Source organism: Sinohyriopsis cumingii, chromosome 12, assembly GCF_028554795.1.
Source record: "Sinohyriopsis cumingii isolate HCF-2022 chromosome 12, ASM2855479v2, whole genome shotgun sequence".
NCBI classification, from domain to species: domain Eukaryota; kingdom Metazoa; phylum Mollusca; class Bivalvia; order Unionida; family Unionidae; genus Sinohyriopsis; species Sinohyriopsis cumingii.
In genome coordinates, this window is record NC_142972.1 from 126,781,739 (window position 1) to 126,853,827 (window position 72,089).

At 34.8% G+C, this 72,089-nt stretch overlaps 2 protein-coding genes across 2 annotated transcripts; both read right to left on the reverse strand.

The window, feature by feature from the left end:
* Positions 1-5,191: 5,191 nt before the first annotated feature.
* On the reverse strand, positions 5,192-57,796 carry LOC149787420 (uncharacterized). The gene is made up of 3 exons (XM_089976098.1): positions 56,103-57,796; positions 19,642-31,465; positions 5,192-16,147 (listed from the first exon to the last, which is right to left on the reverse strand). The coding sequence occupies exons 1-3, from the start codon at positions 57,794-57,796 to the stop codon at positions 16,028-16,030; spliced, it is 13,638 nt and encodes a 4,545-aa protein (XP_089832224.1). The 3' UTR covers positions 5,192-16,027.
* Positions 57,797-63,720: 5,924 nt separating this feature from the next.
* Positions 63,721-64,410, reverse strand: LOC149787421 (uncharacterized). The gene has a single exon (XM_089976099.1). It carries the CDS (start codon positions 64,408-64,410, stop codon positions 63,721-63,723), a length of 690 nt encoding a protein of 229 aa, XP_089832225.1.
* Positions 64,411-72,089: the final 7,679 nt, after the last annotated feature.

Genomic DNA, 72,089 nt, shown 5'->3' on the forward strand with positions numbered 1-72,089 from the left:
AATAAGAAGAAAAACAACTGAGGGGAATACGTTCATTAATGCAACGCTTTCGCAATGTTATTAACGGTGGAAAATCAGCTGATTGTGCTACGTTTTGTAACACATTGCATGTGTCCATCAACATACAATATTTAGTTTTATGACAATCGATGTATTATAGACAGATCTATACCAAACTGCATACATGCCAGTGTGGTGTGAAAATAGGTACAGAATTGTCATTTTTGGGTATATGGCATAGTATCATTAGACCGTATTAAGGTTTAACAAACATACAGAGCTATATAAAATAGAGAGTTAAGAAAATGCGAGTTACATGAATGGATATTTACGCAAAATTGTTACATTTGTATGCTAAAACTTTAGGTTAAGTGTTCATCTTTTTTTTTTAAAAAACACTAGGTTACGGCACGCGCTTTCCAGAACCTGCGTGAAGACACAACAACTTGTCTCGAGATAGTCTAAAATTTCCAAGTCAAACAGGACCACAATGACGCATTTTGATAAAAATTCTTTAAAATCAAACTGGACCTAATTTGTTTAAAAAAATATACACTCAGGTAAATTCGGCTTCAATCTATGGAGTTCTTTTTATGAGTCGTGAAGCGGACATGGAGATGCAAAAAAACGATTATCATCCTTATCATTGTAGATTTCTTCGTACGTAGTTGGGTTGCATTTGACTTTATTCTCGTTAATACCGCCGGTAAGCCTGTCATCGTTAATTTTACATATGCGATGTGACAACATTGACTTGTAAACTGAAGAGTGAACTGAGATACATGCATATTTTGACTTTTATGGAAGTGATATCTGGGAGATCCATAAATGTGACAGAAAATACAGGCCGGGACAGATCAGGGGATTTCCAAAATTTGGTCAGGAGTTTTGATCTCAGAAGAGGCGTAATTTTCAACATACAAATGAACAAAAAGTACAACTACTGAATAAATTAAAAACTTTCAAATATTAAAATAAGTACATAATCTTATCAGAGTAGTCCTTTTACACTCGCTTTCGAATTCATACTCGTCTTGTATGTACAACAATCAATTTGAGCATTTCTTAGAATATCCACACTAAATTATATTGGTTGCAGTCCTCATCAGTATTGATCTTAACACTTAGGAAGCCATGTAATGCTTCTGACCCAGGTTTCCTGTACATATAACCTGAATTTTCTTCAGAATGGAAAATGTCCCATTTAGTGTCTGCACTGGAATGTGGCAATGCCAGTATAAAGCTACTGATTCCACTAAGAAGTTTAATTTGTTGCCTGCCTGTGGGTAGATTCAGATTGATGATTGCCTGAGGTAGGTTCAGATTGATGACTGCCTGTGGGTAGATTCAGATTGATGACTGCCTGCCAGAACTGCCCAAGATCGGTACTCTGTCTGATGTTTTATCATCAGTAAGATTTGTTACGTTTTCAGCAACACTCTCTCGCTTGATGTGGAGCTGGACAGAAGGCTTGGAAAGGCAAACATCATCATGACACGACTAACGAAGAGGGTATGGGAAAACAACGCGCTGACAAAGCACATCAAGGTTCAAGTCTACTAGGCCTGCGTTCTCTGCACCCTTCTATAAGGAAATGAGACCTGGAGTACCTACATGAGACAAGAGCGCCGGCTCAACTCCTTCCATATACGGTGCCTAAAACGCATCCTGAAAATCAACTGGCAGTACCGCGTCCCACACAGCGAGATCATGTAGCGTGCAAGTACCCCCAGCATGTACTCCCTGCTGAGCAAACACAGCCTTCGATGGCTGGGACACGTCCGACGCATGGAGGACGGGAGGCTGCCAAAGGACATCCTATATGGACAGCTGACCACTGGCACCAGAAGAGTTGGCCGCCCCTCACTCCGTTTCAAGGATGTGTGCAAGAGGGACACGAAAGCATGCGACATTTCACCCGACGGCTGGGAAGTGCTGGCCGAAGACCGAGGCACCTGGAGACTGGGGTTAAGCAAGGACATATCAGTCGCTGATGCGAGGAGAGGCCAGTAGGCGGCAGAGAAACTTGAGAGAAAGAACAGCGCGGCAGCAACCCCAGTAACTCAGACTTCCCAGTATGTCTGCACCAACTGCAATAGAGACTGTGTGACGTTCTGTCGTATTGGGGTGGGGTTCTCCCAATATAATTTAATTAAATTAAATTGAAAGTTCCACCCTGGCTCGTTAGGTTAGAAAGTTAAATTAGTGATGATGTAGATTTACAGCTCTGAGCTCCCAGTCAGCAATGCCGACGGATAAATCATAGAGAACACGAAGATGAAATTCAATCAATAACAATTTAATAAATGTGATAATTTAAAAACGATAACTTCCAATCACTCGTCTTTCCCTCGACCAAGTGACAGCCTAATTCATCCCGTGATTTACAGTGTGAGTTCGATTTTCCCTCTGTCCTTACATCTACTCATCTATTCCTTCCCGCTGATTCTTCCTTCTTTCCGTTCCTCTAACTCCTTCTTTGTCTCTGTTTCCTCTCTACTACCTCCTCCAGCTTCGCTCCAGACTTCAACTTCTCCTTTCTTCTCCTTTCCCTCTCTATTATCTCCTCCTCCAATTTCGCTCCCAGACTTCAACTTCACCTTCTTCTCCTTTCCTCCGTCTCTCTATCCGAGACTACGGGACCAAACTTTAACTGGTCTGTCCCTCAAAGCTTCCTTATTTGAAGCTCTCTACTTAGAATTTCCTGCTCTAAGATTTTCCCGCCAATAACGAATGGCTATTCGGAGTTACGCTAACCTCTTCTCTGGGTAATTTCTCTCAGCAAACTAACTTTTGCCGGAAAACGCGGGGATATCATTCTACCCAAATCAAGGTCTCTCCCCTATCTCGATTCTGATTGGGTGGCGCTGTGCCCCTGTCCAATCGTCTTAGCGGCCAGTTCAACTTGTCTGTCTGTTTGCAGGGAAAGAAGTTAAGACACTCCCACTTCTTTCAGGCAACTTCTTTTGATCTCGGAAAACATTTCGACACATAGGTGATAATTGGCTGTCTGTGACTTCGTAACTCCGATGTCCGGTTCTTCAATTCTAGCCACAACAATCTTACGTAACGGATTAGTGCTAGCCTTCGGCAATGTTCGACCTCAAACAATGGCCTGTCAGAATTACCTTGATTATACATGTTTCTACTGGGCTACTCTGGGTCGGGGTAAACATGACAGACTGTCACTCACGCATAGGCCTGCACAACCACAGCATACGATGCCAACACCCCATAGACAGACGACACTTCAATGGCCTATTCGCATGGTCTCTCGAGACCGAGTTGCCAGTGATGATGATGACGAAGATTTGTCACGTGAATTACAAACGCACTGCATATGTCATCACACCCTTCGTGACCTTATGCCTAATTTGCCGACTCGTTTGTTTTTATCATTATCACCACTCTTAATGACAACCAAATCCGGAAAACGATTATCACTTACCTGTAGTATAGATGAAGACAACGTCCGCATTCATCTCAGGCATTACAATGGCAGCTTGGGGCATCCATATACGACGTCACACCATTTTGAGCCAGGGAACAATATTTTGACTAGACCTGAAGAATGATATGCTACCGTAAACGTTTGATTATGTCCAGCTATAAAGATGCAAATAGCATCTCTGCACGTGTTAACTCGATCTGATGCAGATTCGGCGAGCATGGATTTCAGTTATGACTTGTTGTCACTGTTAATATACTTTTATGAGATGGGGTTTCTGCATGATGGTTGGTGTCATTCTTGCCATCGTAACAGATTTCAAAATCAGCTTTACAGGAAGAGCATAATGCATATTCATGTCCTTTTGAACTTTATTGCGACCGCAGAAATGCATGTTTTCACCCATCATTGAATTTCGTGTGATATATTGGTTGCTCAGATTTATGTGTTTTGGCATTGGCACGGTCAGACATCTGAACAAACTTTAAAAACCGAAGTCAAACCGACCCCCATGATGGCCTTAACCATTGCATTGATGCACCCACACTATGCACAAGCTTATTATTTTTTGAGAAGGCCTGGGTGGCAAATGGTTTAAAGCTCTTGCATTCACTGATCAATGTCATCTCACCTCTGTCTGTGTGGGTTCAAGTCTCAGGTTCAGTCAATGTAAATATGTGAGAAAGCTTGCTAGTAGCTTCCATGAGTCAGTGGTTCTTACCAGGTTCTTCCTCCACCAGTATTACTGGCCACCATCTTGTGCTTAGAAATGGTATTAAACCCTGAGCAACAACATTATAACTAGAAGGGATAACTGTTGTCATACAGTATTTCTTATATATGGAAAACCAGCTGTGTTAGATATATGTAACTAGGTCATGGCCCGTAACTTCAAGTTTAAGACCAAAGACCTGCTATAAAATGTTTTTTTCTTGACCCCAAGGTCAAAAGGCTGAGTGAGAATTGTGCAGAACAAATTGTCTCAACTTCATAATCATTTTATCAAATGCATGAAAGCCACCCATCAAGAGTTTTGGAAATGTAAGTAAATGAAAAACTTTAAGTCAAATATTAACAAGAATATTCAACGACTGCCCTTGATCCCAAGATCAAAGGGGTGAGAATGCCCATTGCTGAATGAGTTATCATTGCTTCATAATGATTCATCCCAAGTATGAAGAAAATCAATTGAAGGGTTTAAGAAATACATACAATAGAACTAGCAAACATTAATCAAAAAGCAAACACATAATTTTTATGTGACCTTGACCCCAAGGAAATAGAGGCAAGTAAACATATCATATAATGAGTTGTGTTAACTTAATAATGATTTATGTTTAGTATGTTAAGATTCTATCAAAGGGTTTAGGAAATGTAAGCAAATGAAAACTTCAATCAAAATATGAAATGTTGACACAGTTGCCAGTCTGAAAAGTGCAATGTCGTGCTTCCTTCAAAACATGGGCTAGGCGAAATTGATGATAAAAAACATTATTTTATTTTTACAAAATATGCCAGAATTTGGACTTATTATTCAACTCAAATTAGTTTTTAGATATATATGGTAATTTGTTTTTGCTAATTCAATTTTATGGCATGTCAAAGTACATCAAACAAACTATATTACTGTGTATCCCCCTTACATCCTAGGAGGGGCAGAGTTTTAAATAATAGGGTTATAAAATGATTATGTAACAGAGAGAAGAAATAAATAGGATTTTTGCTAAAAGTAAAGTACAAAAGTTGTTATTTTCAAAGATGTTTATTAAAAGGAAAGCCATTGATTACTTTACAAATGAGAGCCATCCATCATATAAGAGCTACAAGAACTGTTAAAAATAACCATGTATATTTTCAAAATGACTGACCTTGAGAGTATTTGAAACTGGCAGATGTTTCTTAATGGCAGATTCTATGCCATCCTAATCACCAAGGCATATCATACTGAAGAAAACAAATCTTTTTCCAAATTGGAATTCAAGTGTGTAAGCTAAATGTTCTTGTCCCTTTGTCTTATAGCTCATATCCTAAGCTTAAAATACAGTGGTGTGTATACACTGAAACTGTCTTGTAGCTCAAGTCATAAGCTTAAATACAGTGGTGTGTATACACTGAAACTGTCTTGTAGCTCATGTCATAAGCTTAAAATACAGTGGTGTTTCTACATTGAAATTAACTTGTAGGTCATGTCATAAGCTTAAAATACAGTTGTGTGTATACAGTGAAACCGCCTTGTAGCTCATGTCCTTAGCTTAAAATACAGTGGTGTATATACACTGAAACTGTCTTGTAGCTCATGTCCTAAGCTTAAAATACAGTGGTGTGTATACACTGAAACTGTCTTGTAGCTAATGTCCTTAGCTTAAAATACAGTGGTGTGTATACATTGAAACTGACTTGTAGGTCATGTCCTAAGCTTAAAATACAGTGGTGTGTATACATTGAAACTGACTTACAGAAGAAAGGAAACAAATGCCGATTGATGAACTGGCAGGATTAAAAAAGAAACAGAAAAATGGAGATTTATCCCTTATATCAGGTTTTAAAAATGTTTATATGCTGCTGATTGTCTGAAAAATGTTCATTAGGGCAATCAGAGATACCAGCCCCTCAGCAAACATAGACTTCTCAATATTTAAAATTATATTGCATAATTAACATACTACTATGGCATATTTAATATGGCATAGTCTCAGATGGTAATTAACTTAGACACCTCATATTTATTAAAGATGACTGCAATTATTAAGTTCAATATACTCCACTGTATTGTCATTTATCAGGATTGCTCTCATGTTGCACATATTTCAAAAGGTTTACACGTATCAAATTATCAACATGAATTACAAAGGGTACACTGTAATTAAAACTGGTATTAGTATACAATATACATGACAATAATTAATTATAATACCTTCTTACATGACAATAATTAATTATAATACCTTCTTACATGACAATAGTTAATTATAATACCTTCTTACCTGACAATAATTAATTATTATACCTTCTTACATGACAATAATTAATTATAATACCTCCTTACAGGACAATAATTAATTATAATACCTTCTTACATGACAATAATTAATTATTATACCTTCTTACATGACAATAATTATTTATAATACCTTCTTACATGACAATAATTAATTATAATACCTTCTTACAGGAAAGTTCAATCAAACGATGTCATTATGTTAGCTACATAGATTTTTAAAAGGAAAAATGGCTCAAGCATACATTCAAAATTGTAAAAACAAAACTCAAATTTTGACAATTTTAAATTTCATGCTAAACTGTCATAGCAAAGATTCCCTAAATTATAAATAAGTTAATACCAACATTTTATGGGTGTTCTAATTATGAATCATTATTCAACCTATTCAGAAAGTAATAACTTCATAATTCTATGCTTGGTATAAATAAACCATATTTATTGTCATAACAAAAACAGTAAGAGATTGCATCCATGACTGAATGATAGGGGTGTTCAAGTTACAATGCATGCATTATGATCTAGCATGCTGTTGGTCTTAACACAGAATCTAAGAACCACTTTCTGAAAAAGGCACCATTTTTGTGCCAGAATCCATGGAAAATCTTTGTACATCATAATTTCAGAGAATGGACCTATTCTGTTGATGGATGTGATCTCTTACAACCATCATATAACTGGAAAATACAAGTTTTCAATGTTTCCATGAGCTGTTGTACAATCGGTTTCCAAACCACAATTAATTTTTGGATTAAAATTACAAAAATGCTGGTATTAGGTCATCTGATACATATTAAAAGTATTTACAATTATCACTGATTACATAAATTAGAAGCATTTACAATTATCACTGATTACATAAATTAGAACTATTTACAATTATCACTTATTACATAAATTAGTGAAAGATCTGAATTAAAGTTGTTAAAATTTGTGACTATAATTTCACTATTATAAACAAATCTAACTTATTCATTTTAAAGTATATATATATATATATATATATATATATATATATATGGCAGAATTTCACTGCCTCCTATGCGGCTGGTTGATTTTCAACATGACACAGTGCTGACTTGTACTACAGATTTATCAAACTGATTCTCCATTTTGTGTTGAGTACTTTCTAATTTGTATCATTTGACAGATCATTCAAATCATTAAAGAAAAACATACAACACTTTTGTTCCTTTAAATACCTATGAAGAGGATAGAACAAAATACCAACTATGAATACAGCAATATACCAACTATGAATACAGCAATATACCGAATACAGCAATATACCAACCATGAATACAGCAATATACCAACCATAAATACAGCAATAATACCAACTATGAATACAGCAATATACCAACCATGAATACAGCAATATACCAACCATAATTACAGCAATATGCCAACCATGAATACAGCAATATACCAAACTTATCATAAACCATGATAATCTACTCATATACAGGTAATGTTCCCACAAGTTGTATTTTAATGCTACATTAATCATCATACATTTAAAAGAAAAAATGTATAAAAGTTGTATCCCTTTACCAAGATCTTGTCAGCCACTAGTTGTGAAATTTTCTAAGTATGTACTAAACTTGTAATTTAAACTTTTCATTATGGTAATTAATGCATCCAAATATACCTAAGATACTCAAGATCTTTTTCTTCAACATAGTCCAATATTGTGGTGTTTCATGACAGTGGGACAAAATTCAAGCTCTTTTGGACAAATGATTTATATAAGTTACTGGTAATCACATAGTTTTAAGTATGTATGTCTTCTCTTTGTGCATAAAAATTCAATCTGTCATAACTTGCATTAAAAATTTTCATTACATTTTAGTATATACAGGAAAATGTCCCTACACTAGGATAAACCAGATAATACTGAGAGAAAAAAATGTCAAACCACAATACACTTCTTTACAGATAATTACTCTTCAGTTTTGTAAAACACTTTTTGTTTGCTGGAAGGTAGGACTAAAGATGTCTTGTTCAAATGAATATAAATTGAATGCAGTTTAACAATGACCATCAAAGGAGGCAGAACTTTGACGAAAAAGCAGATTAATTTATGTACTGTATTTAAAAATAAGAGACAATTCTATCTATCCAAGACTTTTAAAACAAATATCCAGAAATATAAAGGATCAGTCGAAAAAGTCCGCTTTGTGAATAAATCATGAACATAAGATTACACAGATGTTTATAAATATAGAAATTTTTTGAGGTCATATATATTTCATGCACAAATGCATCTTCTGTTTACAAAAAATGTCAAGAAACAGAATCAATGACAAAACAATAAATACTGGAAATCAATTTGAACAACTGAGTCATTTTCCTACCTTACATGTACGGCAACCTGCCAACCTAAGGGAGGTAATTTTACATGGTTAATTAAGGTGGTGTCCACCAAACTGAGCATTTTATATATACATTTTTACAGATAGTGGTTGTGTTGCTTCCTTTTTGTAAATTACACAAAAAATCCACTGGAAAATAATATGTACAACAAAAGATGTCATACATATTAGATACCAGTATCATATTATTATGAAACAATGATGACAAATGTATATATAAATCTTAATATATTGCAATGATTGATTTTTGTACCAAACATTGAAGTAGGTAACAAATAACATTGCACAAAGAATGAAGTACAGTCTTTTTGATAATTATAATATACTTTATAACATCATTTCCTGGATTTATAATTTTTATATCCACTTTGTTAATTCTTTGCTTTGATTACCATTAATTTGTCACGAACAATGAAAATTTTATGTTTAATGTCATGTAATTCATAACCATGTCTGAAACAACCTTTATGCTTGGAATGGCTATTAAATCTCTTGTTATCATCAATTTCTAAATTTAAGCCAGTATTTGTACACAATATGTATTTATGCTAGTACACAATATGCATTTGAACTTGTACAAAATATGTAATTATATTTTTACATAATATCCTGTTATAGATATTAATACATAAATTAAGTCAACAAGTAAATAAGCTCTACCCTACATGACCTGCATAATTTTTAAATTACCACAACTTAGCTGCACTAATTCATATGCAGTCTAATCTCATTAATCACATGACCAACCATTGCTATAAAAAAACTCTCAGAGATATGCAGGTGTAGAATAAATAAATTTACTTTGTAATAACTTTCAATTAACTTCTTTAACTCTTGATGTTGTATTGAAACAATAGGCATTCTTGGATAAATGGGACTCGACTATACCATCTCTCATTAAACAATACCTATAGTTTATGAGAATTATTTCAGTAAAAAACTGACTGGGTTGCAACAATTCAGCATTTAAAATAATTTTATAATGTTTCAGAAAGTGAATATTGAAGTGGTAATAAAGTGGGTGAAGCTTTCAAGTGTAAAACTTTTAAAAATGTTAGAAGATTTGACTTCACTTAATTTGATCTAATCATTTGTATAATATTAACAATTCTAATTTAATTACTTATCTTTCACATCTTTTGCTTGTTTAAATATTTGGGAAATCAAACAAGCACCCTAAACATAGGCTATCTAATTCCACGGTCAATGAAATGTAAGTAGGCATAATTAATTTTTAAAACAAAATCACCAAGGTTTTATTTCCATGAAAAATACCTTTTATATGTACACTGTCTATAAAGTGACTGTCATTAACATAGATATGTTATATTTTATAGTTTAACCATACAGGATTGAAATTGTCAGATTTTGAGATTATTTTGTTAGTTACCTCCATGTGGACAGAAATAGTCTCATTTTAGAAACTAAACATGCATATGTTTTGGAATACAAATTAAAACAGCAATACACCCATAAGTGATCATAGAATAAATCATATTTTTACACAGCCAAACTTTGTGACTTAAAGCATAGTGGGACAAAATACTGGGTTAGACTTTTCTGTAGTTTCTATGTTTTCAAGGTTGCAGCTAAAATTATGCTTTTGAAAAGAGCGGAATATGCCAAATATTCAAATGATTCAAGTTTGAATTATCAAAGTTTTACAGTATATTTAAACCATACATTTTAAAATAAAATGCAAAATAAAACAAGTTAGTTCCTTAACATTTCAAGTAGGGTGGAAACATTTCCATTTAACTGTATTATTTGTTACAATAATATATGACGATTATGCAAATCTTATTAGTTCCTCATGGAACCAATACAGCTTTACATTAAACATATTCAACTGGTATTAATATTAAATTTAAAAAATTAATACAATATTGAAAATTATGATTATAACTTAATATAACAGTATAAATCAACACTTACTGCTATGCACACTTAATTGGCAATTTGATACAATAATTAATTAGACAAAATGATGGTGTTATCGTACAGAAGTAAGGTTTGTTATAATGTGATATATACATTGTTATAATGTGATATATACATTCTATGATGGAAATAAATACATTCTTTACATGCAATACTGAAAATATTTCATTAGCATAATTCTGGAAATGTTTTTAACTACATTTTCATATGCAGCATTCAATAAACCTGATTTAGCAATGTAGTATTCTTAAGTATGAAAAACCCAGAGAAGAAATAAATTCATAAAACTGCATTTGTGTTTGTTCCAAGTCAATGTAAAAAATGAGTTTGATATGGTGTAAGGATTGATTTAGCCTTTCAGGCCAAGACTTATTCATAAACTGTATCAAATGAGTTCTTTCCCCAACTTAGACCAAAACATGAATGCAATTTTGTATTTATTACATAGCCCCTATTTTACATATTCTAAATATTTTTAGGTTTAAATTATTGTATACATGAAATTCAAAATGAATTGGAATTAATGAAAGTTTAAATTCACTGCATACTTATGTTTGGATGTCAAAGAAGATACCTAAGTAATCTGAAGCAGGTTGTGTGATACAGAACAGCTTAATCAAATGGCAGATCAAGTATGACTGATTAAATGGGTATGAAACAAAAAATATATATGTACTGTACATTATAAATATCTCTGTAGAAGTGTACTGTACATTATGAATATCTCTGCAGAAGTGTACTGTACATTATGAATATCTCTGTAGAAGTGTACTGTACATTATGAATATCTCTGTAGAAGTTTATTTTCAAATAACTTTTGTACATCAAAATGTCAGACTGCTTTTCTCTCCAATTAGTTCAAATCTCTGTCATCATAAGCACTTCAGTGACCATGAAAAAAATAGATTACATTATTAGGAACACCAAGAATTAAAATATTTGAAAAACATTCTATGTACAATTAAAGTCATATTTTCTAGGTTTATCCAGTAATGCTTTTTTTTCATTCTTTGATTCACCAAAATAAGTGTATTAATTTACATGTATATTTATAGGATGTCCATTCTAATTATTTGCTCCTTAGAGAATGATTGATAATACATGTTACTGATCGAAAGTATAGAAATGAATAACTCTGATATGTACAATCTAGTCTGAAGTATAGAAATGAACAACTTCTGATATTCACAATATAGTCTTAAGTATAGGAATGAACGACTTCTGACATGTACAATCTAGTCTGAAGTATAGAAATGAACAACTTATGTACAATCTAGTTTAAAGGAATAAGCAACATTTGTGTGTGTGTGTGATTAGGATCTTTAATGTAGCTTTAACAATTTTTCAGTCATATCACTACTATGTCTACAGTGTGGATGTTTGTAGTGATATCTAGCTCTGGGGCATCATGCCGCAGACATAAGCATGATGTCCCACCCAGTCGCATTATCCTGACACAAGGCCGACCAGTCCTAACACTAACCTCTTAATGCTGAGTGCCAAGCGAGGCCGATGTTAGTACCATTTTTGTAAGTCTTTGGCATGACTCGGCCGGGGTTTGAACCCATGACCTCCCGCTTCCGATGTGGGCACTCAAATCACTAGGCCACAGCAACATTTGATATTACAATCTTGTCTAAAGAAATGAACGACCTTTGATATGCACAACCTAGTCTAAAATAAAGGAGTCAACAACCTTTGATATGTACAATCTAGTCTAAAGAAATGGACATCCTTTGATATGTACAACCTAGACTACAGTTGAGGAAAACAACTTTCTGTTACCATATTTTGCATAAAATTAAGTAAATGCAAATGACAGATGAATGAGGATTGTAATTTCTATGTACAAGACATTTCTATGCAACCTAACTCCTAAGAATTAAAGGAATAATTTACAAATGTCAACCATTCATATGGATGATAAATACATCATTACATGATATATATACATGTCAACCATTCATATGGGTGATAAATACATCATTCCATGATATATTTAATGTCAGTTATTAATATGGGTGATAAATACATCATTCCATGATATATTTACAACAACCAGCTGAACCCTTAAATCTTCAGAAATGCATAGATAATTATGTCAAGGCCATGATCAATAGTTTTTCTCATAAACAATATTTACAAATAAAATTTCTTGCAAAATTCCAGAATATTTGCACTAAGAAATACAGATGTAGAAGTGTAAACAATATAGACCCTGACCTAGCATCGCATAATGTGCTGGAGATCAAAGTCTTTGTTGTTTGTTCTATATATTACTCCTAACAGTCTGTACACTTTGCAGTTGAACTTGACTTATAAGCTGTGATATATGTCATAAATACTATTTACATTTCAGTATTAGAAGATAACCCAATGAGAACAAGACAAATTTTATTTACAAAATATACCAAATTAAAGTACTTTTAAATTTGCAGCAATTTCTGAGGCAAGCATTTGTCATTGTCATCAGAGAAACCTCCAGTGTGCACAAAAATACTTATATACAAACTACAATAAAAACCAAAAGTCATCCTTATTGATTCATATATTTTCCAAATAATTATTCTGAAAATAACTGTTATTGCAAAAATTGCAAATTATTTCAAAACAGGCAACCAATGTAAGAAGTAAATACAATATACCATATTTACAAGAACAATACAAAATAACATCTATTTAGTCAACATGACTGTTATATCTATTCATGAAAATATACCTTTTGAAATGTATATAAAGTGTGAGCTCAAATGTTATACAGCCTTCTGCAAAGAGCAATTGTTATTTTAACCATTATCTACCACAACCTCTCATTATTTGTGTTAAACATGCCCCAATACCTACCACAACCTCTCATTATTTGTGTTAAACATGCCCCAGTACCTACCACAACCTCTCATTATTTGTGTTAAACATGCCCCAATAACTAACACGACCTCTCATTATTTGTGTTAAACATGCCCCAATAACTAACACGACCTCTCATTATTTGTGTTAAACATGCCCCAATACCTACCACGACCTCTCATTATTTGTGTTAAACATGCCCCAATACCTACCACAACCTCTCATTATTTGTGTTAAACATGCCCCAATACCTACCACAACCTCTCATTATTTGTGTTAAACATGCCCCAATACCTACCACGACCTCTCATTATTTGTGTTAAACATGCCCCAATACCTACCACAACCTCTCATTATTTGTGTTAAACATGCCCCAATACCTACCACGACCTCTCATTATTTGTGTTAAACATGCCCAAATACCTGTTTGCCATGAAAAGTTCAGGAACTTATGAAATACTTTCTGACTGCTCTATGTATGTGGTAACCTCTCTAATGCAGTCACCTTCTGTTTCAAATGTGTAAACAAGTCATGATTACCTATGATAAAAGTAATCAAACTAGATTTGTATATCATATGTATAAAAATAACTCTGTCATCTAAATGTTTATATGTACTCATAAATGCAAGGATTAAGTAAGTAAAGTATGTACATCATATATAAATATAAAAACCAAATTAACCTATTTTACATACATTAATATGCAAGCATAGATTTAATACAAGTTAAACTCATTTTTCACTGAATCATTCAGAAAATCTTGTCTACCTGTACAATGAAATAAAAAAAGAAAGTAAAATACAGGCACAACAATGTCAATTTCTACTACTCCATCAGTTACATATTATTCAACAAAAAAAACCTTATATAACAACCACATCTTAATAAAAAAATCAGTATCAGTGCATATATACAATGCATATATTTAAATGTACTCAATGAGTTCAAAATAAAAAAAAGTCAGCCTGGGCCTATATTTTGACCTCATGATCAAATCATTGCTGTAAAATGTGTGACCTTGACCCCTTTGTCAAAAGGCTGGGCATGCATGTTGCAGAATGAATTATTCAGCTTCTAAATGATTCATGCAACGTATGAGGAATACCCAATGACAGGCTTAGAAAAATATAAGCAAATGTAAAACCGTGAAACAAGACCTTAATGTAAATTTTCTATGACTATGACCTTGACTTCAAGGGGCAATTTTAGATGATGACCATAATATTACAAAGTTTTAAAATGAGCCATGACAAATTGCAGGACAAGTTACTGAATCATCGACTTCCAAACAACACACATCCTAATGCATCTGCGGAAGAGAGTCTATGTTACTCATTCCATTTATTCCAAACAAACTGATAGACCCAGATCTGTCAGTCGTTATGTAATGATAGATGTGGGTCTGTGCAGTTACAGTTGAACTTCTAAACAAGTACTTATGGTAAAAAAAATGTATTTTCTACAAAATACATGAAAAATTAAACAACTTTAATAGAATTACTATTTACAAAGGCATACACAAGACCATTGTATTAAGTCTATCATGACATTTCCAGCAGTATTGAAATTATGAAGAAAAAAAGGAACAAAAACAAGAATGGAGTTAAATATGAACATCATATTGACAGACACTGCACATATAAGTAAAATGTAAATGTTTAGAACACAAGTGAGTCAAACAAACATACATTACACCATGGTTAATACGGTCCGTGATAAAGCATGAACTCACTAATAATACAGCAGCATCTATGCATTTTGTTTATTTTTCATTCAAACTTTGCAGGCCAAATAATGATAGAAATGGATAATCTTGTGTAATAAAAGTCCTATCACACTGGATGTCCACTATTTATAGAATATTTCCTAATTCTAAAATGTTCTCTTATCTTTTAATATTAACTGAATTATTAATTATAATATTTATAAATTTATATCATTGTGAAAACAATAATTTTATCTAAGCTACATACAGCTGCCTCCTCAGTCATTTATTTGAAAACTGAACCGTCCCTAATAAAGTTCAGTGAAACTAAATTACTGATTGTCATTGTCATAAATACTTTTGGCTCTTTTCCTCAAAAATGACATTGTAACTTTTGTGTTTGTGCCTGTATTTTCAAGTTGAAGTTTACTTCATTTTAAAAATGGCTGCATAAACACCTCACTCATAGATTCTAACAAGAAAGAAATCACCAAAAACACCCCCCAAATCAAACATGCTAAATCCAGACATAATGCAAAAGAGAAAAGACCATATGCAATGAGTTATGCACAATGTTTCCATTAAAATTAGCATTGAACAATCTGATTATCTGTGGGAAGAAGTGACCCTCTAATAGCTGTTACATTTACTGGCCAGGGCTTTATTCCTGTCACAGGAATTTATTTTGTTCACACCACCAAGATGGCAAAACTATGTCTTCCTATACATTTTTGCTGCTCGCATTCGACTGGCCCGATTTACTTGGGCCTTGGTCTGCATTGGGAGAGACTGAAGCATCAGGTTGGTATGCTGGTCCTTTTCCTCATGTTCCTGCATATGTAAGACAAACAAATATTAATTAACATCTCCTTTCAGTAACATGTCTTATCAATATTAACCAAACGAAAGGTGAACAATTTGCTCATGTAAATAAATCAAAGCTTCTCCCACAATTCACCCCTACCCCCACGGTGAAGATGAATCTAAAGTGCAGTTCAACTAAAAACAACCATGTGACTAGTTGCCAAGAGCATCTCTTAAAAAAAATCATTTAATAAAGTATAATGAATAATCAGTAAGCCTATTATCATATGTATGAGATCATTATATACAAATCCATTAGTAGCTGTAAGACTAGTTAGAGTCAAAATATTGTCAGATATCACACCAATCAGTAAACAAAAAGCACAATAACTCTAACAAAAACACATAATGATTATAAGTGATAATGACACCAAAGTACTAGCAACACATGATTGAACCCATGCTGATTCCTCTGGCAAATCCAGTGACAATCTGTATGGAAACAGAAGATATATCCTTCATACAAATTGACGATATAAACCCATTTATGATCTGATAAAGAGTAACTAAACTGTTGACATTTACAGTCTATTACATCACCTCATTAATATGCATAGATTTTACTCACAACTGTACACAACAATTATGTTGCTAATTTGAGCCTATTTCTTTGATCAAAACATGGTTTCTATGACAACAATCTCAGTCAATCAGATGCAGGAGCATGATCACCATGCTAATATACATGGATCTTGCACAATACTGAACTCACCAAAGATCTTGAAAATATAAGCCCATTATCAAGTTTGATCAAAATTAGATTGAGCCTGTATTAGGAGTGTGGTTTACAGAGTGGTAACAAGGTTAGTCAGGTTGATGGAAGATTATCTCATTAAACATGCATGACTCTCACTTACAGCTGAAATTTTGATGATATAATCTAATATTTCCAGCTTGACTGAATTTAGATCAGAAATATGGACTCACGAGTGATAATAGCAAATGAATGATAGATAAATAATGCATGATCGATGTAGGGCCATACAATAAGCTTGCTTGTGAGCTAAAACTAAAAAGCTAAACCTAACAAATTATGTATACCTTAGCCAAGGCAATTGACTGTCACTGAATAAGTTGTCTTGGTTTCATTGTGATTAACCCGAGTTTGACAAGAATTCATCAGGGGATTTAGGAAATATAAGTAAATAAAAACACCGTAATCAATATTTTAATAGAATTTGTTTAACTGTAGCCTTGAACTCAAGATGAAATGGCCAAGCAAGTGCGCTGCAGAAATTAACTGTCTTGGCTTCAAACAAACTGACCTAAGTATGAAGAAAATTCATCAAGGGGTTTAAGAAATAAAAATAAACAAAACACTTCAACCAAACACCTTGAGACAAATTTTCTGTGACTTTTACTTTGACCTAGACTCCAATGCAAAAGTTGTGAGTCAGTATGTCATAGAAGAAATTTACTTAGTATTATAATTAATTTGGACAATTTGCATAATTTATAAAGATGTAAAAGTCCTTCATGCTGGGATGCTTTAAGTCAAAAAATTTGGTCAAATTCTTTCTCACTGTTTTTAAGAAGTCATATAAAAGATTTTCTCATTTTAGTAACAGCTGCAAGATTTAATGGCCAATCTGCATTGTGTTTACAACCTTGAAAGTCAATCATGTTAGGATACTCTCTGCCAGATTCAGCTGAAATTTGTGCAGCCATTTGGAGAAGTTTAGAATAACAAATGTAGAAGGACAGATGATGCATACCTGACACATGACCATACCACTACATTTTTGATCAGATCAGCATCTTTTGTGCAAATTTAAAACACCTTTATGCAAAGATGTCTTTGTCAATATAATCAGAATGTAAAGCATAGTTTTTGTCATTCAAAGTTTTATATATTTACTAACTGCAGCGAATAAGCATCATTTGTACACATCACTGTACCGAATAAAAGTTTTTGTGCCATGTTGTGAATATTCTTGATACGATGTATATTATAAAAGATAGTGTTATTGTAGTTCTTATAAAAATGCATCAAATTGTTCAGCTTGATATGGCCATTTGTTATAGGGGAGTATTAATTACAAGATCTTCAAGATGGCTGCTGTGGTAGTCACATGGATGTTTGAGTGGCAATGATTTCACTTAAAGCTCAACTAGACATAAGAAGTCTTCTGAACCAAAACTCCATGTTGATACAACTTACAATTCAGTAGAAGCAACAATAATACGACTTTCAAGATGGCTGCCGTGGTGGTCATATTGTACATATGGTTGCCATGGTTGTCAAATTGGCACCATTTTCATCTAAAACAAACTGGACATCATATGAAGTCATTTAGTGACAACACCATTTTCATGTAGGATATCATAAAAAAGGCCTTCTGCTGAAAATCCCATGTTAATATGACTTTCAATTCAGAAGAAGCAAGACCAAACTTTTCCAGATGGTTGCCTTGGCTAGCCATATAAGACATCAGATTGGCACTGTGATTTTCATTTAATTTCAACTATACATCATAAGCATATTTTAGTGAAAATCCCATGTTGATCATCCATTCAGGAGAAGAAGCAAAAACAAAAATTTCAAGATGGTCTTTATGCTGGCCATAATGGATGTCCAAGCAGCACCATTTTCATTTAAGCCCAATTACACCATGGGATCAACATGTGCAATCTTTTAAGATGAGCAGTGATAAGCACAGCAGCACTGTCCAACATACAAATGATGTGCTAAACTGAAGTACATAACTTTCTCTACCAATATCTTTTTTGTCACCACACCCAATAATATATCTGGTATCCCACTGGCTCATATTAACCAACTAATACATATTAATTTTGAAAATTCTTTCTCTAGGTAACTGTAGACAAAAGAACACATGATCTGAAGATAGGGACACAAAATTCAATATTAACAAAGCTTAAAGCATAGGTGATCAATATAGATGATCATGATTTTATTTGAAAATTCCCAGTTTATATTATTGTACATTGAATTTTTCCAATTTTATGAGCCAAGGGTCTCACTAAAAATACAGAAAACTGAACTGAGATGTCCCACTTGCAAGACAGGCAACTTTGCCCTGGCATTCTTTTGTTTATGTTTTGTTTTTTGTTTCTAATTTACACAGAAGTGGCCAAAAGGAAAGTGATAATGACGTTGAATACAGTGTCACAAATATAAAAAAATTTCAACAGTATTTTTGTTCTCCACCATTCCCCAAAGGAAATTTTTTTTATAGCAGAAGGGGGCTTACTATTTTGCTTCTGTTTGTAAATCTAATGAAATTGTAAAACCTGCACAAAATATAATGAGACCAAGAACTTCAACATGATATGTATAAACAGATTAAAACATAAAAAAATGTATAAAAGCTTGAATTCAAAGCAATATTGTGTGCGACAGATATGGATCCACAGACTGATAATGCTTTGTTAAAATAATGATATTAAGTCTAAGTAGACCTTAAAAAATTAAACTAAAAAGAAACATTTTTACTTACTTCAACTCTAGAACGAATCAGTTGGAAGAGTGGATACACATTTTGAACTGTCACATCTTCAGGAAACAGACTCTGCAAATCCTGCACAAAGTCTTCATACTTAAAAACACCATCAATCACCGTACCTACTGGCCAGAAGGAGGAATCACAAAGGTAATTGATCATCCTCTGTGAAATGTCAACATTCTCAGATGACAAACATCTGTAAGCAAAGCGCTTTACTGCCTTCAGAGTTAGTTCTGCTAATTTTTTATTCCCGGACAGAACATCAGAAACTTTCCTCTGCGCATGTGATGTTAACTTCACACGAAAAGTATTATGAAGAGAGTTAATTATGCTGTCTGCATTTAGTTCTTCTAATAGTTCATGCAGAGATATTAAGTGACCAAGTTTGATGCTGTTCTCAGGACTTGGTAAAAGACTTTTGGGGAAGGGACGAGTCCATATGTTTCTATAGCGATCCACATAGTCCACAAGGGATGTTTCCGGCTTTCCAGAGGTTTTCTTCAAGAGAGACAGGATCATTCCAAGATGTGTTAGGAAATCAGAAACCTGTCTTGGGTCTTGGTCTTTCTTTTTATTGATTGCAAATACCATTTCTGTAGGTAGTGGTTCTTGTTTTATATTTTTCTGGATCTGATCTATCATGGCAACATAATTTTGGAAAAGTTCATCTGCATAGATTATCCTTGGCAAGGAATCCTCCATTATTAAATACTTAACATTAGTCAGTATTTCACTTGCAACCTCTGCCTCTATTGTTTCAAAATCATATATAATTCGCCTTCCATATCCATACCTTACATCATTCTGTGAATGTTTCAGAAAACTGTCAGTCCATTCAAAGTTCACAATATCTCTGTTGGTCACATCTGTCAATGAAGTGCAAGGGATCGTAGCTTCTGCACCACTTCTCAAGAAGCTCAGTGATATCGGCTTTGCTTTTACAGTTATTTTCAGAATCTCATCAATCAGTTTATTCTGCATGCATACCAGTGTGGACAGTACTTTGAAAATCGTCGACTGCGGCCCATCATAAAGGCAGGCTTTTAGCTGCAGCTGATCATGGATATGTTCCAATTCGGGAAATTCAGGATCAAACTCTTGCAGGGTTTCTCTGTTCTCCACAATATCATCCCAAACCTTTATAAATTGCTCAAACTTGTCCTTTAACAACTGCCTTCTTTTATCATCAGATTCTTTGTGTAGGAAATGTGATATTACAACATCTTCAACCTCTCTTTTCTTAAACTTGTAACTCACATTAGCAAAACATGTCAGATGCCACTGAACAATTGGGAAAATGTGCTTTATAAGTTTAATCTGTGATATATTACTCAAAACAAGTTTAAGAAACTGAAAATTCTCTTTTCTTCCTTCCAGCTCTGCAACAAGGCTGTTAAATGATGGCATTAATGTTGATCTCCACAATGAAGGGAAGTTTTGTTTTCTGTCCTTCAATTTCATTTCACAGACTTCTTGAACCAAATTTTCCAGAGCTTCTCCAGGCATACCAAATATGCTGTTTTGCCTTCTCCTAAAGTCAAGAATTCTTGCAAACCTATCTGCTACCAAAGTTTCAATTCTTTCTGAAAATTCTTTTTCCCATTCAGCCCTTTCTGTCTCTAAAGCCATACTTCTGCTGTCTGAACAAAGTAAAGGTTTGGTCTCGTACAAAACAATGTGAAGAAAAGTACTTGCATCATGCTGTTCAAACCCAAGGTAAGAACTAAGAAACATCAATTCAGTCTCCAATGTTTGCACAAGGAGGGAAACTGTATCTTCTTTTTCAAGGCCAGTACCTACAAGGGAATAAACATCATCTAGAGAGGCAAATCCAACAGCAATTGATGCAAGAAGACATCCATTAAATAGCATATGAAGAACTGCACTTGTCAATCCTGAAATTTTTCTTGATCCAAAGTAAATCTTGTTCAGTTTTGAAGCATCTTTAAGACAATATCCTTTGCATGACTTGCATTTAAAGTTCATGTCTAATTTGTGGAGAGTTGAGATCTGCAGATCCACAATGCAATCTTCCTTCAGAACTCGGCAGCTTTTATCCTTGTTCACACAGGTTTCTGGAATTTGTACAAATGTTTCTTTAACAGCAGATCTGTCTTTTAGTATATCAGGCATGCCTGGAAGATACAAGTCTGATAAACATTTAGGATCCAGTAAACACTTTGCGAAAAAAGACAAAGGCTTTCCTGCACTGGACCCATATACTGTCAGCATAACAAGTAGGTGGCCAATAAATGAAGCCAGGTTTTTGTGCAGAGAAGGAGATTCCTCATGCAACTGTAGTAGCTCCACTTGAAAATCAGCAGTTCCACAAAAACATTCTAGTACCATGAGTGCTTTCTTTTCCAGTTTCAATTCTTGTGCACATTTCACAATCATTCTGCAACGTGTTTTATCAGTGTCATTCAAATCAGAAATTAGTCTCTTCATGTAGAAATGCCTCATTACTTCACTGTTCAGGCAAATCATCTCCTCTTTTGATAACATGGCTCCCTGGACTAAAACTTGTATGGCTTTCATATCCTTTGCTGCATCAAATATGCTTGTATAAGCAGAAATCCTGTGGGAAACATGGGGTGAAACTGGGCTCATTTCATCTAAAGTCAAATCAAAGTCTCTTTGCCAACTGTCTTCAGAAATGAAGTGGAAATGATTAGAAAGTTTCTGGCAAATTCTTTGCAGCTGGAAGACCCATTTATCATTTCCAAGGCATTTCAGGAGGAAAACTTGCATAGACTTTACTCTTTTATCCTTCTGAGACAAAACAGCATTTATGGTTTGCATTACAACTTGGCAAGCTGAGGTGTCATAATTGTTTTCTTCCAAGTAGATGGAAAGTATTATCATGAAACTCCTTATGTAAGCAATTGCTGTAACATGTTTAAGGGAAAATGTATCAGTCTGCAAGATATTGTCTGCACTAAAAAAACAATGGACTTGTCTTTTCGATGTAGTACTTGTTTCTGCAAAATCTTTTGTAATCCTCTTTCTCATGATATCTTGTTCAAGGACATCAATAAGCAAGGCTGGAAATGGAGAATCAACATGTCCATCCTCATATAATTTTTGAAGACAAGCATCCATAGCCATAAGAAAGGGAGATTCTTGAATTACTTCCAGTGAGCCATCATCACGGTCCAGAAGCTTGAGGTATATATCACTATCCAAAGCAAGTTCTGTATGAAGAGCATGGTGAATAGGAGGTTTCAAATTTGTCAACGTGTTATCAGGTAAAGAACCATCTGATATTAAGTTCATCAACCAATTAATTATTTCAGTGTCTGGATTTGCTGCTATGCAGCGACTGCAGTATGCTGCAATAAGCTTCTGGGCATTATCAATGTGTATGTTCTTACCAGTCACTATTATGTTTCTCATAAGTTCTCTGATTTCATTGGAGTCAATAGGTACATCATTCTGCAAAAGCAATCCCAACTGTTTAAGGCCATTTATCTCAGATGGTTGAGGAAAAACAATCTGAACTGCAACATCACAGCAGAGTCTCAAGGCATGAAGCACACTTGGATCCATGGACACTTGATTTGCAAAGGCTAATACACTGGTTACCCTTTGGTGCCAGACAATGACATCAGAAAGTCTGCTTAGAGTCAAGTCACATGGAAGCAGCATTTTACAAAGATGTTCAACTAACAGTTCACTTCTTTTCTTTTTATCTTCATCTGAGATTGGAATTTCTTCATTTGGTTTCTCCATAGTATTGTATATTCCAGAAGCAGTGTAAGTTCCAGTTGATGATGCATCATCCAAACTGTGATCTTTTCCCTGCATACTGTCATACACAGTCACTGATGCATTGCCAGTTGGTGCAACATTATTTTCTGAAAGCTTTAGCTCTTGTTTTTTGTTTGTGGTATATAAAAGCAATGACTCTTTGGGTTCAATGTCTTCAGAAATGCTTTGCAACAGCCTTGCAAGTCCGCCCTTTTCTTCCTGCAAAACCTCTTTGCACATTTCAAGTAGCTGAAGTTCAGAATGGAATAAACCAAAATGAATCCAAAATCCTGCATGTAGATCTGAAATAACAGATAGAGAATGAATATTTCGTAATTTTACCTCTCCCAGTACACACCATCTCATAGCCTGAGACCTGTCCTGAGTGGAAAATCCTTCTATAATTTGATATGATGCCAAACTGAAGAAGTCATTTTTGTAATCCTCAAGCCAGTTGATGTAGCTAATTTTCTCAAGCTCTGGAAGCTCTTGGGTGATAATATTTTCTTGATTCAAAAGCAACTCATCCCAAATTTCTGGCATGTCATCTATATTTTCTATTCCTGCAACTGACTGTATATTTTTCACTGCTTCAAGGAAGCAAGACTTGGTACTCTCAATTTTTTCATAGAAAACTTTGAAAAAAGGCACCCTAAAGTGCAATATAGGACTTAAGCATATATAACATTCTGCCTCAGTAGGCTTTGGTGTATTCTGAATGGAAAATAACTTAGGATCATTAAACAGCTTCTTCCATATTAATTTTACATCAGTTGATGCATCTTCATGGAAAAATGCTGACAAAGCATCTATTTTCTCAAGTTCAAACACTATTCTGGCTAGAGGATCATTGATAACCTGTGCAATGTAGTTCTCAAGAGCATCACTGAATGTTGATGCCGAATACAGAGCATGACTATCACAGGCTACGTCAGCTTGCCAGTTTTTTGCATCTAAATTTTCTTGTTCTTCAATCCATTTGAATATGGCTTCATCCAATATTGTCATAAAGTCTTCTGATGACTGAATTTGTTTGATAATACAGTGAATGCTATGAAAATCTCTCCCACCTTGTGCATACTGTATTCTGGTGAAAGCCCAAAACAGTTGCTTCTCAATGTATGCATGAAGTGGTCTTTTTTGGTTAACTGTCTCCACAATGCTCTTGCTTACAGCTTCTAATAATGGTATTCTTGGTTCTTCTAGACTATCAAGCATGACAAGTTTCCATTCAGTTAAAAAGTTAATTTGTGGCACTGATCTTGATCCATTTTTCATTCTATCAAGGTGCATGATCATACAGACATGTTTTATAGATGCATTTGGTTTGTTAAGATATTCCTTCTGTGTCCTCTCAATTATGTTTCTAGCTAACAAAATATGAGCTTCATCATCCAAAGGTTTGCACTGCAGTACCAATAGTTCTTGGTCTGGTTCTGACCAAAAGTGCTGTATTCTGTGTGTCAACTGCTTTTCAGATTTAAAGGCTCCTAGCTTATCAACATGACATGTGATATTTGGCAGAAGAGTGTGTGCATTTGTGTGTATGTTACTGTTGGTAAATATCATGAACATCTTGCTGTGTCTACTTCCTTCACATACCTTATTAATCTCTGAGTGAAGATATTTCTGAAGTCCCTTGTGAATTGGAAGATGAAGATATACATTTGTAATGTGTTGCACTTGTTTTGAAGTTTTGGAATTTGTCCCAAATTCAGATAATCCCAACCTTATTATGGACTCTGGTTTCATGATCCATAATAATCTTTCCTTGCAGAATGATGTTAGTTCATCAACAAATTTATTGCCAGTAATACAACTTTTATTTTCTTCTAGTTCAAGAAAAGACTTGTGCACCAAAGAAGGGATCATATCTGCACCACAAATGGGAAAGACATCAGCCACTTCGAATTCCTTGGTAGGTACATTTGTCAACTGCTGCACCCAGTTCTCCAAATCTGTTATTATAGTATGTTCATTTTGTGACAAAATATCTGCAAATTTAAAATTTTGTTTTTCAAAGCGATTGAGAAATGGTGGGTCTACAATGTCAATCTTGCTCTCATCCACCAAAACTATGCATCTGAAATCATCATGTACCTGACACATGGGATTACTGTATGGTCCCAAAGCCACTCTACAGTTCTTTTTTTCTCCAACTATTGTGTAGTTCTGATTGAGCATATCATACAGACTTCCATAAATGCTATCCAAATCTTTGAGGATGAGGACAAGACCCTGTTCCATACAAATGATTATCTTGTTCAATATTCTATAGTTGTAGTCATCAGTGAGGTCCTCCTCAAAACGGCTTCCATATATGGTAATTCTGTCTCGTCCAAGTATGTCTAGCTGCTGTTCCAAAATATCTAATACAACATCGCCAGAGGTAATCAACATCAAATGCCGAGCCATTTTATCCTGTATATTTTCCTCAATTAGATCCATGATAGATGCTTTATAATGTTCTGAGGAGTGCAGGTTAGCTATGAACAATTCCTGCAGGGTTGACAACTCAGACGGCAATCCACCAAAGTTCCTCTGAAGTCCTCTGGAGATTACTTTCATTTTTAGTACATCTGCTGTTTCCTGAATTTGTAAATGAGCTAGAGTTCTTGCAATGTACTTCACAAGTGAATAATAGTCCCGTAGACCATGAAAATGAGCAAATATCTGTTTCTCAGCATACTTCATGTATGAATCTGCCAATAACCCTAGTTCCTTATTCAACTCTACTGCTGTTAGAGTCATGGATCTTGTATGCACAAGTTCAAGGTTGCTGTCTGCAGGCTTTCTTTCCATTGATAAACTAATGGACTTACCAGTCAAAAACAGTTCTTCCACATCCATCTCTGGTCTTGAAAGATGGATTGCTCGATTCATTTTAGCAGCATCCAGTGCCCAATTTGAAATGCCAACAACAGCCACATCTGGAAACTGTTTTCCCTCTGGCTGAAGAAGACCATGAAGCACTTTGAGTGGGTTGAACCTGGATATTTCTGCCAATCCAATCTCATCCAAAATAACAACTGACAAAACCTCTTCTGGGTTATTATTTTCTTGGTATCTTTGTGCTTTTTCAAACACCTTAATGATACCATCTGAAGTGGATGACTCTGAACCCTGAAAAGAGACACAATTCAGCAGAGGCAATGACTGGAATAAGGGGTCTTTTGAATCTTTCCCCCTAAGATTGCTTCGGATGACTTGCATAGAGAGAGATTTGCTGCACCCTGGTTTGCCCACAACAAATATTGGTATCCTATTCAAAATGCATACTAGTATGATAAATACATTTTCTTGCAAGGCTGTGTTTAGTGCAGTGCCTGATGGAAGTTCCATTCTATCCAAAATATCTTTCTGTTCCTTTTTAATAATGTCCAGTATTTTGACTTCATTATAACTACGGATGTTGTGACACTGAAGGACATCTGCTAATCCATTCCTGTACATCTTCCTGTCAGATGCATTTGCAAAACGACTGTGGTAGCAGTGAGCCAAGGCCAAGATCATGCACTGTATTTGAAAATCTATGCCCTGATACAGACCCTGTCCTTTTTTCTTCTTCAACCACTTCTGGAACCACTTTGCCAGCATTAGGCATCTGTTTACATCTCGTAGGCTAACACATGAATCTGAATCTTCAATCTTACGAACAACTTGCTGAGACATGATTGTCAGCTCTGCAAGTAACTGGTCCATTTTAGGGTTGTCTTCAAAGACATTTTGAATCATGCTATAGATATACACTTTTTCATCTTTCTCACTAATACTTCCAAAATCCCACACATAATCAACCATTGTCTCTGGTAGTGGGAAAACTCTATACACTAAATGGGACATTTCATCAGTTTTTATCTTTCCTTGAAGACCTGCTGACAGAATTTTCTTTTCAAACCTCAGTTTGTAGGGATTGCAGGCAGCCATAACAACAAGGTTTGGGGGTAAAGTTTGGCCCAAACATTTGTGATGACAAAGGATATCACAGATAAGCCCAAGGTGATTGCAGGTGTTAATTTCATCTAGAAAAAGCCATACTGGGTTTTCTAAATTGTTCTCTGCTTTCCTGCTTATCTTATGAATTCTTTCCAGTATATAATCTTCTTCTACACCTGCATGTATCTGAACAACCTTAAAAGAAACTTCACAAATTCTGGATAAATACCAAATGAGTGAAGTTTTTCCGCAACCAGTTTCACCCATTATGATGACTGGGATATGTGCCTTGATTCTCATCATTATGAGAACCATCTTAAGCAAGTTGTCTGGTGTAAGAGCATAATCCTTTGCCAGGTCTTTCAGCTTTGTCTTTGGGAGTGGTGCTGGATTAGTTCTTGCTACTCGCTGAAGAATATCCTGAAGTTTATCGGCAGTCAAAGAATTGAAGTCTGGAAGAGCTTTCTTGATTTGACTCTCAAAAAATTCTTTGATATGATTTGGAACTTTGGATTTGTCTCTGTACATTACTGACAATGTCTGCATATCTTGATTATGAAACATAAATATCAAATGATTTCTGTCATCCCATCTTATCATGTCCCCTACCCTCTTAATAAGAGAATTATCATGACTATCATTAGAAAATTCTCCAACCTTCAACTTTGCTTCAGATTCAGACTTTAATGCAGAGGCCTGCAACATCCTGCAGTTATTCACAGACCTGGAAGCAAATTCACTTGATGTTTCCAGAATAGCACGAAGAAGGTCGCTTTTTACAGAAATTCCTTCTGTTTCTCTTAATGCAGCTGCCAAATTTTGTGTCCGGAAAAAAGTACTACAGCTCATTTTTTTCAGCTGATCTGCAACAACATTTATAAAAATCCTTGCCATGTTAAAAGACATTTCTTCTGTTCCCGGGAAGAACTTTTTAAGTAACTGCTGACACTTCTGCCTTGGCAATGGACATACTGCCTTCTTGCCTGTGAAGTAGATGTCTTTGCTGTCAATTGTTCCATCCATGACTGCATTTAGATACTGGCATATGACTTGAACAGGACTATTAACATCATTGCTAACAATGAAATTATCATAGTCTTGCCATGACAAGTTTTCTCTCTTGAAAGACATAGCAGTATGAAGTGCATCTTTCAACTGGTGATTTATTGTATTGGCAATCTCTATAAAGACGTGTTTTGTGGGTAAACTAACACATGACCTGCCAGCTGAGGCAAGACCAAGGACAATTATCTCAAATAGAAATGCATCCAGTTCCATCGTATCATCAACATTTCCAACGTCAATATGGAGAATATGGTGTGATTTGACTCTCAGGGAAGTCAGTCGCTCGACAAGTTTGGCTTTATTGAGAGGTCCACTGATGTGAAATGTCACTACTCCTTTTCTCTGCTTACGTGATCTTTGTCTAATTGTCTCTGTCTTCCCTAAACCAGGAATATCTGAAGTAATTGAACACACATTGGGCCAGGAATTTTGTAAAATATTTGTAAATGCAGCATCTGATAAAGGATGTACTGGCATTATGCAGTCAAAGAACTCATTCACAATTGGATGGTTTCGAGTCCCACAGCAAATAACAGCAAGAAGAAATGTCTGGTGGACTGACAAATTATGCAACGCTTCAACAAGCTGAAACTGTATCTCATTGGAAAGCATTTCTACATTTGCAATACAAAACAGATTATTTATCTTGGATCTAACACTACGATGTAGAAGAAGCTGTACCTCAATCCAAGTTGTGTCTTGATTACAGAAAAGTATCTGGTGTGGCTCTGGTAACTTCTTGACTGTGTTGTAGTAGAGTGCCAATATAGTCTTCATAACCAACTTACTGTTTTCCTCCAAAGTGACAATGGATAGTTTACCTGGTCTGACAAAGTCAGTTATTCGTGAAGACATTATGAAACTCAACTCTATGGGTCTACTAATAGGTTGCAAATCCTTCATGACATGTTCCAGTGTCAGCGCTAAATTTTCAATCAGTGAAGACTCAGATCCATCAGAAGGAAGCTTTGAATAATATTCTTTCATTCCATCTATTTTTATTTCTGGATGAATAAACTGTAGTACACTGAGAACTCTCTGCTTTTCTTTATCCATTTCCAGAAAGTCATGAATGATATGGAGCTGATTGCCAAGAATGAAATTCATCCAGTAATGCTTTTCTCTGCAGTCTTCAAGTCTTGCACACCAACTGCTGTACTCTGTGCTAAGTTCATCTTTAAAACTTTGCAAGCCATTTGATTTTTTTTGGGTTTCATATTCCTTATACTTAAAATGACCTGAAATATGAAGATTGGTCAGCAACTGAACTATTTCTAAAGCTATGTCAACGTGTTTTACAAAGTTTTCAAGATTCTCTTTCTTTTTGGTTGTCTCTGATGTCAGGAATTTGTTGTCTGTGTTCATTAAGAGCAAAGCTCTACTCCTCAAGTCAATTAAAGTGTCTTGTCCATGTTTTGTGCTTTTTTCACTATGTGTGTACTCAATATGCACGACACAGACATCTCCTGTACCTATCTCAAAGCAGAAATCTCCCATATTAATCACACTGTCAATAATTTCCCTTGTTTTTAAACCTCTGTTGGCAATATTACTGTACAGAGACTTCAAATTATGAAGATTGTCTCTGCAGACCATTATCTTTCCAACAAATTCTGTTGGCTTCATTTCTTTCATTTGTTTAGTAATGGTTTGGAACAAATTTCTAAAATCAGATTCAATATTTTTCTTCAGAACTGGCTGAAGAATTCTCTTCAAATCTATCAGATCAAATACTGTTGTTTCATTCACTGACTGCTCTGAAACTTCCTCCACAGCATCAATCAGGTTACGGAGATCAATATCAGCCATTTCATTTAAAAACTGAATAAGTAATCTTGATTGACCAAGAACTCTAAGGACCTCTGTTGTATTTTCATCCAAACCTGATAAAATATCATGAATTTTCTTTACTACTTCAAGGACCTGTTTTAAAGTTATTGATTTTATAGGCTGAGACATCAACTGCTCAAATGATACCACTGCATTGAGAAACTGTACGTCTGAACTCAATGGAATTTCAAAAGCATGTAAGGTTGCCTTCATGGCCTTAACTTTTGCAAGATATCTGCTGAAGTCTTGATATCCAGAAAGTGCACTTTTTTTCCAGGATTTTATGGAAAACTTGTGTATTTTTTCATAAAGAGATATTTCTTCAACAATGTCTGCATTTTCAAACATTTGTTTAACATGTGTCATGGGAACATCCTCATCTTTACACAGAAGCATCCAATCCTCTCCATACTTCACACCTCCATAATGTTCAAGTACCTTAAGGAAATGGACACTGGATTCAAAGCCATCTGACTTGTGATCACTCTCAGTGAAGAGATACTTTAAAGACTTAAGTATCCTTGACTCTTCATCAAGGGCTTCTTTATCTGCTTTAGAAAGCTCTTTCAGACTGAATGGTTCATCTTCCTCTTCCAAATAAACAACTTCAGGTCTGTTTACAAGTATGTGCAGACAAGCATTCCAAAATACTTGAGAATCAATGTATCCATTCAGCTTCTCACATAAACATGGTAACCTTGGACAATTCGGCCAAAAGTGGTTAGCATTCATAACTTCAGCAGTACTAAATTTGCCACCTTTCAGCTTTGTGTATATTTCTAAAAAATGTCCTTCAAAATCATTCCATCCATCTGGTAAATGTTCTTTAGGAATATATTTCCTGACTTTGTTCAGAACTTTCACCATACATGTCACTTTCTCTTTTTCTATCTGGACAAAAGATACAGCATTTTCCCAGATTGTTTCAACTTCCATTTTGCTTTTTTGTGCAATAGTAACCAACAGATCCTTTGCATCCTGAACTGTTGAAATTTTATCTAAATAACTATAGGTGATTTTCCTTGACGCAAGAGACTCAAGTATGAACTTTATGCACTGGATACCTTTCTTGAATATTTCATGGTTCTGTATGCTGTCTCTGAGTTTGCCTTCCATGTTTATCAGTAGCATCCAGAACTTGCTTATTTTCACCATATTCATGAAATTATCATATTGATCACTTCCAAATGAACTGCAATACAGTTCCATTATCTGGTGTACTAATCTGGAGGTGTAGCTGAAAAGAAGGAAAGATTAAAGAGGCATTATTTCCTTTCTGAAGACCAAATCCTGACTTGCTTGAAACAATTGCATAAAAATAAATGTTTCACTCTCAAAATAAAATCATTGTGATAAAAGATCTACAAAAATCTCCATTATTATGGTATGCAGCAGAGATTTTCAAATATTAAACAAGAGTCCCTTGCTAAAACTGATACTCTGATGAGCCCAAAGAATGTTCTGGAATCCAAGATAAGTCTATTGTTTTCTTGTTAATATGTTCAAAAGATACCTTAATACCTTAAAGTGAAAGTACGGATTCTTTGTCACAACTCATAAAAGGCTTGGGGGGGGGATAGTTGAGTGGGGTGGAGGATAACAGGATATTTAGTACAGTACTGGCTATATTATGCCAAAGAAATGGGAGCTAAGTGCCTTTCCTGCGGCCATGCCAAGGCAGCTGGCCCAGGCAGGTATAGAACCCACAACCCTTGCAGTATGAGACCAGTGCTCTATCAACTGAGCTACAGTGGTTCCATCTTTAAAATTTAACCTGCCATCATGGATAGAAGATGAATAAACTTGTTGCACAGACCATGTCAAGACATAACCATGTGACAAGTTTAATTAAACCTGAATGCAATCTTTTGGGGGAGTTGAAAAAAGCCAAGTTATTTAAATGTCATCATTCAAGTTTTTCTTCAGATATATTCACAACTTATGTGAAATTGTCAAAAATGTATTCATACTTGTTTGTGTTATCGTGTTTCACAATCCAGAGTTAAAAACCTGGGTTATTACCTTTGATCTGAAAATCAATGTCAGAATGCCGACTATCAACTTAGCAAAATCAAATTCACTTGTATATGTAAAGTCAATTGCTCAGTGAAGTACAAAAATTGCAAGCAATGGCCTCTGACTTGACTCCAAGGTCAGTTAAGTCTGACTTTCAAAATTCCGTTACAGAAGTGCAAATTTGTTGATTAATAGAGAAGCTGAAATAGACTTATAGTCACTGCACAACCAGTGACCCAGACTATTGTGGCATAACAGTAACTGAGTGCTGGTCTACAAGGCAAGTAAACTGTTTTTACATTTTACTCCTTTTTTATCCATCAGCCATCCTCCTTACTGACAAATTCAGCTTAAAGCCTCAATGCCACCATTACATGCGGAGAGTTGAATAAAACTGAATCTTGAAAGATATTGATCCTAAGCATTAAAACCAGACAACATTGATGTTTTGACACATTATGAACTAGCCATGTAATTTCCCCCTTGAACTGAGAAACCCTGCCATTTTTCACACGTGTATGAATTAATCTGATACTCATTGCCAACATTCATGGGTCAACTGATTTCAGTCTAAAGCTGGAATACAAGATTTGCTGATGTCACCATCAGAAACATAAGTCAGCACCATGCTACGTTGGATTATCTTCAACCCAACTTCATGCTTCCAGCACCCCATTTTCACCTGAGTCTTTAAGTTTTATCTAAGGTATGCATTTTTCTCAGATCGGCTTAAAAGAAGCAGGTTTACCTCTTCATTCCCTCTCAAATCAATTTGTGCACCATGTGCGAATGTTGTTGTTATTAGATTAGTCACTAATGGAACGTACTGAATGTATCACATCACTATTTTTGGAGCATTCCTGAGAAAGAACAGAATTATGAACAACTTCATTGACTAAATTAAGGGGTGGCAAACAATGAACAGTTTATGTCAGATAGCTTTTTTAACAAATCATTTCCTTCCTTCCAAACTTTATTCAGATTGGAAGAATGCTGAAATTTATGATAAATGGCAGCATTGGGGCTTTGATAATAGTAACAAGTATGGTATTACAGTCGAACCCACTTATCTCAACCTCGGTTAACTCGCCAACCCTATTAAGACGACGTTTTTTAAGTGGAACCGCCAAATTCTCTCTTTGTCTTAGCATTTTCTCATCGGTTATGTCCATTCTTTTATGTCGTCGAACCCTAATATCTCGAGCACAAAAGAGGGCCAAATTTGCCACTTAATGTCGGTTACCTCGATCCCCATTAGTGGGCGTCTTATCTAAGTATTTTTTAACACGAACGAACGGTACAGTGTGTGATACTGAAGGACGATTATTGCGGTCGATATTCACGTTTCACGATTTTCATTTCTAGTTGTAAAAACAATTGGGTAAGTGTTTCAGTAATTACCACGTGCACCAATCCAATGCAGGGCCTGGGATTGTCCTGGGCTTCGCCAATGTCGCAAATTGCGATTTTTTTCCCTTATTGGCGCCAAAAATGTCCCATCTGGCAATTTTTTTAGCGACAGACTTTTTGGTTATTTAATTTGTACAAACAAGATGCGGACGAAGATTTGGAACCAATTCCCTCAGCTGTTGAGGTGGTAGAAATGCTACAGAAAATTCGACGGTATGGTTCTTTTGTAGGAGATGAAACTGTTTTAGACAGCATAAATAATATTGAAGCATTTGTTTTCAAGCAGACTGTTAAAGGCAAAAAGCATCAAAGCATTTTAGACTTTGTAAAGAAACCATAGTAACCGCGTGTACAATACTTTTCAGAGCTGTGTCAGAGTGAAATAACTCGCGAATTTAATTTTGACACTGGTTAGCTTTTTGTAAAAACGAACTACACCCCGCACGTTTTTTGTGATTTTGTGAACAATCTTTGTGTTTGCAATGTTGGAGAATATAATAAAGGTTTGTATCGAGAATCGACGGTGGTTTGTATTGTATACTGGTAAATCTCTGCTGTTAGTTGGTGCACATATGCCTTTTGTTGTTAACAAACATGTATGTACATTTTTATAGCATGCCGATCGCTTCATCAAACAAATCGCGGCAACGCTGTTGTGTAAAAAAACCTCCGAAAACACGTGCATGTACATTCTCATTTATTAACGCACATCATGTACATAAAGAAATTTCAAGCACATGTTAATATATTGCTGCCATATTGGTTTTCGTTTATCTTGATCATCGGTTATCTCGACGCTTTTTGGCAAACCCCTAGGCCGGCGACATAACCGGGTTCAACTGTACTGATATTAAAATGTAGCTTTTGTGGGAGTAAAACTAACTTTAATTATGTAATACTTGCTTGCCTGTCACTATTGGATGCCCTCATTGCACCCAGCTCCAATGTACTGTATTAGCCAAATGTCCTTGAAAGAATGAGGATGCACTATATCGTATGGCCTGATGATGTAGGTCAGACAGGGTCGATGAACAAGTTCTAAGAAATTTGTAGAACAGGTAGTTGGTGCATCGAGCACAGACAAGTTATTTCCATTACAAAAAGATAAAGCTTAATAACAGTGACAGGTAAGGCATAACTATGGAGGGGGATTACTGCCATAATTCTGTGAGTGGAAGGGTATATTAGGACTGGGCTCTGCTAAATAATTACAGTAAATAGAAAATGAGGTAAAGGCAATTTTTCAGAAAACAGTTTAACCATTAATCAATTAGTAGTAGCAGCAGAGAGGGTGAACAGACCACTGTGGGGAATGGTCACCCAAAAAGAAATAGTGACCCTTCATAGAGGTAACTACCATACCGCGTCATTGATTGACCAACAAGGGATGCGGTCCACACCCTCTCTGATGCTATATTATTCTGAATCTTCCTGGAAATCTTGAATATCTTTATCAGGATCTTTAAATTTCAAGTAATATTCAAGTTCTGATGGTGGTTTTTCTATTTTTGGATTTATGTTCTTTCTGTGTTTATATCATTAAACTTCAGTATCGATCTCCACCGCAATTTTTGCAAATCTGATATAATCCTCTAACGCTGTTGTTACAACCAACACAACTTCGTGGACCAGCATGAGGATTTTTTGATAAAATATAGTTGTGTTTTTTTACAATATTCTCCACAGCATCTTTTGCTGCATTTGTTAGTGGTTCCTTGACGCGGCCACGTACAGTTATTCATGATATTAATGATATCTGTTTAATTAAATTTACGCCCTCTCTACTGCTATTAATTAAAAAATTGTTATATTAAAAATAATGGTACATCCAGAATCTCATACTGCAAGAATAGCATGAGAGAGACTAGAAGCAATTAAAATATTTCTTCCTGTCAGAGACTCATTCAGAAAAAAATCTACAAGCGCAGCAAGAAGCACAAGTTGAATATGAAGAGGACACTAAAAATTTGTTTAAACTCGTCACTGCAGCTACTGAAAAAGTTACAACTGTCATCAAAGAAGATCTTCTTCCGGTATCAAAACAAACAGCAGAACAAACCGAAAAAATAGCAAGAAGAACTAAGCAGACAAAGAAGATTTTACGAGATCTTCCAACTGATATAGCTGCGGCCCAACCTCCACCTGTTGGTGAGGAAATACTTGAAAGTATTGGAAAACTTTGTGCTGAAGTCACCGGCATAGAAAAAGAACTTGAATTTGAACCTGAACCAGTAAGAGAAAATATAAAATTAATTGCAAGATTTAAGGAAGGGTTTGCCGAAGATATTAGAAATACTGAAAGAGAAAAATTACCCAAACAAATATTATATTGTATAATTTAATAAATCTGATATTTTAAACCCCCCTCATGAAAGGACAAATAATGAAGATCTTATTAAATGGATATATCGCATATATGCAAACAAAAGACAGGTTAGAAGTAATGATTTAGAATATAGAAATCTTTATGGAGAAGTAAAAGTACTTCATGGAGAGAAAAGAGAGTAAGACAACAAGAACAAGAAAAACTCTCCCAGTATCAACTTCCTTCACCTCTGCAACAAATAGAACAACAACAATCTTCTTCACCGCTGTCAAAAATCAAAAAGTTATTTAGAACAACACCATCTAAGAAATCAGAAGAAGGAGCAACGGGAAGTGGTCTGGGAAATGATTTTGTTTGTCCTGATAATATTATTATTGATGTGTCATGGTTAGAAGTTCTCATAGGAGGAAAACGTGCTGGAAATAATTCACCAGAAATAATTAATGAAGCAGCTGATATTTGCCGGCGATTATTTCAAGGTGGTATCATGGATATCGGTGTTTACCGAGAACTTATCGATGAACTTGTTGATGACTAGTTGTTAGATAAATAGCAAATAAAATAAGACGATCATACATAATAATCATCATAAACCCGTACAGGTCAGAGCGATAAACTCACGATTGCCAATCTACAGAGCTACTTACGGAGATGGACTTGGTGATGTTGTGCAGAGATTATTCACAAGGATAGCTCCAAAAGTAGCACCTGTTGCAAAACAATTATCGATGAAAGCTATTGATATTGTTTGTGATAAAGCTCCTGGAGCAATTGTCAATGTTGCTGGTAAGGCGTTCTCAGCGATCAAAGATAAACTAGCACGATTAATGCGACGAAAACGACAACCACCATGAAACTGGCAAGTACTGAAGTGATGCCAGCAGATGTCAGTAGAATAATAAATCAGGCTGCAAATCAAAAACTAGCAGCATTAGCAGATCAAGGACTCAGTGAATCAGGAAATAATATTTCAAGTTTGATATCAGGAAGTGGAATTTCCCAAAGTGGAATTTCCCGAATGCGGTAATCAACATGTTAGACGGAAATAATTATAATAAAATGTTCAAGCGTGAATCAGACACAGCATCTGATATGGAAGCACCTGTCCTTAAATATGAATCGATACGTGATTATCAGTTTTATTCTTATGATGCACGAACACCAAATCAACGTGGAAGAATTGAACTACAAGTTCATGACACAAGTAGATACTTTTTACCTTCTGAGGCTTTTCTTGAGGTAGAAGGAACAATTGTAAGAACAAATAATGCTAATTACGGAGATGCAGTAAAAGTTGGTTTTGTCAACAATGGGATCATGGCATTATTTAATAGCGCCACGTATATGATCGATGGAAAAAATATCGAATCAATTCAGAATGATGTCGACGTTGCTACAACAATAACAGGATTAGCAAGATATTCTGATAATTATACAAGATCAGCAGGTCCCACAATGATGTTTGTGAAAGATAATTCTGGTCACCCTGATGATAATCCGTATGATACAAAACGACTGAAAAAACACTCTGCCACTGCCGGTGATGCTGACGTGATGGCGGTGGTTCATGGTTCTAATCCAGATTTCAACTTGGGATTTACAATGTGTAAAAATATGTTGCTAGGAGGCAATAGAAGATTTTCATGTGCAATTCCACTATCGCATATTTTTGGATTTTGTAGAAATGTTAGAAAGGTTATTTTTGGAGCTAGACACACGGTTGTTCTTGTAAGAAAGGGTGATGATAACGATGCTCTGTGGAGATCTGATGGTGATGCTGGTAAAGTAGTATTATCGAAACTTTCACTGTGGATGCCGGTAATGACTCCAGTGATCGCAGAAGAACGATGTTGATTTCTTTCATGGACACTGGTGGTAAATCCTTGTTGTCATGGTTAACAACAATCACGGATAGTATGCAAAACTAACGTTAACAGTCAGTTTACATGGCATATAGCATCACAACAAGGTGTTTCTGTGCCACGGCGTATTTTTATTGCGTTTCAGAACCATGATTGATTAGGTGATCAAGAACATACTCATATGATATTTGATAAACTAGGCGTTACAGATATTTCCTTAGGATAAACGGGCAACAAGAACCAACAGAGAATATACAACTAAATTATGAACAAAATAGTATAGGACGTGTATATCATCAATTGATGTCGTTCATGGGACGTGATCAAAATGTTCATACTGGGTTGCAAATATCACAACATGATTTTAGAACTTTGTATCCGATTTATTATTTTTCACTGGAGCATCTTGATCTATCAAAACAATCTGTTGTTGATGTACATCTTAAAGCAACATTAAATACAGGTGGTGTTAATTACAGAGCAATCGCGGTCATACTCAGCGATAAAGCCATGTTACTTGAAGGTGGTAGTGGTCGAATGAGAGTCGTTGATGCACCAGTGGAAAACCTTTAATCATATTATTTAGAAAAATATATTTACATAAAAATGTCGTATAGTCATGTTAATGTTCCTCTGACTCCCGGTCAGGTAAAAAAGCTTCAATCAAAAACCGCCAACAAATGCGGAACTAAAATATCACTAAAACGAGATCAGATTGGTGGTGGTCCAAACAAATTATCATTGACAAATAATCAGATTAAACATTTCAATAGAGCCCTAGAATAAAAAACCGGAGTTCAATTTCATCTTTCTCCGAGCGCCATCAAGGACATGGGTAAAACAGGTGGTATATTTCCACTTCTCGTGGCTATTCCAGCGTTAATAGCTGCTGCTGCTCCAGCTGTAGCAAAAGCAGCCGCGTTAGGTGCTGTTGGAACAGCTGCTGGAATGGCTCTAAAGAAAGCAACTGGAAATGGATATAAAAAAAAGGGGACGCGGCCTAAGATTACCGGGATCTCGTTGGGGAAGAGGTCTGAGGCTTCCACGTTAAATGTTCCAGCATAAAATTTTGATTTACTTAATGCTGCTAAACGATTAAAAATAAAATACTTTAGAGGTGTTTTTATGCAAGATCAATTACCGAAACAACTGAACAAACTTGAAACAGGTATTATTAATCTCGACTCGAATTCAGGACCTGGTACTCATTGGGTATCATACGCGGTTGATCCACGTGGAATTGTTTATTTTGATTCATGCGGGTTAGCTCCACCTGTTGAATTTATCAAGTATGTTGCACCATTTCACGCACAAGTTTGGTATTCAACGCTACCCACACAAACAATGACAGATCCGCCAATATGTGGCCATGAAGTAATTAATGTACTTAACGCTATATCAAAATCATCCAAACCGCCACATAAAGTCGTATATGATTATACAAGCAACCGATTCGTTTTAAACAGATCTTAAAATATAATGGTTGATATTTACAGAAAAAGATCTTCTTCACGTGTTAAAAATAGTCCGGTGACGTTGATCTGTCAAAGTACGTGACTAAAGATGAACTTGCTGATATTATGAACCTGGCTGGAGTTGATCCAGATGAGGTCGTTATTTTTCAGGATCGATACGGAAAACTAAAAACGAGCAACATCAGATGGAATGATATAGTTCGACGAGTACTCGGTGCAGTTACGGATAATATCCCTGTGTTTACTGACAGCGGCAAAATCAGGGATTCAAGTATGTCGCTTAAAACCATCAGAGATGAAATTTCAAAAAGTGTTGCTAATCGTGTAAGAAACACCAGTGATACAATGACAGGTGAACTCAGCATGAATGGGAATAAGACAGTAGTGTTAAGAAATCCAACATCCGACGAAGACGCAGCAACAAAAAAATACGTTGATGTCAACTACAACACCGTAGATGGTAAATTATCCATGTTGCGGGCCGAGTATGACGTTCACGTAGGCACTTTTGGAAGATTTCGAAGAAATTTTCAAAAAAGCAATGAATCCATAAATTCTTCGGCACTCTGCACTCTGTTGACATAAAACTCGTTGATATCAAGACGAACATCGACATGATCAAACAAACATAGCAAAACATCGTAGCGGGGGTTCCTGAGATCATTAATAAAACCAATCTGATTAAAATCCCAGCCGGAATAATTCCCACGCATATCACAAACATCGTATATACAGTATCATCGGGATTCGCAACATGGTCGCAGCAAAATAAAACTATTAAATATACCGCAACAGTCACTGGCGTGTACAGGCTGTCTGTGTTCAGTGCTTCAAAATTTGAAATATTTACAACGTATCCATGGCGTAATTCAATTGATAAGTTTTCTGGGGTTGTATCTGTTACATTAAATAGCGGAACCGAAGAAATTTTTATTCTGGAAGCAGCTGATAAGAATTTAAACGCAACATCTTACTGGTGGTGTTTGGAATTTGTAGCTGAAACACCTCAATTGGTTACTGCATATAAATATAATGAGTACCTCAATCAGCGATGCATCTCAATACAGGCACAATCAAGCGCGTGAATGGCAGGCAACTTTAAAAGATCGAGTTGAACAGTATACAGTAAAAGTAAAGAAATATTGACAATGATTAGTTATCGTTGATGTGATTGTTTATTCAGTATCCGCTGTTGTTGCTGGAACAGGTGTTATATTATCAGCGGTGACAATGATGGCACCAGTAGCCGTAACTATTTGTATTTCAGCAGCAACAACTATTGCAGTTTCAATATCATCACAAAAATAATATGCACTTGCATGAATGAAAAATTATCCGATTACATGATAAGATTACATACAGCAACGGTAGCATACTCGAAATTGTCCTCATTGTTATCAACAAGTCTCAGTGATGGAATTATATCTGATTTCGAGTTTTCAATGATGACTAAAATATATGATGAAGGTATCGGTATTAAAGATACAAGTACTAATAATGACAGAATTACTTCAGCAGATTGTGACTAATACAACTCCACCAAAGATAGCGATGATCTTGGTAAGTTCAACTAATCCTGAATTTAGTATTAACTTTCCTTCTGCAATTCCAGCAAAGGAAATAGCACTGGCTCAATTACAGGTATATTACAGCTGGCCAAATATCAGATCAAAATCATTTAATGGTACACCAGCAAATAATTCACTTGTATTTGCTAACAAGAACAAACCAGATGGTACTCCTGACTGGATAGATGTTGGAATACCCACTGGTAGTTATGAGATTGAACAAATTAATGAGGAATTTCAACATAGAATAAAATCAATAACTAGAAAAGAAGCAAAAATATCAATTAACATTCATGAACCAACACTGTCCTTGACAGTTGAGATACATTCTCCTGATTATGCCGTTGATATTTATCAATCCACGATAAGATCCGTACTAGGTTGGCCTGAAATATCACCACCGATAACATCGATACCACCAGAACCGAAAAAATCTGATTATGTCATGGAGAGACAATCATATCATGCAATTAATCCATCATACCGGGAACAACTACGTAAATTTAAAATTAAATCACTGTTTAGTAGATTTGTCATTATCGGTGATGATGTGGCATGGACTTTTAAAAATTCCTGGGGAAACAACTACTTTAGGTTTTCATCAAAGTGATATTATTAAATATTTTCAGGAAATCAATCAAGAATGTAAAAAACAACTAGATCAACTAAATCAATATTTTAACGAAAATATTTTTGACATATCAGCGTCATCACGTGAAAAAATCATCACACACATGGAAATATTAAATCAACTTGTATCAGATATGGAATATTTTAACAACCAAATAGTTCAAGTGATAGTTTAAAATTTTCTGAAGGATCTGATATAAAAGAATGGTTTGATAAATATAAATTAACAGAAGCCGATATACCAAATTTTAAATTTCCCGGGTATAGTGTAGATGAGTTAAAAAAATCTGTCAATGATGTTATTGATGAATATTTTCCTAAAATACTCGATGCGTGGAAATAAATAGCACCACCTCCAACTGTTCTCAGATATAATAACGATCCACACGGCGGCGGCAGACATGTATCTCCGGGAATCATTAATATAACCAGCACGATCGTGGTCAATCTGGTTTGTGATGTAATTGATGGTAGCTATCAAATAGATCTTGGAAGATCAAATCAGGCTCAGTAGGGATATATTTTATATACATTCACACCACAAGTATCCCCTGGAAGTTTAATCGTGCAAGAACCAACTAATCCTGTATATTTGCGGTGTCACAATAATGTGTTAACATGAATAAATTTTAAGCTCACAGACAACCTTAACTGCTTAATTGACCTACGTGGAGAAGAGCTTGTAATAAATCTGTATGTGAAATCTTAATTAATCAGGTAAATATTATATAATGTACCAGCATGTAAAGGTTTTTATACATGACAAAGAAGTACTTGAAAACGCCATCAGAACAGCTTTTTCACAACCTCCAAACACAGAGCAATTTAACGTTTAGTTATTGATGACTACGGAAACGAGGATTTCTTATTAACACAAGAACAGTTACATGAGCTCTGTCGAGAACATATTATCGCGATCATTTGTAACAGAGATCAGATTATAAATTATACACACTCCTGTATTAAACTCAATCAACTTAAAAAAATAATATTTCAGAATAAATAAATAAATGTAAGCATTAATTAATCACTGATGGGGTAAATTACACAAATTAATCAGTTTTGTATAATCTGAAACAATTTATTATTATTCTGAAATATTTTAATTTTTATGAATCAATCTGATGGGGTGGTTGGTACTTAAAATTATACAAATCAATTAATTTATTAATTCTGATGGGGTGATTGCTACTCAAAAGTATACAAATCAATCAGTTTTCCAAAAAATACTACAAAAAAATATTTTATTATTATTCTGAAATAATTTTATTATTTATGTAAATCAACTAATTTATTAATTCTGATGGGGTGATTGCTACTCAAAAGTATACAAATGAATTAATTTATTAATTCTGATGGGGTTATTGGTACTTAAAATTATACAAATCAATTGATTTATTAATTCTGATGGGGTAATTGCTACTCAAAAGCATGCAAATCGATCAGTTTATTAATTCTGATGGGGTAATTGGTACTGAAAATTGTACAAATCAATCAGTTTTCCCAAAAATACTACAAAACAAATATTTTATTATTATTCTGAAATATTTTATTATTTATGTAAATCAATCTGATGGGGTGATTAGTACTTAAAATTATACAAATCAATCAGTTTGCTAATTCTGATGGGGTAATTGGTACTTAAAATTATACAAATCAATCAATTTGTTAATTTTGATGGGGTGATTGGTACTTAAATTTGTATAAATCGATTAATTTATTAATTCTGATGGGGTGGTTGGTACTTAAAATTATGTAAATTAATCAGTTTTCCAAAAAATATTACAAAAAAAATATTTTATTATCATTCTGAAATATCTTATTATTTGTATAAATCAATAAATTTATTAATTCTGATGTGATATTAAATATAACATCCATGACAATGGGTGATGGGTGAATTATCATTTTCTTAATAATATATTTATGATACTTCACCCATATGTGGTCGAAATTATGCCAATTAATCAGATTTTATATTTCAGAAATAAAAAAAAAAACATTTCAGAATATTATGACTCAGGGTTGCTTTGGTTGTTACCCGCTGACTTAATTTTTCTTAAGTATCTTATGCGGGTACTGATTTTTTTTTCGTTTCGTACTCATTGGATAATCCCGATCTGACCTTTTCTATTGCAACAGAAAGAGGAATAAATTTATTTACTTGATCATCGTTCACCATAGCTAAGAACTGGAACATAGCTGCCTGAATCCGCTTTATGAATTTATACTGAGATGATAGAACATACTTATTTTAATTTTTAAGTTCTTCTAACGTTTCAAAATCAGATATTATTTTTTCAGGATTTAGTTTATCAGGTATATTAATTCCGTTTTCTTCCAATTTTTTAATAGCAGAAATAATGTCTTTGACATTTTCATTGTTCATTATATAATATATAAATCTTTAAAATAAAAAAAATTATCCCTATAGAACGAGTGTTTAGCGAGTTCAGCGGAATGTTTCAAAGACGGCACAAAATACAGTATTTACATATTTACAACCCCATTAAACTTGTAGCTTGCCACCGCATTCTACTAAGTTTAGAGGATACGCGAAACACTACCCCCTATGAGAGCCCCTAACCCGTCAAACAACGGTCTAGAGGCCCAAGAGGGTGTGTTTGGTGAAGACAATCCCCATTAAACTTGTTGCTTGCCACCGCATTCTACTAAGTTTAGAGGATACACAACATGGAACACAACACGTAGTATTTACATATTCACAACCCCATTAAACTTGTAGCTTGCCACCGCATTCTACTAAGTTTAGAGGATACACGGAACATATAATCTGAATTAAGGACGGCACAACATATATTATGAATGATGAGCCCCTAATCGAGTGTTTTAGCGAGCTCAGATTATATATACAATGAATGAAGGATGGCACAACACGTAGTATTTATAATATATACAATGAATGAATGATGGCACAAACATACATGCTCACCAGAACACCCTCCCCAATAATCAGCCCGTGGGTGATACAAAACATGTATCAACCACCAGTGATTGTGGTTGGAGGGTTCTGCTGAGTGGGGGGGTTGGTTGGCGGTGCCCCCCAATTATTATAAAATCGCAATTATGCACACCACTGACAGTTGTCAGCCATGGGGATTTGATCCTGGACCGCAAGCGTCACAGTCCAATATGTTACTGATTGGGCTATCGAACCTTCTTACAAACATCTGTTTTGGAAATTAATATATAGTTATGGTACATATATTTGCACTAAAACAATGGTTTCTGTGCTAAAACAATGATTTCTACATTTAAATAACTGTTTCTACATTAAAACAACGGTTTCTGTATATATCTGTATTATAACAGCGGTTTCTGAATATATCTATATTATAACAGTGGTTTTTGAATATATCTGTCTTATAACAGCGTGTTTTTCGTAACAGACTGCAAATACAAACCTACAGATCAATAACAGCGGTTCCTAAGTGGATTGTGAATATAGCGTATTCTGCCCAAACCGACAGATCGATTTGTACCATAACAACAGTTTCTAAGCAGATTGTAAATGCAGCGTGTTCTGCCTATATACAACTACCTTGCGGATCAATAACAGTGGTCCAAACAGATTGTAAGTTACCTTGATTTCTCATAACAGATCTAAAAATAACTCCGCTATGTTGTATGATGGGAAATACGTTTATATATTTAAAAAACCATAAATATACTTCTACAAGTAATTAATTATGACATAAATGGTTAAAACTGACTAATTACGACCATAAAAAACCAGAAATCTACAAATACAGAAGTAATTTCCCTTTCGTGAGTCAAAAAATAAGCAATGTATGGGAGAAATACTGTGACATAAATTAAAAAAATTAATTTAAGGTAGTGATGATAGTTAACAATACTGAAAGGTGATTCTCTGTTTATATTTACTGGAAAAAGCAGATCTGGTTATATTTTCTGTGATAAATTGTACCGCACGCGAGTTATTATCAAAGTATTTCGCAGCTGAATACATTGACTGAAATGTAATTTCTTCACCGGTTTCTATGTTTGTAGACTTTACAGCCCTTCTTACAATTGTTCTGTCATATTTACCAGTCCCCCCCACCCCGTGCAGAGTTCTCGCTCTGTGTAACAACTCGAAGGTTGAATAACCTATTATTCTGAGGATCCCCGTCAATATGATCGATCACAAGACCATCTTTGATCAACCCCTTGTAACACTCGTATGTGAAACGATGACAGAGATAATTTTTCTTTCCAGCAGTAAACATTAGATAACCAGTATTAGTAACAAAACCAACTGGTTTTTCTAATCGACAATTTCTGATCACACCATCAATATTTGATTCGTAGTTTGTTATGACAGGATGTGGGACAAATTTATTTTGCTCCATTATAATAATATTATTTGTTTAAATCATTGTTTGTCTGAAATCTTGATATATAATCCTCCACGGATTTTATAGAGTTTTCACTGTTATTTTTTTTTTTTGTGGTCATAATATCTCTTAAATTCTCTGAATCGTTTTGTACCGCTATCTGCACATAAACCTGTTTTTCCTCGCACTCCAACACCACATCACAGACACGGTATTGGTCCTAGACTTCCTCGCCGTATATTTTTTAAGTGCATCCAACAAAACTCACCTCTGCAGGATTTGTTGCAGCAATTTACTGAGCCGATCATCAACCATTTGCATTGAAACATTGTATATATAATATTTTTATTTAAATACTTGTTTTAATTATATGAACAAGTTTAAAAGATTATCCCAAACTAGGCCTTCTAAATATAAATTTAATCTCGACAGATTATCTCCTGACTTACCAGTACGAGATCTGGTTGATCCGAAAAATAAAAGTTTGATCTTGAAAATTCACGACGCCAAGAAAGAATTTTATACAGATGGTGCATCTCATGTATGGTCAACATTCAAGATTATTCGCAATGATGTCAAGGACACTACAATGAATGACAAACGAGCGGCAACTATTATTAACTACATCACTGAGTACGAGGGCGATCAAAAATATTTCTTCAGAGTAAAATTTATTGTGTGAACAGAAACAGGAAGTTGGATTATCCGTGATAAATATGATCCTGTCCTGGTAATAATAAAACTGTCATATTAAGAAAAAATTCCAGACCGGGTCTGTTGACTGGTATTGATAAACCGTATTATGAGCGAGCGTACCCTGTAACAGCAGTTATTTATGGAATCTATGAGATAAATAAAAAAAACCTGCGATGATAAACTGGCACCAATGAAATTGTCAAGGTTAAATTGTGTAGCCGAACGAGTACTAGAACACTTCACAAATGCGATGCGTGGAAATGGATTAACTGATTTAAGACGTGAAAAAATAAACGCGTGGGCTGATTCAGTTAAGGATACCAGTGCTACAATAAAAGATGTTGCTGAACTAGGAAAAATATTAAAATTTCCAATAAAAGTATCAACGATAACCATATAAATATTATATGAATTGAAATATAAATTGAAAGGAGCTCCAATAAATATTATTGATCATAACGCGCATGCATGGACTAGTGCAGTAACAATATTTCCACGTGATCGAACTGTTAGATTTTACCCCTCAGATATGGGGGGAGGAATGTTTGATTTTATTAACGAAGTAAGTAAAAACGATCCTGTATCAGTATGGTTATTTAAAAGTGATGAGGAAGGTGAATTTAATCAGTTTGTTAAACCGAACGGTGAAATATATTGAACAGAATCTCTCCATGGCGAGATGAAAAATCTCGCGGAGAAGGTTTTACAGTGCAAGCACTCCACGGAAAATACTGACAAATTACTAACTAACTGGTTTACCGTTCCATCTGTTGCGGCTCATTTTGCTAGAGAAAAGAATTTATGGAAACCAACACGATTTGATTTACTCGAGGACGTACGCGCAAGTTGCGTCGAATACGGACACGGTGGATTATGGAATACCAAATATAATTACAATTATGTTATTTCAGTTGATATGGTTGCATGTTATCCGGGAAGTTTTCTAGGATACGGAGATTGTTCTGTGTACTTTAAAAGATTCGGTCACCCAACAAACGAGATGACATGAGTGGCAATTAATGGACCATTACCTGATTTTGATCTGACTGGATTCGCTTGTGTTGAATCATTTGAGTTTAACGAAAATCTCCACCAAATTTGTTATGTTTGGTTTGGCAGACATTTTTGTGAAAAATGTTGGGTGCCTATAGTTTTATTACGATATATGCTAGATTGTGCGATACTGACATCGTTGGTTGTCAGTGAGGCAATTATATCATATCACGCACAGACCGAAGTTTGGTTACCCATGCCAGGTTCTATTAGTCTCGATGAAGTTATTAAGGAATTTAAGGAAAAATGTCCTGGTGCTTCCGAAGATGATACTATCAAAGAAGCTCCTAAAATTCTCGAGATTAAACTTAAAAATAATGAAAAAACCGCAAAAGATCTCGGTAGAAGAATTATAGGTAAATTTACTCAGGGTGGTGCATATGATCATAAAAGACATTACGCACGATTAATTCTAGATGATGCCGAATACGATTTATTAATTGCTGATACAACAGCGAGAGATATATTTGTAAATCAAGAAAGTGTTTATTTATCCGACGGAACAAAATTGGGTACGATCGTTAGTTACATAAATGATGTCTCCCCACAGTATACTCATCTAAGATCTTCTATGTTGGCTTATGTTTCTATAAATTTATTATCGATGATTAATAGATTTCCTGAGACTGCAGTCAGAGTTGCAACAGATTCGTTTTATATTTCGAGTAAATATTTAGAGTCTGTTATGAAATTTACAAGTAATGATGAATGATGGAGTTCGTGGAGAATAAAAAAGGAAATATCACACAATTATACAGAATCAGCAGATGTTCCGATGACAGATTTTTATCGTAAGTGTAATAAAATATCAGAAATGTCGAAAGCGCCGTCAGTGAGTGATCCAATAACTAGATATAAGACAGTATATCTCAATGGACCTGGTCGATACGGCAAGACGACTCGAGCAATTAATGTTTTTAGAAATTCAGATATGATCGTGCTGACACCCACACATAAACTTGCACGAGAGATGAAACAGCGGCAAGTACAATCGTGCACGCATCACAGTTTCTTTCAGTGGTGCAGGGATACATGGACTCCTGAACGAATGGGAGAAAAATATATACATAAAATAATTATTTGGGACGAGATATGTATGGTGTCATTGGATGCATTAAAAATGTTTCTTGATTGGTTGTTGACGAAAAATACCGCTATAATAATGTGTGGCGATCATGGTCAACCGCTGCCTTTTGTTGGACCATCTTCACATGATTGGTTAAAAAATTTCATTGATTATTACGAAGAAATAGATGACGATCATAGAGCTCTTGATGAAAATTTAAAGGAGTTTAAAAAATTAATCAGATTACAATCAAACAAAATTCAGTGTGAAATAATACGCAGAGTGATCTCAGAGACCTCGATGAACGATTTTTTGAATTTATGGAGGCCCAACGATTTAATAGTAGCAAGCAGAAAAATAATCAGAGACGCTTTACAACAACAGTTATTTCAGCTGCATAAAGAAAAATACTCAGAATTGCCCGTACCGTTATGTTATAGACCATCAGATACACGAAAACAGAATATTAATGTTGATATTCCTGGGCAGACTGAGAAACAAAATCTCGTATTAAATGATATTGTCGCTGTTGATATCAGTGTTGTTGAAGATGCATTACGTGTTGACAAATCTCCATGGGTGTTGGGATACGCTATGACGATCTACTCGTCTCAGGGATTAACTATTTCTGATACACAAGTTTGGATTGTAGACGATCGTATTGAGTGGTCAAATTTAGTTTATTTAGCGGTATCAAGGGTTAGAAAAATATCTCAGTTACAGAGAATTATAATTCCTGAAATCGTTAATAAAACCAGCATCATCATCAACGGTGATATAATAAGAAAAAAATTAATTGGATACAAGCAATCTGATAAAAAAAATGAACGCGACTTTGATCTTGATGTTGAATTTATTACTGAGTTAAAACAGCAGCAGAATAATCACTGCGCCAGTTGTAATTGTATAATGCTATGGAGGTACTTGAATAATGATTCAAGACAATTTACCGTAGACAGAAAAGATAGCAGTCGCGGTCATACATGAGAAAATGTGATGTTGATCTGTCTTGAGTGTAATTCGACATAGAGGCGCTAGTTAAGTGATCGCGGTGGTAATTGTGTATCCTCGGGAATTACTTGTAATTGTTTACATACAAATCCACATTGAGGAGCAGTTGAATCTAATCTGTAGATTGCGGGTCTACCTGAGGATCTTGTCATGGTGGATATTTTGTGTGTGGTAACACTCCAAATAGGATCAGTCGCTCTTGCTTTACCACCTTCAAGTTCACCGGGCTTGTATAAATACCTGACAGTGATATTACCTAGCACTGGCTGTGTTAAATCACGTCGTTGTGTAGGTATATTTTTTTTTTGTAATTGCATTAATGGGTTTCATGTTGGTTGTTCGGGTAATCTCATTATTTAATGCAGTTATCACACTTGGTAATCTTGTAACCCATTCACGAGATCTCGTATCCTGAATAAATTCCCTCGCGTATTGATATCCAAATAACCGCTCAGCGAGTGTTCGATTAAATCATTCAACAATTGCCTGATCACGATGAATTGCAGTATGCCCTTGTCGTATTTTGGTATTATGTTGCTTCATCAACGAAGATACTGGACCAAGAAATTCCTTGCCAGGATCAACTTGTAATAGATTTGGCCATCGTAATGGTCCTTGTTGATAAATTCGTTCAAATACATCAGCTACTTCAGATGATGTTTTCATTGACAATGGTTCTGCATCTTTATATCTACTTGCAACATCAACAACAGTTAATGCGTACTTGTACGTTTTTCTACGTACAGTATCATGTGGTAAAAACAGAATATCAGCTTGATGAACTTCATTAGGAACACTAACATTGAAATACGCGTACTGAATTTGCTTAGGTGGTGGTAGATAAATTTGCCATATTGCCGGTTTGGATAACCACGTTTTAGCAGTAGAATGTTTAACCGCTGCTGCATCAGCAAGTTTACTAATTGCTGCTTTACCTTTCCAGTATCCTCTTGGACTATAATAAATTGATTCCATTATATATTACCAGACCCAAGCGCTAATTTACCTTTCATCGCAGATCTTACTAACCAATTAGCTAATTTTTCTTTGATATTTTTATTTTTTATAGAATCTAGCGCGTTAATTAATTTCACATCTGCAATATGCCTGTCTTGTAGATCTTTACTCTTATACGCAACATCATGAGCATGACATGCTTTATCAATAGCGTTTATTGGTTCCTCGCCTGGTTTTGGTTGATCTTGATTATCGAGCCTGATATCGAGTCGAGTACCAGACCACAATAATTTTATCCTGGTAGATGTTTTTCTCCTGGATATTTAGCCCACGGAGTTCCGGTAACTTTGTTAATTTTGCTGCAATATCACCTCCGTGTTACTTTTTTTTACACTTGATTTTGGTTTTGGTTTTTCACCTGACTGCACTGACTTGTCAGTAGAGATAAATTTAAATTTCTTTGTACCACACCGTGTACACTTACCAGTAACTGCTGATTTATTATTTTTTGTAGTAATAGTTGTTAGTGTATCTGTCGGGGTACGCGTCCTGCACTTTACACAATATAAATCCATCGATATTTTATACAGCATGGATATAATTGACTTCTCAGCGACAAGAAAACGAGAACCTGTTAAGCATCATCCTGCGCTACTGAATTCCATCAGAATGATTATCATAGGACTATCTGGATCGGGTAAGACGCAATTACTACTTAATTTGATAATGAGATGGTTGAAATGGGACAAATTATATTTGGTAGCACCATAATAGATGACGGTGAAAATATTATTAATTTTGTAACAGATATCGAAGAAGCACCGTCCGTAGATGATCTTGATGGGTTTATTAATAATTTAGTGGTGTATGATGATGTGATGCTAGACAAACAATCCAATCCAGCCAGGATATTTTCTCGTGGCAGACATAAAAATACAGATGTGATCTATGTTACTCAGCGGTATACACAAATTCCGAAAGTGATCAGAGATAACTGTAATATTTTAGTTGTGTTTAATGGCATAGACACACATACACTGCGAAATATTCATCAAACTTGGTGTGGTGGTGACATGGATTATAATAAATTTAGAAATTTCTTTTCATGAGCTCAAGTTGCACATGGATTTATAACGATAAATTTACATGATCCCAGAACAAGATATCGTGTAGGTCTTGATAAAATATTTGGATAAATTAATATAGCAGCAGAGAGGGTGTGGACCACATCCCTTGTTTGTCTGGGTCAATCAATGACGTGGTATGGTAGTTACCTCTATGCAGGGTCACTATTTTTATTTGGTTAAAAAAAGGGTGACCATTTCCCACAGTGGTCTGTTTGCCCTCTCTGCTGCTGTAGTAGTGTCCAACAGGAAGGTTACTGTGCATTGTGGGGTCAGATTAAGTCTGTTCTCTCTAGTTCTAGATGTTTTTCCAATGAATGGGAGGATGGAATTTTCTAATTTGGATAATTTCATGAAGGGAAGGTTAAAAAAGGCAAGAATGACAGATCATGTATTACTGCTTTTGGAATATTAATATATAAAAGGTTTACCTTCATCATTTCTTTCACAGCAATTGTTTTACAAATTCTGTCAATAACTTTGTTCTGCCACTATGACCCTGATGACTGACCTATTAGCCCATTAAAATCTTATTTCTAAGAAGAAAATGCAATCCCTATTATGATGCATACAACATTTTCAAGTCAGAACCTTGCTATTTAATGTCTAGCATGTAAAATGTGTCTATTCCTAAGTGACTATTATGTAATGACAGCAAGAGGAGATGAGAGTTGGAAACTTTTACAGGAGACTTTTTCAAACTAGTGTCATTTGTCACTATCAATTTTATTTTCTATTTACTGTAAGCAGCAAAAACAAAGCAACTGAAAGTAGTAAAACAAAAATATTTATTATTCATCCATTTTTGGTCCTTAAGGTTATACTCCACAATTTTACCTAAGTTTGTTTCCTCACCATATCTCTGCATGAGGCTAAATCTTTACATTGAGAACTATGATCTTTTTCATTTCTTATTCTGTTTAGCATAAGTTGGAATTATTCTACATGTTTTTAAACCCAGAATGTGAACTAACAGAAATGCTTCAAACAGAGAAATTATGTATTTTCATTTTGCTCCAATCTTGGCAAATACATTTTCCTACAACTAATCATATAGAGATTTAACTACAGTAAAAGCTGTCCTGAGAAAAACCTGTGGAAATCATACTGAGCTAGATATCTGGTACATATTGAATACTTCAAGAATTCCTGAAGTCTACATTAAATTACATAAAATCCTACGGTTCAAATCCTGGCATTCACTTCATTTTGAAATTCACATGCAGCTGAGGAATAGCATCTGAGGAGGATTGCAATAACATGTTGTAACATGCTGTATGTTAGAATGGTACCTTTTTAATTTAGGACTAACAAAATGTCACAAAAGGTCTAATGACATCATGACTATCTGTTCAGAAGTAGCAATACGATTTTCAAGATGGCCACCATGGTGGCAATATTTCATGTAAGATATTAACAATTTCATTTTGGACCAACTAGACAGAATAATAAGTCATTTAGTGAAAATCCCATGTCAATATGACCATCCAATCATGAGTAGTGATAATGAGATTTCTAATATGGATGCTGTCAGGCACAATTTTCGCTTAGAACAAATTAGACCTCACAAGAAATCTTCATTCATTCAGAAGTAATAACAATGATAACTTTTTCAAGATAGCAAATCATGGTGGAAATATTTTATGTAAGATTGGCAACTCATTTAGGATCAACCAGACAACATAAGAAGTCGTGTAGTAAAATCCCTAGTCAACATGACCATCAATTCAGAAAGAGTTGTGATAACAAGATTTTTAAGATGGCTGCCATGGCACTCATACTAGAAGTCAGAGTGACACCATTTTCATTTAGAACCAACCAGACAACATTTAAAGTCTTTTTTTGAGAACCCCATGCAGGAATGAAGATAAGATTTAAAAGCTGGCCACCACAATGCCCATATGGGATGTTCAAGAAGCACTGTTTGCATTTAGAACAACTACACTAAACAAAAAGTCTCTCAGTGAAGACCTCGTGTCATTACATCCATCTGCTCCCAAGTATTGGATGTCCAATGGCATTATTTTTATTTGGGAACAAGGTGTCACATAGTGTCATCTAGTGAAACTCTATGTTAATCAGGAAGATTAGAAACAAGATTTTCAAGGTGGTCTATTTAGATGTCAGATGTATCAGATTGATACCAATTTTAAGTTGATACCAAGCAAACATCACAAGATGTCTTTTAGTGAAAATACTATGTTAATATGACCATCTGGTGGAGAAACAATAATATTTTAAAGATGGCCACTGTGATGTCCATATTTAATGTCAGATTAGCACCATTTTCATTTAAGAGGTCATAAAAAGTATTTTTAAAGAAAACCCATGACCATCCTCTCATAAAGAGTTATGACAAACAATTTCGGAAGATGACCATGGTAGTGTAAGCTCATGGACGTTGTGTTGCGCTGTGTTCATTCGGCACTAACAAGATTTATAACAAGCCTTTCCATGTCAATATTACAATCTATTCAGTGGGTGCATCCACTAGATACTAAATATTAGAACATCACCATTTTTATTTAGGAAAAACAAGATGTTATAGGAAGTCTTATGTTTGAAACTCTATGTTGACTATGACTATCCATTCAGGAGGATTAGCAGTGACATGATTTTTAAGATGGCTGCCACTGAGGTAGTATTGGATGTCAGGTCAGAGTCATTTTCATTATGGACCAACTATACATCATAAGAAGTCTTTTAGTTAAAGACAGTCATAGTAGCTCTGTTGGTAAACAATCAGATTTTTAATCTAAGGGTCATGGGTTTGAAACCTGCTCAGGTCACTTGCATTAGTGTTATCATTGGGAAAGGCACCTGATTCCTATTTCTTTACCATGATAAAGACAGTGATAAAAGTTCTGTTAAAACCGAGAAACGTTCAGTAAAAAGCACACACTGATCTGACTATCCCTTCAGGAAATGTTTGCTTTATTGGTCTTGTTGGCTTAACATCATGTTTGACATATTATTGGCTATATCATGCCGAGGAAATGAGAACCAATTGCCTTTCTCAAGTGCCTACTGATGTTGCCAACCTGGGTAGGTATCAAACCTACAACCCTTGGATTATAGGCCTTATGCTTAACCAACTGAGCTGCCATGACTAGCATTAACAAGATTTTCAGGACTCATGGTACTAATTTAGTTCCCATAGTAAATCTATGCAAATGCCAGGATATTAAAAAGTCAGTAACATAAAAGTTTGGAATACTCATATTCAAACTTACATTCATCAGTAATGACATATACTTTATGACATTTTCTGTGTAGAAGAAAACCATATGACCTGCAGCATTTTCTGCATCTGCATTTGATTGAAACATGTGCTTTCAATACCACACCAGAGACAGGTACTGATTTAAGTAATGAGTCTTTCATACCCAAATCTGTCATGGGACTGAAATTCTATCAAGAAAAAAATGTCTATCTTTTTTAGTTACAACTAGGATAAGCTCTTAAAAAATTATTTTTCTAAAATCTTCCTTCAATTATCAACCAATCCTGGCCAGCTAATCCCATATATATATATATATATATATATATATATATATATATATATATATATATATATATATATAATTTCTCCATATCATTAGCACCATTAGTCCTTCAAGTTGGCCATGTTTCATGTTCAATGGACACCATTCTCGTTTAGGATCAACTAGAATGGGTGAGTGGGTGGGTGTGTGTTTGTGCATCAAGTTTCATGGCAGTTATCCCATTAGTTTAAGAGCAGTGATAACAAACTTGTGCTAACAGACACCAGATTTAAAGTTATCATAAAAGCTCTTTTGGCATATGACCAGTAGAGCTTAAAAGATATAAAACTGGAAAAGTCCAATTTAGTTGACGTTTTCCTTTTTAAAAAAAATAAATGGTGACAGTTATAGCAAAATAGATTGTTGTGCAGAAACAAAATCAAGTGCAGAAATAAGATATGTATTCACAGTAATAAAAATGTAAGAAATTTCAATCGAGCTAATTGTGAGACCTTTGTCAAATAAAGATATATTATATAGAATATTCACATGAATCAAGAGAGAGAGAGAGAGAGAGGTTTGTGAGCAGATATTAAAGGTCAGATGGATGTTCTTGCAGACTGACTGACAGAAAGTCCCAATTTACCATACCCCTTCAAATGAAAACTATGAAGAAAAAAGGAATCACAACAATGTGCACAGATTAAAATGTTTCTGAATGCAAGAATGATGACAAAGAAAATATAAAAGTTTGATTTTATGACACTTTGGTTTTCAATCAGGTGCAATCAAGAACTGAAAATATTTAGTCTGTATCAGTGCATGAGCAACACTTACCCAGAATTGATGCGAAGCCTTCCTTCTGTTCCAGTGATTGCCAGAAGAATTTCATCTGGTCTTGTAGATTCACATTTTTCTGTAAGAAACTGTTGAACATGTTTTTGGTATATGCCAAGAACAGTACACTTATCCTTGCTTAGTTTTTCAATGTCTTCTAATTTTCTTACAACAAATTTGGGATCTTGTTGAAGCAACCATTTGAAGACATACTCTTTAAGTTCCTCTTGCAAGTGACCATTTTCTGGAATGTTTGGCAGGGACAAAGCATCATGAAGATATGCATAGCATGGACATATTTCATCTTCTTTTCTTGAATAGTCTTCTACCTTTACATGGTATTTGACTGCAGTCTCTAACCATTTGCTAACTAATTTAGGACATTCTATTAAAGTGTTGCTGAACTTTGAATTGCAAAGAACTGTTATAAAAAGCCCATGAAACTCTTTCCCTTTTGATAGTCCAAGAACCTTTAATAAGTCTTCTTGCTTGTCTTTTTCCAAAAATAGCTTGGAATTCAAAATAATCTTTTCAAGACTTTTAAAGTCAGTTGGTGATATCCTTTCTGTTTTCTTCTCAACAAAAGTGATAAGACTACGTTGTAACTTGTCTCTTATTCTAAAAGCCACAGCTTCTTCATCTTGAAGGACTTCCAAAAGATCACATAATTCTTTGATTCTTCCTTGGTTTACATTAGCTGATATGTTTGCCAAAACAGAGGCAGTAAGTGTTGATTGTAATCTGTATTTAAGATTATTGTGAACATCATTTCCTGGTGTGAGACAAACAGAAAATAAATGTTTCTGACACTTCAATGTCAAAGATGGAGGAAGATGTAGAAACAATTTCTCTAGCAATACAACTGCCAGATCATTCTTTTCAATTCTTTTTGCAATTATGAAAATAATGTCTTTCAGAATTTCAAAACTTTGACCAACAGATGGAAGTACCTGTTTTGGATTTAAAACCCACTGGCTTCTAATTTCTTTAATGAAGAAACGTTCATCTAGGAATGGATATGTCTCATACATGAAACAAAGCAAGTTAAAATCTTTCCCATAGAGAAAACTGCCGAGGTTGTGGAGCAGATCTGGGAGATATCTTTTATAATTTTCACTGAATTTGAAAAAATCTACAGTTTTAAAACTCCTAAATATTGCTCTGATCATATCCTGTTGAAGACAATGTGTTGCAAGGAACAATGTAATATTTCTGACATTTATCATCAGAATCACTGCCAACAGTATTACAGCTGCTGGATTAGAAATTGAAACTGTTGACTGCAATACTCCTATTATTCTGTCATCAAAACTGCCAAGGTCATATTTCCTTGAAAGTTGTTCAATTTGAATAATGCAATCAAATACATCTGATCGATTGCAAAGACTCATAATATGTCTGCAATGTGCCAGATATCCTTCCTTTGAAACATAGTTTGTTAGGACTCCATTATTTGGAAAAAATTCATAACGCTGAACACCACCATTCATGCATTTTCGATCACTTACATATACTTTTTTTGATCTAATAGGATAGAATCCTTCATATCTTTGGGCTTTGAACTGATATGCATATCTCATCTTATGAACTGGAACATCAATATGCCCTTCCCACATACCATCACAATCTGGAACTGGTTTCAGGTGCAGTCCATCAAGTTCCTGACATTCTGAATACAAGGAAATGCATTCCATATTTGCTGTCTTTCTTGCCAAGAAAATGTAGACGTTACATTGACATCTCTGAAAAACATTCCAAAAAAATTATCAGAAGGCTCAATGATAATTTGTTTTCTTAACTGCATAAATAGAAAGGTATTTACTATACACACTTTGCTACTCAAATGAAGAAAAAAATTGGGGGGAGGGTACAACTAATTTTAGTTATGTAACATTAACCCACTACTACTGCATTATTGATGAGACACCAAGTCCCCATTCCAAGCAAAATTATTCTCTTTTCTAATTATTAATGGAGGCACAAACTTGAAAAGAACTGACTGAATTCTCAGTCATAGCCAACAAACTGAAAGTCCTTTTCTTCTGACTTGAACTGACACCAGAAAGGCAGTTGGAGGAAGGATTCTTCAAAACAGTATCAGGTAACTATTACATTATGTTGTGTACATTTAATTTGCATTGTTTGTAAGTATTTTGTATTCATTATATGCTATAGAAAAATTGTATTTTGTAGCTGACCTTATCCAAATCAAGTTCAATGTCTACCTGACCAGAATCATTAATATTTTGTAATTCTGTAAACAATATATAGTTTATATTTCTCTAAGAGTGTATGTTAATTATCATTATCTTGGTCTGAGACCAGAACATTATGTATACCATGTTCTTTATTATAATTTTAGAAACAGACCATGTCTAATTATAGTTTGGATTGTTCTGGAAATGAACTTTTGTCTTACATCTTGGCTCTTCTTTTGTGTCTTACTTGATCATTTATCTAGAAATTATTCATTCATTCTATAAGATCCTGAGGCAGAATTATTGTTCCGTGTTTGATTTGGGCTGAAAATATTTAATTTAAATTCTTCTTCTCTGGAAATACAAAGTGTTCTATAATATTCTTGAAAAGAGACATTAACTGGAAAAATACTGAATTCAAGCAAGGAAACCTTGGATTATATTATGTTGATTGGCAGATCATTGAAATTTAGGTCATTGGTACATTAGTACATTAGAGACTATAGGCCACTACAGACTTATCTACAATCTCAGCACTGGAAATTACTTGGAATAAAGTTTATTCAGAATTTTATTCATTTGGATGAATGTGAGCAATTCTAGGATTATTTGGGATTTAATTTGCAATACCATAAGTTTTTTTTAAAAAATATTGTCACTTTGTATTCAAGGGAAATAAAATATTTCTTGAATTTTATAGGCTTGCTGCTTCTCACTCTTTTCTATTACTTATTTTACGACCATTGAGTCATGAATACACTGAGTTTTCAATCCTTCCCACCCATCCCAAATACATTATAATATCACTAATACATTACCTGCCAGTTATGTATTCACTACTGTAAGCTAGTAGATGGCACATGTCATGCTGTCATTATTGGATGTAATGAGTAATGCCTTTACTCTAGTCTGACAAAGTTTAAAGATGACAATGCAATGTACGATCACCAGAAGGCTGCTCTCACCGCATCTCATCAAAAGAGAAGTGATTCCAGTACCAAAATAGTCCCAAGATGTTGCAATAGCCCTAACCTCAAGGGCATCAATTTTCATTAAAGAAAAGTTCCCTCTCAGTGAGGAAGTTTTCTAAATACTAGTGATGACAACCCTCCTGGAAATGGTGGCCACCAAATTATAATAGGAACTCTTCATAGGTAGAAAGGGACAATTCTGACACTTTCTTCTCAACCAGGGCTCGAACCTGCAACCTCCCGCATCCGAGGCAGATGCTCTAACCACTTAAGCTACATATCCCTTAATAGTAGGAAGAGAACATTCTCTTCCTCAAAAAGGAAAAGAAAGTTTGGAACTGCAGAGGGGACAGCTAACAAATTTTAAATTACATTTAAGATGATCTGAGGAGCCAATCCATGTAAGGATTTATAAACTAGTAAACCCTTCTGAAATTGAATTCTCTGCTGAAATGGAAGCCACTTTAGGGTTTTAAAAAAGATTTGTTGATGGTGTGTCTAAATCAGCATCAAGAATAACTCTAGCTTCTCTTTTGTGATTTACCATACCACTATTACCTCAGTTGGTACAACAATATTCCAGGTGTGGCATAGTTCTTGAGGGAGAAAGGATTCAATTCTGTTCAACAGATAAAGCAGCAAGTTAACTGTTTAATTGTTATAATAATAATAATAAAGACTTTATTTAGAGAAGGTAACTCAATTAGTTATAAAACTAATCTACCTTGAGGCCTTCTATCTGTTATGTATAATATAGACAGTATATACAACATGATGTGAAGAATCTGGCTTTACACTAAATAATTAAGTGATTTTAAAAATCAAAATTATCAAGCCTGGAACAGGCCTCCGTGAACACAAACATATATTAAATATAAAATATCATCCTGCACTGAAAATTTCGACTGTGAAAATGATGTAAAATTACAGAAAAGCAGATGTTATTTATTTTACTAGAACAAAATTGTCTGAAGATTTCATCCATATGAGACACTGATTATGAAAAGATGAAATGCTAGGAGCCTGCCTTATGTCACTGATAATGTTGTTTCATACCAGTAGATCAGTATATTGTAAACTTTTTTTAAAAAAACAATTCCTTCTTTGGTCTTGGTATAATGTAATTTTTACTTCTTATGGACCTTAAATTTGGAGTGCCATCAGCATCTCTTTGGTGAAAGATATTGCTTAGGTAGACATGAATGGCTTTTCTGGATACTTTATACATCAATTTGGCCTTTCTAAGAAATATTCTTTCATGTATTGTTAAAATCTTTATATTATTCATTGCATCCTGAAAATTGTCTATACACTGATCTAGAATTAAATGGCAAGCCCTCTTTTGGAGTCTCAGAAGTGTTGTTATGTTTGAATTTGAGGTATTACCCCAAATTACATTACAGTAGTCCAGATATGGCTGAATATAACTTTTATAAAAGATGATCCTATACTGAAGAGGAGTGTATGTTTTGATTTTCCTCAGTAGCCAAAGATAAAAGTTAACCTTTTTTTAAACAAGTTTAATGTGAATATACCAAGTAAGATTGTTATCTATGAATACAATAATAATTTTATCATCCGAGGTCATATTAAGGCCCACATTGTCAAATAGAACCTGGAGTTTGTCGCTATCTAGCCTTGCTCAGTTTTGTTTTGTTGTAACTAGTAGGGCTTTTCTTTTTTCTCTATCTATGTTTTCCTTGCACCATACTTGAAGTCTGTAAAGAGCATCTTGTAAGTTATTTTCAAGTATCATTTTGGTTTTACCCATCTCAGAAAGTGTTGTATCATCTGCATAGAGGTCAGTGGAAGAAATTGAAGTTCAATTTGAAACTGAAGTTCCAATCTTAAGAGGTAAGTATTTGATAAATATAATGAATAACAGAGGTCCAAGGATAGAACCGAATAACATAGGGCTAAGGATAGAGCCCTGTGGTACTCCACAGTTAATATCTGTACTTTGAGAAAGCTGACCATTTAAAAGATACTTTTTGCACTCTATCGGTTAAGTTAGAAATAAACCACTGCACCCGTACAAAATTGTCCACATGGATTGGATACGGAATCCATACGTATTTTTACTGAAGTATCCATATGGACATTTTTTTTCTATAGTTGAAGCACTCTTATGGATTTCAGTGTATCCATATGGAAATGTTATGAATTCCTTATGTACTCCATATGGAAAATCCCACGGAATATGGAAATTAGTCCATGAGATCTGTAGGTTGTCCATAAGAAATAAAATTAAAATTCCATATGGAATTTGGCAATAATCCATATGGAATTTGTGAATAATCAATATGGAATTCGGCAATAGTCTATATGGAATTTGTGAATAATCCATATGGAAATTGGCAATAGTCCATATGGAATTTGGTAATAGTCCATCCTGCTGGAAATTTTTCAGGCGTACTTAAGGTGGGTTTCAGATGGGTTTTTTAAGTGCTCTCTGCCTAAACCATAAAAATCTGCCTCAGATTTCTGTTAAACTGCCTAATGATTCTTAGACATTATTGGGAATCAATAATAAATATTCACAATAATTTTTAAAATGGATCATATATTTTATTTTGACAGACATTTTATTTTGACAGACATTATCAAACAGGATTTAGGTTTTCCTTGTCCTTTTTCTTTCTTGCATACAAAACCTAATCCATGATGGCATCACTTAAGTCTTTTTCATTTCACTGGAACATTTGGTGAGATTTCACAAATGTTTTGACTAAAACTTTCACTGAAATTGTGGTGAGATCTCACTAAAATTTCACAAATTAAAAAAATGATTAAAACTTTCTGAGATTTCAATAAAATTTTCATCATTATATGGTATTTTACTAAAGTTTCAGTAGTTTTTCAAAGGTTTAAAATTAATAATGTATATGAATTAAACAGGACTTTATTAACCAAGGTGATATTAAGTATGCATGAAAAAATATACAGATGTTGTAATTACATGAAATCCAAGGCATGAGATATGGGAGTTAATAATAATAATAATAATAATAATAATAACGACTTATTTAGAGAAGGTAACTCAATTAGTTAAAGAACTAATCTACCTTGAGGCCTTCTATCTGTTATATACAATATATACAACAAGATGTGAAGAATCTGGCTTGACACCAAATAATTAAGTGATTTTAAAAATCAAAGTATCAAGCCTGGAACATGTGCACAGGCATCTGTGAACACATAAACTAAAGCTGTACCAATGTCACTTTATGCTGATATCGCGTATAGCCTATTATTAAAATTGCCCATACCAATTATGAGACTGATTATTTCATTAGTTGTTTTATAACAATGACTGATTCACAAACATAAACCTATTAGTGTAATGCAAGCAGGTATTTTGCCAGGTGAGCTATAGCAAGGTTGTTTATGCGGCAAGTGATGATTTTGAACTTCTATACAAAAACAAACAGAAACCGGATAAGTAGTACGTTGCTATTTATAGAAAACAACAATCACACAATCATAAAACTTGAAAAACTTTAAAAATTAACACTGATAAAACTTACAGTTTGCCAATTCAAGATATAAATGAATGAAAATGTATTAAGCTAGTCTTTTAACTTATATTCAATGATGCAGGTTGCCATTATTAGATTTCAATAAATGACTAAAAATTTTTAATAACGATAGCCCAATAATAATTAAAATTAATAATATGCATGCTTTTTAAGACTAAAAGTTAGACATCACTGTACGCTGGCTGCAGCTAATACTGAAAGCCTGGTTGAGGTAGGTTGTATTTAAGCAACAGTAACATTTCTCCCTTCTCGCCATGCAATTATCCATGACCATCCGAACAAAATCTGGCCTGTGCCACTAAACAGCTACTCGCACAGAATGCTTGAAGCTGGTACTGACAAATATCATCTAGGTAATTTGGCCAAGCAGGGGAACTGAAACCTGTGAGCGTTCCACCAGCCATACGTCTTCTCGTGACAACTGAGGGCTGGCCAGATACATGACATGTTCGTCATAGGCTACAGAAAACAAATCCCCGAAACGCGACATTGATGGTCCAGTGGTGTTTGTTTCAGTTTCAGATTTTTGTTTTGGTTGGGAGTTCCTCCTGCTTGTCAGCTGATGCAACTATGATGCATTCTGCTCTAAGCCATTCTTTGGATCTGGTCACAAGTAATTCTTAGCTGAATATGCGATGTTTGAATCGTGGATCCAAGATGGTGGCAAAGACAAGCTTCTTGTTGCTGGGAAAGTCAGCAAAATGTGTGTTCAGTAATGTCAATATATCACGGCGCATTGTCTGAATACATTGACTTGCTTCATGCTCTCAAGCCAGCAACATTCAGAGCATTTTCAGCATAGGAAGAATGACGGATACTGATGTTTGGCTTTCACTTACTTCCTTGGTAATGTCCATGAATTGGCCTAATGTGTCCACAATATTGTTAATCAAGACCCACTGTTGGGCTGTTAGGCTAGGCAGTCACAGAGAGTAGCATAAGCCCCCAAGACTTGTTTTTGTTCATATAATATATTGTATGTAGAATTCCAGCATGTCTGGACATCCTGGATGAGTTTCTTATAGACAATGCCAAATTTTTCCTGCTGCTCTTCAAGCTGCTGCTGTGCTAGGATGAAGTACCAGACTTGCTGATATGGATCGTGAGATTGCCAAAACATCTTTGACAGCTCGTTGTGACAGAATGACATCATTGACAGCAAGCTGCAGCATGTGTGCAAAACAGCTGATGCTGTCATTTCAGCCAGATGCATTGATTTAACCATGTTTGCACCTCCATCACGCAGAAGAACATGGATATGAGTTTTGGGAATGTTGTATTCCTTGCATAATTTGCCCAGTTTGATCACCAAATATTCCCCTGTGTGTGATTCATCAAGAGGCGTTGCTACTAAAATCACCCGTTTTCGCCAGTGTGCCTTAAGACTAAACAAGACTACGTGGATGGACGGGTCTGACCATGCATCAGAGATCAAACTAAGGTCAGACTGGGCAGAAACTAAATCACACACATCGCTTTGTATCAAAGATGTGGAAGAATACTTCTGACTTGGAATTTTAAAGTGCAATTCTGCCTTGGCCATCAGACGTCGAAATCCAATGTCTTCATCAACAGAAAATGGTTGCACATCTACTGCCATGAACTATGCAGTAGCTTTGTTCCAATTAATAGCTCTCTGGTCGTCAAATTATTATGATTATGAATGTTATGCTATCTACAATAGCAGAAGCAGAAGATTTAATGAGCCATGGACCAATCTGATCCAGTCCTGTAGCTTTCTTGGTATCAAGTTCACTGAGGCATTTTTTAGCAAAGTTTTTGATACTGATGGCATATAGAAAAATACCTCCTTAGAGATTTTGCAGATGCAGAACTTTTTCAGTTCATTAAAGTTGTTTTCTATCACTGGTTCTTTTAATTTTGTGGTAATGTTGGTGCAAAAAATCATTGAAAACATTTGCAATGTCAGTGTCATCATTGACTATGGTGTCATTTACCAGGAGTAAATTTTATTTGTCTGATCTTTGTGTGTTCCTCCAGTGAGTTCATTGAAGACTTTCCAAATGGAGTTTGTGTTGCTCTTTGTTTTCAAGCAATGATTGATAATAAGTTTTTTTTTAGCTTTTTTAATCATACTTGTTATTTTATTTTCCATACTTTATTTTGTGCATGGTTTCCCATAGCCTTCAATTGGTCTCGTGTTTTCATTGCATCTAGGATTTCAGTAGTAAGGCAATTAGGCTGGATTTCATTCTTTACTCTGTACTTTCAGTGGTACATGCTTACTAGAGACTACATCCATAAATAAGTCAGTCCACACCCTCAGAGCTTCATCTATGTCATCCAAATTTCGGATTATATTCCATGAAACTTTATACACCTGTCATTGATAAATTGTTCTTCATTAAAATTTTTGAACGATCCCGGTGTATTTTTCTTATTTCTCCTGCATTTAACCTTTCTTGTCAAAAAAGTAGGATAGTGGTCACTAAGACCAACATTCGGTACATTAACATAAGCCACATTGTCTGGTAGGTTGGTAGAAATGTGATCAATAAGAGTGCCTGATTTTTCTGTTACCTTGTGGGCTCATTTACCAGCTGGACTAGGCCTAATGATTCAATAAATTCCATCCAGTTGTTCCTTATTTGAGTATTGAGAAGGTCCTTATTTATATCGCCGAGTATAAATGTTTCTTTTTCCTGTGCAAGAACATTTTCCATTTGTTTCAAAACGTTATCATTCCAATTTGCTTTGGAGGAAGGTGGCCTATAAATGAAACCAACTAGGAATGATCTTGCATTATTTTGAGAATTTCCACCCAGATACTCTCAATTTCATGTGACTCCAAGTCAAGTCGCCTTTCTGCATTTACATCTTCCCTAATGTATACAACAAGACCTCCCCCTGCTGTCTCTGTCCCTGCCTAATGGTTTATTGTAGCCTTGACAGTGAAATAGATCATCATTGTGGTTAGCATTTAATTTGGTTTCAGTGAGTCCTAAAACATGTATATTATTTTCCCTGGAAGACAACATTAACTTAATCTGGTCTATTTTCCCCACTATACCTTGAACATTTAAGTGACCTATGTTAAAACCTTTTGCATTTTGTTTCATATCAATTATATGTATGTCATCATTCAATGGGGTACTCAATGAGATTGTCTCAATGAGATTGTCTCCATACTACTTTTATCATTCTTACATCCTATTTCTATATTTAAATGTTCATATATATTAGCATCTTCAAAGTCACATACAAACCCTGAAAATCCATTAACTTTTGCATTTACAATAGTGTCCAATGAACAGTTAGAGTCAAGTGTCTCACTAGGTACATTTAGATTTTTTTTTATAAATGAAGTACTGGCATTCTTTTCTTTGCCAGCTTCCTAATATATATAATACATTGATTGACAGAGTCTTTGTTTGTGTCCATATTTATGGCATCTGAAGCACTCAATCTTTTTGCCATGATGGCGTACCTGTGTCACATGCCCAGTTTCTCCACAGTAAGGACAGTACTCTTCATTATAGTGCCAGAAAATGGGGGCATACATGTTAATCTTTCTCAGTAGTTGAGAGGTTCCTTTTCTGCTTAAATGAATTTCATCTCTGTGGTAGAGGCTTAGGTTGACAACCTGGTTCTGAAGAAAGTTGTGTATTGTGGAATGTAATGTAGGTTGAAGTCTTCACATAGGTCAATTATCAGATCATTGATTTCTTTCACCTTTATGTCTACACAAGAAGGTAGTCCTGATATCATTATTTTACATGTATTTGGGCTGCAATACCAAGCAGCATACAGTAAACTTTCAAAATCTATTCTGTTTTGTTTTAGTGACCTTCCTTCACTGGCATCATTTCCACCTACTAAAATAATAAATTGGTTGTATTTGGCTAGGTCAGTATTCATTATTCTGTCCATGATGTTGTCGATTTTTACACCTCTTAGTCTGTACATCTCCTTGGTATTACAGTTTTCAATATTGAGGAGCCAATTATAAGAGTCCTATCTTTTCTGGCTTGTGATTTCATGTGTTGGACTCTGGTTTGTATTTCATACACATATCATGGAGGAAGGGGTGCTGAAATTGGTGTTTTAATTGTGTGAGCTAATCGAGCTGATGTTGACACATTTGTCTGAGCACTGGGAAATGCAGTTGTAGGTGCAGGCAACAGACTTGTCTTAGCTGAGGACCATGGGTGTACACTTATTGCTGTTGCAGGTGTGACACATGACTGAGAGGGGTTACTGTTGTTTGCAATGCAGGATTACTTTGGGTATCAGTTGTTACTTGCATGGTCATTTTACATTTTCTTTTGGCTGGTATTGAGATTATCTGTGTCTGAGCATCTGACATTGTTGCTATTTGGGAGTCTGTCTGAATTGCTGTTTCACATGAGGTTACTTGCTCATTAAACCTTCCCTGTGCTGACTTAATAGCATGTAACTGTAGTTTTAATTCTTCGATTTGGGCCTCCAAGTTCCTAATTGTTTTTTGATGTGCACACATGGAGAAATCATTATGGTTTAAGCCATCACTGTAATAGTCATGATTTATGGAGCATGTAATTGCCTGACACTCTGGAGGGTGTTAATTTTATTGCCTGAGTCATTTAGGTCAAAGACTTTAGGAGCTGTTTCATGTTTGGTACTACATCTAGTTACTGGTGTAGATGTCAGCATATAACTGCCTTTGGCATGGGTATTCTCATCCTGTCTACATTTACAGATAATATGATCTAACCATGTGAGACTGTTCAGCCCCTGTATATGTAAGACACATGTTGTTTTATACAATGTAGCTGTCACAGTGTTTTTCTCTTGTGTTCTGTAGATAATACCATTTTGTACACTTGAACTGCATGAAGTCATGCAAGGTTCTGAATCCAATATCTGTTTTACAGACTCAAACATTTGTGGATCTATATGCAAAGTATATGCAAAGTGATACTGTATTTATTACGTTTGACCCTCAGGAATTCTGGATAAATGTCAGCCATACTGGATAACTCCATCATCATTTGTACCAATTTGTTTTCATTTTCACTCTGTACATGACTTTCCTGCATAGGATTGTCTGTGTGGCTCTGATCTTCAGGTATATCGGACATACTAAAGTCAGAGAAAGATGCAGAAAAGGTTGAGCTAAGTGTGCTGAGTAAGGAACCTACAAGGCTAGTATTTAAATATGTTGCCATGATTCTGATATTTTCAGCTTGTTCATAACAGTGATTATAGAATTAAGTGTACGAAATCCTTATATATGACTCACACATATCCATACACTTTTGAAAAAGAACTTTGCAAAATGTGTTTGAGTTGGTATCATAAGTTCAGATATGGTAGATGTAGTTCAATTTCAAATTAATCCACTTCAGTAGCCATCTTGGATAACCTAAAATCCTTTGTTTTGAACAGGTTTCCAAATTCACTTGAATAAATGAAAACATGCACATTAAATTTCACTTACACTAACTTAATAGTGTCATAAATCCACAGTATAAATTATGGCAATAGGTATTAGCATATTTAACACCAGTTCATTGAATATTGAGTGGAGCTGTGTTAGAACCATCCATATGTGTTGGTCTCTTACCTAAGACCAAGTCAGGCAACTAATACTAATGCTGATCATAATGTGTGCATTTAGATTTCCAGAGGCAATTCTTTTGAGGAATATTAAAACTAAAACAATAGTAGAAGCTTTGAAAAAGTTTTTACTCAGTTTGCCCTTCCCAAATCTGTCTAATCTGTTCAAGGATCAAATTTTATGTCCGGAATTTTCAGTCAAGTTATGATTGAATTAGGCATCCAACAATTCAAGTCTTCTGCCTATCATCCTGAGAGTCAAGGTGCATTAGAAAGATATCAAACTTTGAAAAATATGATTCGGTCATAATGTTTTGATACGGGTAAAGATTGGGATGAAGGCATTCATTTGCTTTTATTTGCTGTTAGGGAATCAGTTCAAGAATCTTTAGGATTCAGTCCCTTTGAACTTGTTTTTGGACATACTGTGTGTGGACCACTGAAGGTTTTAAAAAAGAAACTTCTTTCTAATGAAGATACTGAAATCAATCTTCTCGATTACGTTTCTAATTTTAAGTATAAGTTGTCAAAGGCTTATGAGTTGCAAGAACCAATCTGCACTCTACTCAATTAAAAATGAAATTAAGGTATGATAAAAATACAAAGGAAAGGAGTTTTCTGCCTGGTGATAGAGTTGTGGCTCTCTTGCCCATACCACAAAATCCTCTACAGGCTATGTATTATGGTCCTTACAAAGTTGAAAAGAAAGTAAATGATTTAAATTATATCATAAATACTCCTGGGAGGCAAAAACAAAAACAACTTTGCCATATAGATATGTTAAAGGAGTATGTGGTTAATCATGCAATTAATTTAAATGTACCTATCCCACACAGTGAGGATTTAAGCAATGGAATGAAAACAGTCTGTATTGACTTTGGAGCAATAAATCTTCCAAAATTCAGAAATTATGAATAATCTGGACCAGAAACGTTTGCAGCAACAATAAAAGAATGAACTAAAATAGTTATTACTTGAATATGAGCACTTACTTCCAGACATTCCTACAAGAACAAATAAAATCTACCATGACAATGAAATTGTAAATTCCACACCTGTGAAACAACATCTGTACAGAATTTTAACCCACTCAAACAGGAATGATCAAAAAAAGAAATTCAGTATTTGCTGGAGAATGATTTCATAAAACTGAGTAAAAGTTACTGGAGTTCACTATGTATACAAGTTCTGAAACCAGATAATACTTTCCGCATATGCACTGACTATAGAAAAGTGAACAGTGTGACTAAAGCAGATTCATTTCCATTAACAAGAATTGATGACTGCATTGATAAAATTGGAGATGCAAAGTATGTTACCAAATCTGACCTTCGGAAAGGATTTTCACAAATTCCACTGATGGAAGGGCAAAGGAAATTTTGGCATTCATGACTCCAGATGGACTTTATCAATATAAAGTGATACTATTTAGGATGAAAGGTTCGCAGAATAATTCTTGCATAAAGAGATTTACTGGAAATTATACGAAGAAAAAAGACTGGAATAATATTTTCTGTGATTCAACAAGAGCTAATGACACATCTGTACAATGCTGACTATTACATACGTCATCACCTTCCATTTTGGATTTTCATCTGGATTTGAACTGTGATTCTCTTAGAAATTTTCACTGCTAGGCCTTGTTTTTTAATTCGTTGATTATTTTTGGATTTAATTCGTAAAACCGTAAGTTCTTTTTTCTCATTTTTCACTTTTTATTCTAGTGAAATAAATTATTTGTTAAATTTTACAAAGCATGTTGTCTTCACTCTTTTCTGTTACTTTTCTTAAGAGCATAGACTCGTAACACTATGCACGTCAATAAAAACAACTGTTGCGATATTTGGGTATTGCTGGATACTATCAGAAATTGTGTTCCAATTTTTCCATAATTGCTGAACCCCTGACAAATTTATTTAGCAAGAAAACGAAGTTTCATTGGTCTGATAAATATCAGGAGGCTTTTGACAAGTTAAAGGTCATACTTAAGAGTGCACCAGCTCTTACAGCTCCAAATTTCAGTAAATCATTCAAACTGTCTGTTGATACAAGTGAAGTTCAAGGAGACAAAAATGGTGTAGATCACCAGTGTGCTATTTTTCTAAGAAATTAAAAAAGCACCACTTAAATTATTCCACAACTGAGAAGGAATGTTGGGCTTTGACATTGTCATTCCAACACTTTGAAATCTATATTAGTTCAGCTCCTTCTCCGATTATTATGTTCTTTTTACTGATCACAACCCCCTTGCTTTTACTGACAAGATGAAAAACAAAAACCAGATTATTAAGGTCGAATTTGATGTTGCAGGAATATAATGTTGACATCAGGCATGCTAAGGGAAAAGACAATTTAATAGCAGATGCACTTTCACATTTAAAAAATACATTGTTTTCTGTATACTTTGTATAAAAAAATTTACCATATGTATATCTGACTAACAGTAAAAAAGAAAGCTTTATTGTGTAAATCTTTCTTTTTCTTTATGAGGGGAAGTGTTTAGTACATTAAATTTACAGTTAGTTTTTTTATTAGTTTTTTTTATTTCATTATATGCTATTATAATGTAACATTGTATGTTGGAATTCACCTTGTCCAAAATTGAACTTAATTTTGCTTGACCCGAATTGACTTTTTAAAAAATTTTGTTTAAACAACCAATACACAGCTAAATTATTCTCCATGTGTATGGGATTAAAATCAGTATTATTATTAATAGAAGTAAATATGTTGATTTGAGTCTAGTTCAAGGTTTTGGAATTTCCTAAGTGAATTTTACATAATCCAGGTTATGGTTTGTATTTTGTAAACATCAGGATCATTCTAGAAGGTTATTTTTCATTAGGTAATATTTTATAAAAATAGAAAATGCTAACTGTGACCTGAAGTAAAGTACAGAACTATATAATCTTGTAACTGAGAGGTTTTTCACTTGTACTTCAAGACCTAGCACTTTTTAGTTGTGTCCAGTATTTTATTTTTGGGCTGGAAATTTTATTTCTTCAAGTAATTGAATGCAAGTGATATTTTCTCTGGAAATAGAAAAGTACTCTGATAAAATGCTGGGTTAGAGACATTTACTGGAATTTATAGCAAACTTAAGCTTGGAATTATATTACTGTGATTCAACAAAAGGCTGATGACACTTCAACACTCTTATAGCTACCACCAACACACCATCAGTGTCAGTTTTGGATTTATTCTGGACTTGTACTGAATTTTATGCAGGACTTTACTAGGACATGTGTCTGTAATTCTTGGATTATTTTGGGATTTAATTCGCAATACTGTAAGTCCTTTTTCTCATTTTTACTTTGCATTCAAGGGACATACATTATTTGTTAAATTTTACAAAGCTTGTTGTTTTTCACTCTTTTCTCTTACTTATTTTAAGAGCATAGACTCATAAGACAATGACCATATCAACTTGCATTTTCCCCGCACAAGATATTGTATATCATGATGCCAAGTAGTTTTTCATTTTCAGACTGTTGTATATCCATACCTTTAGTCATTACTCTGAAATCATTTTTCTCAGCTATTACTCTTGAACAATTCAGCCATCAATGCTTAGAGGGAGTGAAAAATTGTTGACTGGTATGAGGAAAACTGGGAGGAGATGGAGCCCGTGACTGAGGCAAAGGGGAAAGCCCTCCTGGCATACAAGGCTGCATCTAGCCCCAGAACACTATAAGCCATCAGGACTGCAAGGAACAATGC

What these genes read in the sequence shown, in the direction of transcription:
- LOC149787420 (XM_089976098.1), bottom strand. Translation starts at nt 57,796, where the DNA reads ATGGAATGCATTTCCTTGTATTCAGAATGTCAGGAACTTGATGGACTG. An exon ending in AGGCTTCGCATCAATTCTGG is followed by an intron (nt 31,466 to 56,102) that starts GTAAGTGTTGCT and finishes CCTTCTTTTCAG; the next exon opens with CTACACCTCCAGATTAGTAC. An exon ending in TGATTCGTTCTAGAGTTGAA is followed by an intron (nt 16,148 to 19,641) that starts GTAAGTAAAAAT and finishes TTACATATGCAG; the next exon opens with GAACATGAGGAAAAGGACCA.
- LOC149787421 (XM_089976099.1), bottom strand. Translation starts at nt 64,410, where the DNA reads ATGGCAGTAGATGTGCAACCATTTTCTGTTGATGAAGACATTGGATTT.